Below are 72,089 nucleotides of genomic sequence, written 5' to 3'. Positions count from 1 at the left end.
GCATAGGTTTCACCCATTCATGCATAATTAAACCCGTGGGCAAAAAAATAATGAAATTCATCCATCATACCTCATACATTCAGATGATCCAAATTAAGAGCATAAAATCATGAGAATGAGGCAAACCTGATGGGAGAGACCGGTTGAAATCAAATGGCACGGCTGGGTTTGCAAGGCAATGTTAGGGTTTGCGTGAGATGAAAGTGTGTGAGTCAGATTGAATTTTTCAGAGCTGCCTGGGGGTTGCTCTGAGTTCTCTGTCAGGTTTCTCTCCAGGTTTTGTCAAGGGTTTTGTTTCAAGGAAACCTTAGAGTATTTTGCTTCCCTTCCTTTTTCTGTCTGATCTCCCTCTTTTATAACCTGATTTTCATGGCTTTGTGGGCTCAAATGAGAGAGGTCCAAGTCCAAGTTTTTTCTATTATATTTTATTTATTTTATTATTATTATTTTTATTTATTTATTTATTTTTGTAAAAAAATTATTTTATTTTGTTTTTCGTTTTTTTTTATTTTTTATTTTTTTATTTTTTTATAAAAAGTTTCTTGGATCTAATTCTGATTGACATGATGAAATGCAATATGAAATGCTAAATGAATGCATGAATGAGGAGGGCAAATTTTGGGGTGTTACAATGAGCGTCCCTAAAACCCAAAATAATTCATTGATTTTTCTTCTCCTAAGAACACGTTTACTCCTTCTACTACAGGCGGGTAAGTCTCCAAAGGTCGAGCATGCGGTAGATTGCGTAGTAACGTCGTTCCCCCAAAACCCTTAACCCGTAGTTAGCCGAACTACGATTTGCTCTGATTCTCATTCCAGATGAGATACGTAGGTATAAGACGTGATGTCTTAGCGAGCACACTTCCCCCTAACCCCTAGGAAGCCGAGCTACGAAGACTCTGATTCTCATGTTCAGATGAGATACGTATGCAGTGGATGCGACATCCGTGCGGGTCATTTCCTTTTTGACCCCTTTTTTAGTAAATAACACATTAGATAAACCCACACCCTTTAGACAAGAACAATAAAAGTGGATCCCGTAGAGTACTACGGATGCGTAGGGGTGCTAATACCTTCTCTTCGCATAATCGACTCCCGAACCCAAGATTTGGTTGCGAGACCTTGTCTTCTCCTTTCCTTTCTCCAGGTTTACTTCGAGCATTTCCTTTCCCCCCCTTTGGGATAAATAACGCACGGTGGCGACTCTTCTGTCATTTCCTTTTCGCCGGTTGTCTTTTTGCTTTCTGTTTTTGCAGGTTGCGACAACTGGAGACTCTGCTGGGGACCCTGTTTCCCTAAGCGAGTCCCTCATAGCTTTTGTAGGTTGTTTGTTTATTGGGTGTTCATGCTTTTGTACAATTATTTATTTACTTGCTTGCATTCATGTACATATGTCTGTTGTATCTGTTGGCTCTGCTATTGGTTTGTTTGCTTGTTGGGATGGGATGTTCTACAAGAGGTAAAAGGCCCAATACATAGGCTATGAGTGAACTTTAGGACACCTAGGAATAGAGTGATTCATGGGAAGCGGGTGGTATGACGCCACTTAGCGGAACATGGTATCACGAGCAGTTCAGATTCTGATGGGGTATTATCGTTGCATACACCTGGTATGCATATGATGATATTCTTGAAAGGATTGTTTATCCTGCGTTTCTCTTGACCTTACCCTGGCCTAGATTACACCCGTGAGTGGGGAATGAATGAATCATTTACAGGTACTGATGGTGACTTGTTCTGTTGGTGACTATTGTTCGGTTCTTGTTGGTGACCGTTGGTTCTGAAGTATGGGTTCTGAGTTGATGACTGTGTTCTATGGTTCCCGGTTCCGAATTCATGCCGAAGTGCTGATCTCGTATTATATTCCTCAATGGGTTTCTCTTCAGACAGTGCAACCCGACAGATGTTCAAGCGAATATAGCAACCTTGATTTCCATGTCACTACATTGCATCACATCATTTTGCATCACATCATGTTTATTTTCAAAAAAGAATATAGTGCATATAAAAGAAAAAAGTTAACCCGCATATGCATATCTAAGAAAAATAGCATACACATCATGTACATATCATTCATGCATCATTACAGGTGTTCTTGAGGAGGATTTCTCATCCCAGTTCCCGTTTCAGGCAGGATTGGTGAGTATCTTCCGCACCGTTACGCAACAAGGCAGAATCAACAGAGGATCATGGATCAAGTTCAAGCAGAACTAGCAGAGATGAGGACCAACATGGCCCAGTTCATGAGTATGATGCAAGGGGTAGTGCAAGGGCAAGAGGAACTCCGAGCCTTGGTCCAGAGACAAGAAACTTTGATTCCCCCTGTCGGTCAGAGTCCGCCAGAGGAGACCCCTGTCGATGACACTGTTGTTACCAACCCTGTCAACAACCATGTCAATGGTGACAAATTGCGTGGTATCAGAATCAATGGACAACCCATCATTATAGAGGCTGCTAATGCTTGAGCGACACGTGCTCCGGTTCACCATCCTTCTCATTTGGTTGACAAGCAAGAAGATATGTTCACCATTCCCAGTGATAACGATGAATTTGGAAAAGTGGAAGAGAGAGATAGAAAGGTCGACGCCCTTGCTGAAAAGATTCGCGCCATGGAGTGCCAGAATTTGTTGGGTTTTGATGTTTCTAATATGGGTTTAGTTGATGGGTTGAGGATCCCATACAAGTTCAAAGCGCCGTCTTTCGACAAATACAATGACACTTCTTGTCCCCGAACTCATGTGCAAGCTTATTACCGGAAGATATCCGCTTACACTAAGGATGAAAAAATATGGATGTACTTTTTCCAAGACAGCTTGTCTGGAGCATCTTTGGATTGGTACATGGACTTGAAAAAAGAATCTGTCAGAAGCTGGAGAGAGTTAGGTGAAGCTTTTCTGAGGCAGTACAAGCATAACATGGACATGGCTCCGAGCAGAACCCAGTTGCAGAGTTTGTTTCAAAAGACCGATGAGAGTTTCAAGGAATACGCCCAGAGGTGGCGTGAACTAGCTGCGAGAGTACAACCTCCGATGTTGGAGAGAGAATTGACTGACATGTTCATCGGAACCCTGCAAGGTGTATTCATGGATCGTATGGGAAGTTATCCGTTTGGTAGTTTTTCGGATGTTGTGATTTGCGGAGAAAGAACTGAAAGTCTTATCAAAGCGGGAAAAATCCAAGACCCTGGTTCTTCAAGTTCTTCCAGTACTAAGAAACCATTCTCAGGGGCACCCAGAAGGAGAGAAGGGGATGCAAATGCCGTATCTTCTTATCAGAACAGGGGTAACCGGAGGAATAACTTTCAGAACTATCAGCAGCAACTGTATGTTGCGGAGGAACAACCGGGTAACAGACCCGCCTATCAGCAGGGGCAAAGGATGATGGACCGGCGTTTCGACACTCTTCCAATGTCGTACGCTCAGTTGCTTGCTAGTCTTCAACAACTACAACTTATGCAGTTACGCACTCTGGCTCCTCTTGTTGGTAGGCTTCCAGTGGGTTACAACGCCAACGCTAGGTGTAGCTTCCACTCTGGGGCACCTGGCCACGATATTGAGAACTGCAGGGCTTTTAAGCATGTAGTTCAGGACCTCCTGGATTCGAAGGCCATCGACCTTGCACCGGCTCCGAATGTCGTCAACAATCCCATGCCGCAACATGGTGGTGCAAATGTTAACATGGTTGAAGGAGAAGTCGGGGTTAGTGATTGCGACATCAACTACTGGGTGCGTCCGAGGATCCCGGGTGAAGTCATCAGCAATTGGTCTTCTGAGGAGATTGTCCAAGTCACTTTTCTGAAGGAATAATTTTGTTTGTTTATTCATGCATATCCAAGTCTTACGTTCCGCCCGGGGCGTAATGACTCATTGTAGGGCTCATCTATGTGGATACCTGCATTTTTATCATAAATAAAGGATGTCTTTTTGCATTCAAATATTGTGCTCACTGTCTTTCTATTCTTACAGTTTTCAAAAAAAAATCAAAAAATATACGTTTGGCAATGTTTTGTTTAGTTTTCATTCCTTGTTCACACTCATAAGCACATACCATCACTCATACACGTCACCAGATCCTATTGATAACGGTTCTTCTATGGCTCGCTTCGACTTTGAAAATCCAATCTTTCAAGCTGAAGAAGAGGGTGATGAAGACTGTGAACTCCCTGAAGAACTTGCCAGGTTATTAAAACAGGAGGAAAGGGTCATTCAACCGCATCAAGAGTCTGTTGAAGTAATTAATCTTGGCACCGAGGACGCTAAAGAGAGAAAGAGATAGGGGCGGCTTTGGAAGACGATGTGAAGAAGGGGTTGATTAAAATTGCCAGAAGAGTACGTCGACATCTTCGCTTGGTCTTATTAGGACATGCCAGGGCTTGACACGGACATCGTGGTACACCGCTTGCCTCTCAAAGAAGGTTGTCCTCCGGTCAAGCAGAAGCTCAGAAGAACAAGACCAGAGATGGTTGTCAAGATAAAGGAAGAAGTGCAAAAAAAAAGTTGGATGTAGGGTTTCTAGCGATTACAAATTATCCGCCATGGGTTGCAAACATCGTTCCAATGCCTAAGAAGGGTGGAAAGGTACGGATGTGTTATCGCCCTAAGATGAACGGTGCTGTTGAGGTTGCAAATAAGAACATAAAGAAGATTGTGCAGAAGATGGTCATCACATACAGAGATTGGCATGAGATGCTACCCTTTGCCTTGCATGGGTACCGTACTTCAGTACATACGTTGACCGGGGCAACCCCTTACTCCCTCGTGTATGGTATGGAAGCAGTCCTACCCGTTGAAGTGGAGATTCCTTCTCTAAGAGTCCTGTTGGATGTCAAGTCAGACGAAGCTGAATGGATTTGGGCAAGGTTCAATGAGTCGAGTCTTATCGAAGAGAACTGAATGGCAGCCATTTGTCATGGGCAGTTGTATCAAAGTCAAATGAAGAGAGCCTTTGATCGGAAAGTGCGTCCTCGATGTTTCCAAGTTGGAGATTTAGTGTTGAAAAGGATCCTTCCTCCTCAGACAGATCACAGGGGCAAGTGGATTCCTAACTATGATGGACCGTATATTGTCACCAAGGTTTTTGATGGTGGGTCTTAATGCTTGCAACTATGGATGGTGAAAACTTCACTTCCCCTGTGAACTCAGACGCAGTTAAAAAAATACTTCGCATAAAATAGACCCGCTGGACAGTAAAAAGAATAGTCCAGGCAAAAATGGGCATCACGACGAACCAAGAAAATGAAAAGGTTCGGCAAAAATTAGGGATTAAAAATGAAAAGATCGTACACCCGGTAAGTTGAAAACCTGAAAAGGCAACTTAGGTAAAAATGGGTATCTCGGTGGATTGAAAACCCAAAAAGGGCGATCCAGGCAAAAGTTAGGGGTTAAACGAATGACTGCGTTCTGAGTAGTTCTGAATCTCATCTCGTGTCAATGACTGGAAACTTTTGAAGGATAGGAAACAGTCCAATCACTCTTTTCAGAAAGATGATCATCTAGAGGATCTTGAAGACGAGCAAGTCATAGCAGAATTGGAACCCAATAGAAATCCATTTCACATTGCCATTAGATTAATTTATGTTTTTATCTTTTGTGCGATTACCTCTTTCCAGGGATTGCTTCCTGATATAAACGCCTATTCAGAGGCCATTCAATCAATAAAATCATGTTATTCAGTATATCTCTGTTTTCATTTTTACTGTTTTATTTGCAAAAATGACGTTCGAATTTTTGATAAACATTACATCATGAAACATAAGAGCTTTACAGGTACATGCTCAATAAACATTGAAAATTGCTGCGAATTTTAAGTGCTTTGGATTTTCTATTCAGAACAGGTACACTCGGGGCACTTCCTTAAGGTTCCCAGCAAATGATCGCGGATGTTCTTTCCTCAACAGTTGGAATTTAGTATCTTATCCCTGTAGAGCTGGTCCGAGCGTTGGACTCTTCAATCCCCAGCAGGTTATCATTATTGTACTTCCCCAAGCATTTGTTTCAGATTATACACTCCCCGGTAGGGTCGACAGTGCCAGACTGTATATCCCCAGCGGAGTTGACAGTGCTAGACTGTATCTTCCCAGTAGAAGCGGTTGCTCCTCAGAGTCCAATACCAGATCGATGATCTCGACGCCAGATCCATGGTCTCCCTCCTTGAAGCAGAATCTCGGTACCGTATCAGTGTTTGCTTCCCCTGCTAAGTCGTCTCTCTCGCAGATTATGGTGGCCAGAACCACTATCGCTTTCCCTAACAGCAGGTTGTCAGTGTCGTTCTCTCCTCAGTCAGAGTCTCGGTATTTCGTCATTGTTAGAACACCGTGTGACAGGTCATTTCCCCACAGAATTCTTTGTGTTGTGTATCTCCAACAGCATTGCCTGGGTCAAGAAGAGTGTAATCATTTCCCCCGGCAGGAATTCTTGCCTCGGCTTGGCATTCTCCCCAGCAGAGTTCCTTGCCTTGGCTTGTCGCTATTTCTAACCTAGCATTTCGCATCCCTGTATGTAGAATCATATTGCATTGCATCCTCTCAGTATGGAGCATTATGCCATAGAAAACTCGAACATATGCATACATGCATTAAAACCAGATTGGATCTTATCCCCAGCAGAGACGGATCATTTTCCAACAGCAGTATAGCACATTTGCAACAGTTACCCTTGGCAACATTCGGAATCAATAATCCCAGTGAGATTTATTTTCTCACCAATCCGTGAAAGGAAAGCTTGGTTCTCCTCCGAGTTAGTCCCCGGCAAGTGTCTGCCTTATTTTGACATACGTAGATGTCATCCTTGTGATACCAGTAAGTGTCGCATTGATCCCCGTAAATGTCCGCACTTTTCTTTGATGTCGGCAAACATCATCTTTCGATGTCGGTAAACGTCGAATTCCAATCGTTGGCCATCAGTAAATGGCATGTCTCTCTTGATGTCTACAAGAAATCATTATGTCAACACCCGTGTGTGTGCTTTCCTTTTTTGGTGTCGGTAAACATCATTGTGCGATGTCGGTAAACATCAGCCACTTGTTAACCATCGGTAAATGGTTTTGTCGTCTAAGATTCCCCAGCAGATTCGATATCCGTAATACTTTATTTTCGCCATCGGTAAATGGTTTCGCTTCATAAATGTATCCTTTCTTTGGTGTCGGTAAACATCATTGTTCGATGTCGGTAAACATCGAGTTCCTCCCCAGTCATCGGTAAATGTCTGGTCTTGTCTCACTTATAAACACCTTTGTTCGATGTCGGTAAACATCGAGTTCCTCCCCAGTCATCGGTAAATGTCTGGTCTTGTTATGAATATCTTGTTCGATGTCGGTAAACATCGAGTTCCTTCCCAATCATCGGTAAATGTCTGGTCTTGTTTCACTTATAAACATCATTGTTCGATGTCGGTAAACATCGAGTTCCTTCCCAGTCATCGGTAAATGTTTGGTCTTGTTTCACTTACAAACATCGAGTTCTTCCCCAGTGAAGCCGCCATCGGTAAATGGCTTCGCTTTCTTTGATATCGGTAAATATCAAATCTGTTTTGAAGCCGCCATCGGTAAATGGCCTCGCTTTCTTTGATATCGGTAAATATCAAATTTGTTTTGAAGCCGCCATCGGTAAATGGCCCCGCTTTCTTTAATATCGGTAAATATCAAATCTGTTTTGAAGCCGCCATCGGTAAATGGCCCCACTTTCTTTGATATCGGTAAATATCAAATTTGTTTTGAAGCCGCCATCGGTAAATGGCCTCGCTTTCTTTGATATCGCTAAATATCAAATTTGTTTTGAAGCCGCCATTGGTAAATGGCCCCGCTTTGTTTGATTCGTCACTTACAGAGTGCAAATTCTCCGATTCTTTTGGTATTCAATCCCTGTTTACCTTGAAAGTCTGATAGTCGCTGCTTTCATCCGTTCAGGCTCACAGTTGATTGAATAAGGGCAGCTGTAGCACCTCAAAATTTGCCCTCCTCATTCATGCATCTAGTCTTAGGTCATTTAGCATTTCATACTGCATTTCATATTGAATTTCATATTGCATTTCATCATGTCAGTCGGAATCGGATCCAAGAAGCGTGAACATCATCCAAGACACTTTGCGGGTCCTGTCCGGGTAATCAGTCAACACAAGGGAAAGACTTGAGCTACTTCCAACAGGTTTAAATGGGGCCTATTCATCATTCAAAACGCTAATCTTGAAGGAGCAAAAATCTGTTTCTGAGCTGTCATGCTCGCTAGGCGAGCAGCATGGCGAACTGAACTGTCATGCTCGCTAGGCGAGCAGATCCTTCGCTAGGCGAAGAGCACGCGTTTCAGAATATAATAGAAAGTTTTGGGCTTGAGTTGCCCTCATTTGAGCCCACCAAACCGTGAAGTCAGGTTATAAATACTAAGGTTTCAGTAGAACCAAATCCTGGAAAAAAGCCCTGGAGAGAAAGGGAGACCATAAGAGGAGAGAAAACCCTGGAAGAAGAAGCAGAGAAGGAAACCTAGGAACTAATCTGCAGCAACCTCCAGACAGCTCTGAAAGGTTCATTCGGACTCACACACTTTTTCACGCAAACCCTAACATGGCTTTGCAACCCCAGCCGTGCCATTCGATTTCAATCGATCTCTCCAATCAGGTTTTCCCTTATTCCCATTACCTTATGCTTTTAATTTGAATACTCTGAATACATGAGGTATCGTTCGGTTTTTGCCCACGGGTTTATATGTGCATAAATGTGAAAACAATACTTTGAATGTTTAATCGATTCGTTTTCTGAGATGGATGCCATAGGGTTTGAGGTTACTGAGATCGGACTGTTATCAATGAAGAACCAAAAACCCACAGGCATTTGCTAGCACCATCGCTAGGCGAGCGGGTAGCAAGGCTTCGCTAAGCCTTCGCTAAGCGAAGCAGCAACGATCGCGACAGTAGTTGTTTTTTCTGTTTGCTCTAATTTGTTTTGTGTTCTTTTGTGACATGTTTTCTATTGCATCCATGCGTTGCTTCCTAACCTGTTTGTTGAGTTTTTGTGAGGACTCACCTGACTCTTGCAGAGATGGTTTGCTTGGTATTCCACTTCATTTGTGGGATACCACTTGGAGGTTTATTCCAATTACCTGTACTGACCCGTTTTCTTTGATGGTGCTAGCTTGAGAGATCACCGGGTTTCTCGTTCCCTGAGTTGTTGTTAGTTCGGATCTTTATCCCTGTGGTAATTTTACCTCTTTCCCGCATTTTATCACTTTCCTAGCTGGAAGACCTCGATAGGAGGCAATGTTTTGTGTGGCGTGGTCGTCCCCCCCATAGGTTTGTTAGGCTTCGTACAGTCTCCCGTTTACATGTCAATTAAGGTAGCACAGTTCTTTCGTCTAGGACTTCCTTTTGCATGAGCGTCCCTAAACCCCAAAACAATTCATTGATTTTTCTTCTCCTAAGAACACGTTTACTCCTTCTACTACAGGCGGGTAAGTCTCCAAAGGTCGAGCATCCGGTAGATTGCGTAGTAACGTCGTTCCCCCAAAACCCTTAACCCGTATTAAGTTGAACTACGGTTTGCTCTGATTCTCATTCCAGATGAGATACGTAGGCATAAGATGCGATGTCTTAGCGAGCACACTTCCCCCTAACCCCTAGGCAGCCGAGCTACGAAGACTCTGATTCTCATGTTCAAATGAGATACGTATGCAGTGGATGCGACATCCGTGCGAGTCATTTCCTTTTGACCCCTTTTTTAGTAAATAACACATTAGATAAACCCACACCCTTTAGACAAGAAGAATAAAAGTGGATCCCGTAGAGTACTACGGATGCGTAGGGGTGTTAATACCTTCCCTTCGCATAATCGACTCCCGAACCCAAGATTTGGTTGTGAGACCTTGTCTTCTCCTTTCCTTTCTCCAGGTTTACTTCGAGCATTTCCTTTCCCCCCCCCCCCCCCTTTGGGATAAATAACACACGATGGCGACTCTTCTGTCATTTCCTTTTCGCCGGTTGTCTTTTTGCTTTCTGTTTTTGCAGGTTGCGACAGGTGGTGGTTTGTAAGTTTTATCCTTGGCTTCACCTTCTTGGTCGGTTTGTTTTTCGGGTTCCACCGGTTCCTTTTATTTGTTGGTAGGTAAATTTTCTTTAGAAGTTTTGGACTCGCTCATTGTAGGGTTTTGAGGACCTTCATAAGCCGTCCCACTTCATAACGAGATAACGTTAGCTTGCCCTCGAGGGTTTGGTTGAGGTTGTCCAGGGAATTGGCCTCCAGGTGTAGTTTGTGGGGCTTGGTGTTGTGCTACCTGTGAGATCTGGGTTTCAAGCATCTTGTTGTGAGTTATTATCTGATCAACCTTGGTTCCTTATTGCGCTATAAGTTTGTTTACGTGAATGTTTTGGTTTAGGAATTCTTTATTTTTCTGAGTCTGGCCCGATATGAAGCTCTCCATGATCTTCTCAAGGTTAGACTTCTAAGGCACAGCTTGCATAGGTTGATTTAGTTTTTGGGCTTGATAACCTTGCGGTCTCTGAGGTGCATGATTTTGGATAGGGTTTTGGTTTTTATAGGAAAAATTCGGATGATTCTTCCATCCAGGGTTGTAGGTGTTTGAAAATGGGTTACCTTGGGCGTAATTCACTTGGTCGGTGTTCAGGTCGTTTAAAAGCTTGCACTCCGCCGATTCGTGTCCTTTAGATCCACAAAGTTCGCACTCTGTGGGGACTACCGCTGCGGTGTTAGTGTTTGTAGACATATGTTCGATCTTAAGGGCTAAAGCGTCCATTTTCGCTTGCATCATGTCTAGAGAGCTTATCTCACGTATTCCACCTTGGGTCTCCTTTTTCTCTATTGATGCTCGTTCAGTTCCCCATTGGTAATGGTTTTGGGCCATATCCTCAATTAGGTCACAAGATTCAGGATAAAGTTTGTTCATCAGCGCGCCACCTGCGGCAGCGTTGATGCTCATCTTGGTGTTATAATGGAGTCCATTGTAGAAGGTATGAACGATAAGCCATTGTTCTAGGTCGTGGTGTGGGCAGACTCTTAATAGCTCCTTATATCTCTCCCAAGCTTCAAAAATCTATTCTCCTTGGTTTTAAGTAAATCTAGTTATTTGGTTTCGAAGAACAACAGTCTTACTAAGGGGAAAATATCTAGCAAGGAATACTCTCGTAAGGTCTTCCCAAGTAGTTATTGAATTAGCTGGAAGTGAATCTAACCATGAACGTGCTCTATCCCTGAGGGAGAAAGGAAATAATCTCAAATGGATCGCATCAGGTGAAGCGCCGTTGGATTTAAAAGTGTCGGCCAGTTGGATAAAAACTTTTAAATGTTGATTTGGGTTCTCGGTAGCGACACCCGCGAATTGGTTCTGTTGCACTAATTGAAACAAAGACGGTTTTAGTTCGAAATTGTTAGCAGGAATAAGGGGGTTTACTATACTCGAACTAGGTTCCTCGTCAAAGGGTTGGGCAAATTCCTTAAGAGGTCTCTGGTCGTGATTCTCGGCCACAACTTTCTTAATTCAGATGAGTAAGAGGCATGTACAAGTGTAACGTTCGGGTTCCGCTAAAGGATCTACTAAATTTCCGGTACTACAAGTTCTTCGCATTTAGCGGCTAATAATGCCTTAGTCTAGACGATGTAACAACAGGGTATGAAATTTGACGAAGTTGATCCCCGACAACGGCGCCAAAAACTTGATCGTGTGAATTCGCAAGTGCACGAATCGCGTCAAAGTAATATAAAAGAATATCAATCCCACATAGACCAAATCGTCAATCTATCAATAACTATCGTTATGGTGTTTATCTAAGGCGGTATAATAGAGATATTGGTGTTTCAAAATAACGGTAAATAATAAATGCAGTGCAGATAAAGATAGGTTTGAATGTATATCACGTCACTTTTTGTGATGTTTCGATTGTCTAAATGGAACTACTTATGAGGCAATATTTTCTACTCTTGAAAAAAATCCATTTAATAGGAACTGTCGCTTTCGCGTTTTCAGAAACGAGTTTACCCATAAATTAAGGCCTTTTATTGTCACTTATAAAAGGTGCGCAGAACGCTAAAGTAGTAAACTTATTTTTAAGAAATAAGACTCGTAAACTTAGTTGAAAAGTGATTTTGATTTGGAAAGTTTACCCAAGGAGTTTCCTGATTTTAAATCTATCAACGCGTCCGAAAACAGTTTCAAAAATAGTTTTTCCATAAAGTGATAAAAGTTCCTAGTTAACTAAGCCAGGGTGCTTTCGCACTCCTTGAATAGTAAAACTAACCAAGTTTGTTTCAGAAAACTCAAGTTAAAAATCAAAACAGCCTTTAAAGTATTTCTACAGATTCAATATGTGAAACATCTTTTTAACCGCGATCCTTACATTCTAACCTTTAAAAGATTTATCCAGACATGGTAACACAAACAAACACAACGGTATAGATCATGATGAAAAGTTTGTTTTAGAATGTAAGGCTTAAAGAACGAGTAAAGCGCATAAAATAAATAAAGTAAAGCGAGACATAAAGTAAATAAAAATAAAGCGTAGGCAGAAAGTAAATAAAAGTAAAGCGTAGGCAGAAAGTAAATAAAATAAAGCGAGACAAAAAGTAAATAAAATAAAGCGTAGACAGAAAGTAAATAAAATAAAGCGATAAATAAGAACCTGCTCCAAACGGAGGGCTTTAAATCTGGTACAAGAAAAATAAACCTCTGACTCTGAAGATAAAGACGACAACAACTCGAAGTGACCCAACTCAATCTCACTAAGGTGCGATAACCCCCCGATGTGACGGATTAACGCTTTTACAAATGATAAATATAGGCTTAGTGTTGTAAACTAAGTTGGATGGTTTGAAAATGAAATGGAACGAACTTATTATAGAGGATTTCAGCAGCTTGCAAAGACCGTGGTACCCCTCAACTTCTCCTTAGTGGGGACGTGGAATACAAAGGTGGCGCCCGCCATCCCTTCATGGCGCCCGCCATGTGTGGAAATGGGAAAGATCATGGGAACATGGCGGTTACCTCCTGGTTGAGGCCTGATGAGTCATGGCTTCTCCTATAGCGGCCGCCATGTGCAACACCATGTGTACAGTATTCGCCGAAAAGCCCTAATTTTAGGTCTTTTTGCTTCGTTTCTTCCAAAAGGGTCCCGAAAGAGGTAAATATCTGAAAACAACATAAAAGAGAGCATAATACAAAAAAATGATAATAAAGTCCTAATAAACATGTGAAATCCGAGTCAAAAACACAGTGTAATCCAGTGTGATCAGTATGATATAATCACAAAGTGTTTGGTGATCTCTCCCAAAGCAAACCCAAGGAAAGAGGGGTAAGGAGGATGCCAAGGTATGATCCCAATGCTAATGCTTATGATGAAATGCATGAGGGATCTTAGGGTCAAAATTAGGGTCTTACAGCTGCCCCTCTTATTTTATTAACGTCAAGTTTATCCATAGCTTGATGGTCATGAATTTATACAGATGCATCACAGTCAAATTAAGAACTTCATTTCAAAATTTCACCATAATCATGGAAGCCAACATTACAAGAGCATCCGCCATCAGGTTTTCATCTCGAGGGATATGATGAAATTCAACTTTTGTAAAGAAAGTTGAATTCCTCCTCACATAATCTCTATATGGTATCAAACTGGGTTGATTCGTCTTCCATTCTCCTTTGATTTGATTTACATCTAAAGCTGAATCTCCATAAATGTCAAGATACTTAATTCTGAGATCAATGGCCTCTTCAAGCCCCATAATGCAAGCTTCATACTCAGCCATATTGTTTGTACACTTGAAGGACAATCTAGCTGTAAACGGAAAATGAGTGCCTTGATGAGTAATAATCACTGCCCCAATTCCATTACCATATGAATTAATAGCTCCACCAAATACCATGCCCAAATGGGAACCAGGTTTTGGCCCTTCTTCAAGCAATGGTTCATCACAATCTTTCATCTTCAAGTACAAAATTTCTTCGTTCAGAAAATCATACTGCACTGACTGGTAATCTTCAATCGGTTTGTGAGCCAAATGGTCAGCCAAGACACTACCTTTGATAGCTTTCTCAGATCGGTATTCAATGTCATACTCGGTAACAACATCTGTCATTGGGAAATTCTCCTAGTTAAAGCAGGCTTTTCAAAAATATACTTGATTGGATCCATTTTGGAGATCAACCAAGTAGTATGATTCAATATATACTGGCGCAAACACTTAGCAGCCCAAGCCAATGCGCATCATGTCTTCTCAAGCATAGAATACTGAGTCTCAGTCGGTGAACTTCTTACTGAGATAGTAAATTGCATATTCTTTCTTTCCAGATTCATCTTGCTGACCAAGAACACAACTCATACTCTCATCAAGCATAGTCAGATACATGATCAACGATCTTCCTTCAACAGTCGGAGATAGAATCGAAGGCTCAAGCATATACTCTTGGATACTATCAAAAGCTTTCTGGAAATCTTCAGTCCAATCATAAGACTGATCTTTCTGAAGAAGCATGAATATAGAAGCACATGTGGCAGTCATATGCGATATAAATCTTGAGATATAGTTCGAGCGGCTGAGAAAACCTCTAACTTGCTTTTCATTTTTGGGCGCAGGCATCTCTTGTATTGCTTTCACCTTGGCAAGATCAACTCCAATGCCCTTCTCACTGACAATAAAGCCTAACAACTTACCAGAACGAACACCAAAAGTACACTTATTGGGATTTATGTGGAGTTTGTACTTCCTCAAACGCTGGAATAGCTTCAACAAATGCTCAACATGTTCTTCTTCATCGCTTGATTTGGAAATCATATCATCAACATAGACTTCAATATCTTTATGCATCATATCATGAACAAGAGTGGTCATAGCTCTCTGGTACGTTGCACCATCATTCTTTAGACCGAAAGGCATCACTCTATAACAGAATGTTCCCCATGGCATAATGAATATGGTCTTCTCCATATCTTCAGGTGCCATCTTGATTTGATTATAACCAGAAAATCCATCCATAAATGAAAAGATTTTGAATTTAGTTGTATTCTCTACCAACATATCAATGTGCGGCAGAGCAAAATCGTCTTTCAAACTAGATTTGTTCAAATCTCTATAATCAACACACATACGAACTTTTCCATCTTTCTTAGGAACACGCACAATATTAGCCACCCATTGCGGATACTCGGAGGTAACAAGAAAACCAGCATCAATTTGCTTCTGCACTTCTTCTTTGATCTTTATTTCCATATCATGATGAGTTCTTCTCAACTTCTGCTTGACTGGCGGGCATTCTAGCTTCAACGATAATCTATGCTCCACAATCTCAGAATCCAACCCAGGAATGTCTTGATAGGACCAAGCAAACACATCAGAATACTCTCAAAGAAGATCAATCAACCCCTTCTTAGCTTCTGGACATAGTTGAGATCCAATCTTTACTTCCTTCACATTATCCTCGGAGCCCAAGTTGACCAACTCAAACTTCTCTTCAAATGGTTGAATGGATTTTTCCTAATACTCAAGCAAACAGGATAACTCATCATATACTTCTTCTTCATCAATCTCTTCCTTGGCTTCAAACACAGGAACTCAAAGTTTGAAAAGGGAGTAGGATCATTGTATTCAATGGGTTTTGAGAACCAACCTGCATAATGATTTTATATTTTGATTTTAGAGAAGTGGAGTGTGACCAAATATTATGCAGATGGAAGATTATTATTTATTTATATTTTTTGTGATTACCATTTTCAGAAAAAAGCAAAAAGTAAAAAATAAAACATCATAGATGTGGATGAATAAAACTGTATTTTATTAATGATAATCAGGAAAATGCCCAACAATGTTCACTTCTCCCTTAGGCATAGGAGAAGGATTTTTTTATTTAAAGTAAATGAAATCAAATTACTTAGAGAGATGAATAATAGTAGGAACATCAACGACAACCCAATTCTTGCAAGTCTGGCCATGCCTCACAAAGTTTGCGCAAGCTTCGTCTTCATCACGATCGTCTTCAATTACGGCAGCTGAGTGTTGATCATTCATATGAATGAACCCTCCACTGCGGAAAATTGGTTGCATAACTTTGACTTTGGCGTTGAACGGCCCTGGTTGAAATCCCAATCCGGCTCTATTCTTGTTCTCAGCAATCTCTATCATACGACCATATTGATCAATGCTTCCAGTCTGAATAGCCTTTCGTGCATCTTTCAAAGAAGACATGGGTGCCCCAGTTTTCTTTATTTCAGCAACAATAGATAAGGCTTGGAACGACATTCCAACCTCCTCCTCAGCATCAACATAAGTGAAAGATGACAAATGGCTCACCAACAATGTTTTATCTCCACCAACAATGACAAGCTTGTCGTTCTTCATAAATTTCAGCTTTTGGTTTAGAGTAGACGTCATAGCTTCTGCTCCATGAATCCATGGCCTTCCTAATAAGAAACTATAGGTCGGGTGGATATCCATTACCTGGAAAGTAATCTGGAAATCACTCGGACCTATCTTCACTGGAAGGTCCACTTCACCAATGACAGTTTTACGCGAACCGTCGAACGCTTTGACAATCACGCCGATGTACCTCATTGGAGCGCCTTGGTAAGAAAGTCTTGATAAAGTTGATTTTGGCAGCACATTCAAATATGACCCAATGTCAACCAACATATTGGACATATTATCCTCCTTATAGTTCATAGAAATATGCAATTCCAAATTATGATTTCTGTCTTTCTCAGGAAGCTCTTCATCACAAAAACTCAGATTATTACAAAAATTAATGTTTGCAATTATGTGGTCAAACAGATCCACGGTCATATAATGCTCAACATAAGCCTTCTCTAGCACTTTCTGTAATGCCTCCCTATGTGCTTTAGAGTTCATCAGTAGTGACATCACGAAGATCTTTGACGGAGTTTGGAGCAACTCCTATACGACATTGAATTCCTTTCTTTTAATCAACTTTAAAACTTCATCATCATCGTTAGCCTTCTATTTTCTGGATTCATCAGACCGACACATTGAAGCACTAACCGGATTCACTACTGGAATCTATGCCTTCTTACTTGCGGAAACATCTTCTATTTCTTTTGAAAAAACTGGACCGAACACACAACCGCTACCGGTCACCTTTGCTATATCTGCAATATTTACCACGGAGTCTGTGACTGGTAGAGGAACCTCTTTACCACTCTCAATCATAGTGGCATTGTATTAATATGGCACAACTTTATCGGATGCATAGGGAATAGGGCCCGCTAATCGTATAACCAACGACAATACCGATCTATTGACATTGTTGTTGTTTCTACTATCAAACTGGATAAGTACCCGCTCAAGGGTCTTGAATACATGCACAATCACATTCTCATCCATCAACTTCTGAATATATCTCTTGACAATCATACACCCACGGGGGTTCACGCTACAGATTGCAAAACCATCATGGTCATGTTCACAGTCACTGATCAAACATAAAGTCTTATGCATTTCCACCAACAACGTACGAATACATCCCACATCAAATACTCAGAAATTTCCTGGACAGTCATCCACCATGTTAACAGTAGCATTACCATGAGCAGGAAATGGATTAGCTTTCACGTTCGGTGCTCTGTCCTCAAAGGACACCATACCACTCTTCACAAGTTTCTGGACCTCATATTTTAACAAATAGAAGTTCTCTATGTCATTGCCAGGGGATCCCTGGTGGAAAGCACAATGAAGTTCAGGTTTGAACCACCATGGAAGTGGCTCAGGGATTTGTGGGGGATTTATTGGTTGAATGAGGTTCTTGATAACCAATGATGGATAAAATTCTGCATATGTCATACGAATAGGGTCAAAAGAGACCTTCTTCCTCTCAAAGTTGGAATTACTGAAGAAACATGATGTTGATGTTGACGAGGTTGAGAACTTTTTCTGACATGAGGCCTCCTCTGCCTCCCTACTGAAACCGAGTTAGTCTCTCCTTCATTCCTCTTGGAGAAACTTCTACCATACTTCTTGTTGGATGGTGCTTCTTCCTTAGACAAACGTCCTTCATGGACTCCCTATTCTAGCCTCATCCCCATGTTTACCATTTTGGTAAAGTCATTGGGGGCACTCGCAATCATACGTTCGTAATAAATCGAACTCAGCATCTTCAATAAGATCTTCGTCATCTCTTTCTCTTCAAGAGGTGGACTTATCTATGCAGCAAGCTCTCTCCATCTCTAGGCATACTCTTTGAATGTCTCTTTATCTTTTTGAGTCATAGACCTCAACTGGTCTCTATCAGGTGCCATATCCACGTTGTACTTGTATTGCTTGACAAAGGCTTCACCTAAGCCATTGAAAGTACAAATGCTTGCACTGTCCAGACCCATATACCACCTCAAAGAATCTCCATTCAAACTATCTTGGAAATAATGAATCAGCAACTGATCATTATCAGTCTGAGTAGAAATTTTTATGGCGTACATCACAAGATGGCTTAGCGGGCAAGTATTCCCTTTGTACTTTTCAAAGTTAGGGACCTTGAATTTCACCGGGATCTTAGCATTGGGGACCAAGCAGAGTTCAACATCACTCTTCCCAAACAAATCTTTCCCTCAGAGTCTTCAACTCTTTACGCAGCTCGAGGAATTGATCTTTCATCTCATCCATCTTTTCATATATATTTGGGCCCTCAGACGAATCAGAATGGTAGATAGTATCCTTAACATGGGGCAGAGTGTGAACAACAGGAGGTGGCACTGACATGACTGGGCTAGATGCCGACATAGAAACAAATGTGGGCGCATACCCTTCTGGCATAAAGTTTGAGGGAATTCCCCAAGGGAATCCATCAGGCATAGAGGGAATGGATTGACGGCCAACAACAAGGGGAATAGTTGAGATAGCAACCTAAGAGATAACAGTCCTCTAGGGAGGAGTTGCAGAAGTTGGTGATGACTAGTTATGTGCAGCAATGAGAAATTCCATCAGCACCGTTAATCTGGAAATCTCATCCTTCAACTCTCGGTTCTCTTGCTACATATGCTCCATGATCTTTGGTTGATTAGCACGAGCGTTATAACGGTGAGTCAGCTTGGCTGATGCACAAAAGAAGAATTGATAAGACCTCTGGCGGAAGAAAACCTGATATGCAAATGATGCACGAAATGCAATATTTTTTATTGTTTTTAATTTCAAGTAACATATGAAGCTCTATTTGCAAATATATATAATAATAATAACAACAACATGATTGACCGTAAAAATCTCTTTTTATTCATAAAATTTGGAAGGATTTCACTGAGTATAATTTCAGAAGCCAAAATACAAATACAAGAGAAAAGGAAACTATCATCCTAAGGATACCTTAGCAATTGTATCAGATGATCTGGATGTGGGTGTATACTTCCTTCGGATGCGTCGAATCTCAAACTCAAAGGAGGTTTTCATCCAAGCCTTCTCAAGGACTAATTGATAAATAACCCCCTTCCAAGCACCGGAAGGCTGAGGCATACTAGAGGAAGGTAGACCCTCTGCCTCTCTCTATCTCTTCACTGCTCGATCTTCAAGAATCTCGATAAGTGCATCTTTATCTTTCGACTCAAGCTGCAACTCTTCATGCTTTCGGCTCAAAGCATGGAACCGTTATTCCTATCTCTCTCTCTCTCTCTCTTGCTTCATCTTGGTGAGTGCGTATTCTAACTCCTCTATATCTTGGTTAGGGAGAGTTGATGGCTTAGCCACAACCAAAGACATAGGTCTTTCACAAGAATACGACATCTTCAGCTCCAAAGCTCTTTTCTTCACCCAAATAATATAAGCTTCCAGAGCTACACAATTGCACTGACCAAGCTTAGATCTCCCTTTCCTATGCACATTATGCCAAGCATGTATCATCCTCTACTTCAAATGTTGGGTATCTTTACCCTCTTGATAGAATATCTCTTCTAACTAAGTGTTATTGCATTTATCTCTCAATGGGTACCTAAGTTGACGACGAGCCAAATCAGGGTTGTAATTGATTCCTCCTTGTGTACAAATGAGAGGTACATTAGAGAATTCACCACAACTGTCAATAATATCCAAGCTACTCAATGCAGAATCATACCAAACAATATCATCATTAGTGAGAGACATAAGTCTCTGAGACCACCGTAGGCCTTTCTTGTTCTCCAAGAAAGTAGGCGTCTATGGAAAGTGAAAAATAAACCACTTGTACATAAGAGGAACACATCACACAATAGTCCCACCACCTTTTGAATTCCTCAAATGCAAAACTAAGTACATGTCACCCAACAGAGTAGGAACATGATTCCCAATCAAGAAGATTCTAATAGAATTAACATCAACAAAACCGTCAATGTTAGGGAACAAGGTTAAACCATAGATGAGCAATACAAAGATGGCTTCAAAAGCATCCATGTTACCGGCTTGAGCAAAGAAAATAGCTCCACCAATGAGGAACTCAAAAGTCAACCAAGAATTCCTCCTGTTTTCATCAAATGAGCATCAATGTCAGATTTCTTCAAATGAAGAGCTTCAGTTATGACATGAGATCTTAGAATCTCCTTTAATCCATTAAAAGGTACTTTGTCAGATATAGGTATTCCCAAGAGATGGGCATACTCTTCTAATGTAGGCACAAGTTGATAATCGGGAAAAGTGAAACACCGGTAGAGAGGGTAATAGAACTGAACCAAAAAACTTAGAAGTCCTTCAACCACATCAGAAGATAACACAGATGAAAGCTTTCCATGATGTTGCTTGAAGTCCAAGGGATCTAGTACAAAGGAGGACAACTTCCTTAACTCCTTCAAATCAGGACATCTGAAACTATACTTCTTAGTGTTCCTTCGTCCATAATCCATGGTCTGAAAATATTTGCAAACAAGACATCAGTTCCTTGAAATTTATTTTTCTGTGATGAATGTTATGATGTGCATGTATGCATGAATGCAATAATCACAAGTAAGGGATCACACACAAGGCAAGCACAAACAAAGGTTAAGGGATGGATCAAGTCATCATCAAGATCAATCATCCATCTTGGTGGATTATGGTTTTCACCTTATCAACACCCAAGTTCCATTGATATTGACAAGACATGATCGGATCAACCAAGAATCAAAGGGTTTATTATGAGTCACGAGCATGGAGTCATATTAAGAACCATCCCAAAGGGAGTGTACTAAGGATAAAAACCAGTAGATCATGTTCTATAAAAGTCCATAGTCTTAATGCCATCTATCGAATATTATAGGTTAGGATGACTGACTCATCAACCCATAATATTCTCAAGAGAAACTCGTATGAGTGTAGTATCGCGTAATAACTGTTATCAGGTCCACACCTGAGCAGTCTCCATACCACATCCTAAATAGGCCAATTTGGGTTAAATGTTCTACGGTCCTCAGCTTCTTGGACCCCAAATCAGAGAAAGTAATGCCTAACCACAAATAACTTGTGTGACATTAGTAACTCTAAAAGGGTCTCCACTAATTAGATGGGTCTCAAGCCAACTTGTTAAGGACTACTTCACACAAGTTGAACATGACTATACTATCCTCTAATCTTAATTGCACTCAAGTTCGGGTTAGAACTTATCTCACCACTCAGAGATCATCAAGCACAATAGACAGATTATATCACACAATCGTAATTGGACTTATGTAGAAGTCACAACTATCTAAGGTCGGGAAATAGAAATTTAGGTGTTAATGCATGTTAGAGATTTGGTATGAAGAACCAAACTCCTAAAACATGCCACACACTAAAATAAAAGATCAAGAGGGAAGGATTTATCTCAATCATACTTGTATTGGTTCATCTGACACAAGGTCATTAATGAACCAATTAGCCTTAAGACATTAGAGATTTCATTGGTCAAATGAGGGAATGAGAAAGAATAGGGATGAAGATGAAGAATGAGAGGAAAATAGTAACACAAATTGATCAAGGGAGTATTTTCATCAAATCAAAACCGTTCATTCATTTGGGAGATGAAATGTGGTTTTCATCAATCCCCTAAATCCAATGGTTTTGATCCAACAAAAGTCAAATCAATATTGACCAAGGCCCAAACAGAAAGTCAAACATCACAAGACCATAAAAATGACTCAACATAATTTTTAAACAATTAAACAATTAAAATATCAATTAAAAGTGAATTAAAATATATTTTAATTTGGTCAAAACCTAAAATCCCTCAAAACACCAAAGAAATGGCCAAAGGATTTATCCTAGGTCAAAGGACCTTAGACAAAAATGTCACTATTTTTTAAAAGTCAGAAGTATTTTTAAACAATTAAAAATATGCACAAAAACATTTAATTCATGAAAAATATCAAAATTGATCTAAAAAATAATTTTAATTCAGAATATGGAAAAGAAAAGTATTTAAATATTTTTGATGAAAGTCCCATATATTTTGGATTAAAAATGAAATTAATATGAATTAAACAAAATAAAAGGATTAAATGAAAATTTAGAAAATAAAAAGAAATTAGAAAAAACAAGGGCCATCAGATCTCCCTCATTAATTGAGGTGGCAGATCTGATGGTCAAGCGCGTGCTTCCATCATGTTCTGCAGTCAACGCGTGTACACGTGTGGTAATTAGGAAGGAGGGTCAGGATTAACACGTTCAAACATGATCAGATGCCCAGGAGGCGTGCCAACACACCACCGGAGCTAGGGCTACGGTCATCTTCTCCGGTGACCTTCATCGGACTGGTCCAACTTCATCTCAATGGAAAATGAAAAACAAGGACACTATTTCAAAGAGAAAATGCTCAGGATCTCGAATCAGGCATCAATTTTCTCCAATTCCAAGTATATCAAAAGATACAGGGATTTGAATTTTGAGGATCACGAATTGACTTGCTTCAATTTGACTTCAAAGCAACTCAATCTTGTTGCCTACATTGGTAGGACTTCAGCCAACAAAAAATCAAAGAGAATGGTGATGAATTGAGAGAGACTCAAAGAGATGAAGTTTGTGAAAATTCACCTTCGAGGGAGCTTGAATCTTGCTTGAATCTTTCTTCTAATTGGCCCTGGCTTGACTTTAGAAGCTTGCAGGAGTTGAATTGGATCAAGGAAAGACTTGGATTCTTGGAGTTTCAACTTCAAAACCGAAGTTAAATTTAAACTCGATTTTCAATTGAAAACCTTTAAGTTTATCCTCTAATGGTGAGGGTTAGGATTGCAGGTTCAAAACTTGGGCAAGGTGTCCCCAATTATGAGCATGAGGGGTCTTATTTATAGGTTATGCATTTGCTTTCCACACACTTCATTCAAAATGCCAAAAATAGAAATCTCCCTTGCATGGATGCATGGGCATGTGATAAGACCATTCCATGATTCCAAATGATCCAAAATTATGTGTTATTCAACCTGAAATGAGGTCACATTACCATGCATAAAGGAAATGAATGTTAACCATAAATCTTACCAAATGGAACCTTGTGAAGAACACGCACGCAAGTCCCTCAATTCTTGGCCAAATGAGATGATATTGGACTTTTTGGAAATATGAGATCAAGGGGAACAACTTTCATGTTGAATACTTTTCCATTTGAAGCTTGGATCATAATTAATATTGAGGTGGAAGTTTGGAAAACCAAACATAAATGAAATTTTTCTAAGTACAAAGCCAAACGTTCACTTTTTCCATCTTGAATAACTTTTTCTATGCGCTTAAAATGGAAACATTTACTTCATAAAAGTTGTATCTATTTCGAACCTATTCAATTTCGTCATCAATTTGACCTCATTTGGATCTAGCATGAAGGAGTAATGCATTTTAGAAGTTGAGGAAAATCTCTTGTTCAATGGTAATAGCCCAAAGTGACCTATAATGTTTCCTCTTAGCATATGCATTTGAAAGTTGAATTTGAATTTATTCAAAGAATCAAAGTTGGAGAGTACATCTTGAAGTTTATCATGAAACTTGGATGACCTTCATCTCATAAAATTTGAGCAAGTTATGGTCCTCGGAAGTTAACCTCCTAACTAGGGTTCAGACAAAATGACATATAACCTTTCACCATAAAAAATGTATTTTCAAGCAAAAATAGCTCTTTCCCTTAACATGAAAATTGTTTGGAATTACATAAGGAATAACATTTATCTTAGAATCATTTTCATATGACAAAAATTGTAGGAGATAGGGTTTAGTGAACCCTAGTTTTGACCAGTTGACTTTCTCTGGTCAACCACCATGAACCAACTTGGAAACTTGAAGTTCCCTTGATCTTTTGGACTCATGGAGGATCATATATGAATAAGGTGATGTAATATGAAGTATCCCTTGATATATTTGACCACGTGATGAAGAAACTTGCCAAGGAAGTCACACAAGATACCTAGAAGAACTAAGGCTTCCAAGGAAAACAAGCTTCAAACTCTTGATGAATTCTTGATCAAAATGATAAATGAAGATCATAGGGATCCATATATGATGTCTAGAGTCAATGTGAGCCATCTCTTGATTAGTCTCTTTCCATTTAGGGTCTCAAACCCTAGATATGAGCTTGATGAGGCCTTGGTGGATGCACACACTACCTACAAAAGAAACAAAGTTATACATAGACATATTTTTGGTATTTTGGTTAGTAAACAAAGAAAAATAAAGTATAATACAATCAAATATACATTATGGCCTCTCCTAATGTAAATCCAATGAATGAGGGGTAAGAAAGATACCACTGTGTGATCCCAAAGCCAATGAAAATGATGAGATAACATGAAGGATCTTAGGATCAAAATTTGGGTCTGACAGTGACGAAGAAGAAGGGTTTTGGCGCGTTATGTACAAGAAGCGTCCGAAGATGCATTTTTGTAATGTTTACGAAGATGCATCTTCGTAGTTTTTTCATATTAAGTCATACTTCTATTGCCTTTGTGCGCGTCTGGAGATACATCTCTAAAATCTGAGAGCATTTTTATATTTTTCACGTGGTGCCCTAGTAATACATAGGATGCATTAAGAAATCCTCGTTAATATATATATATATATATATATATATATATATATATATATGTGTGTGTGTGTGTGTGGGGGGGGGGGGGGGGGGGGGGGGGGGATACTAGTGAGGATAGAGGCCCACATGATGTTGTAAGAAGGGCTGTGTCAATCCTTAGGCCACCAAAGTCCTCGCTTTAGGCCCCAAAATTTTAATTTTTGTAACTAGTAAAAAATATATAGTGCAAACATATATAGAAAAAATAATGGTGGCAAAATGTTTTTCAATCGTACTTGATTGTACTCCTGATATAAGTTATCAAGAGCAAATATCTATTATAGTACGATGTGTTGATATTTCTTTAAACTCATTATAAATTGCGTAATATTTTTAAATTTTTTGAAGGTAGATGATATATCTGGAAAAGGTATTTTTTATGTTATTATAAATGAAATGAATACTATTATACTTAATATTAGTAATATTGAAGAACAAGGTTATGATAATGAGTCTAATATGAAAGAAAAATATCAAGGTGTGAAAAAAATATATTTAGATATTAATTCTAGATCATTTTATACTCTGTGTCGTTGTCATAGTCTAAATTTAATGATTTATGATATGGCTGATTGTTTTCCTAAAGCTACATATTTTTTGGAGTGTTGCAATGAATATACAATATTTTCAAATATTTTCTTATTCTATTGAATGATAAAAAATTCTACAACATCATATCCCTATCTTAACTCTTAAATCTATGACACAAACATATTGAAAAAGTTGTATTTAAAGTGTAAAACCTTTGAGATTTCAAACTTCACAAATAAGAGATGTTTTAATTTTAATCTAAGGACATGCGTATTGATGTTGCTATAAAATAATTGAAAGATGTAGTCATATTTTTTGAAAAATATAGGAAACATGATTTTGAAAATGCTATCATTTATGCTAAAGAAAATACTTTTGAAATGAATATTGAATCCAAATTTTGTGTAAAACAAACTATTTGTAGAAAGAAAAAATGGATGAATATATTGATAATAAAGTTGTTAAATCTCACGAAAAATTATTTAAAACTGATTGTTTTTTATACATAGTATATAAAGAAATTACTTCATTTCAAAATAAATTTGAACAATTAAACTGTATAATGATGTTTTTAGATTTCTTTTTAGTATTGAGAAATATGGTCATTATATAATGTAAAGTTAAAAGAATATTGATGGATTGATTTTTTTTATAGAATGAGACATCTTAAAAGAAATTATACATGTTGAAAATGATACATCAATTGACATGCTTAATTATTTAAAAAATAATTTATTATTTCCCAAATGCATATATTGATGGTAGAATAATGTTAAAATTCTGGTAAGTGTTGCTTCTTCTGCAGAATATAATTTTTCAAAATTAAAATTAATAAAATTCTATCTAAGATCAACAATGTCTTAACAAAGATTAAATGGATTGTCTTTATTATCTATTAAAAAGAAATTTTATAAAAAATCAATTATGATAAGTTAACAAACGATTTTGCATTTCAAAAAGTGCAGGAAAAAAATTATTTAAATTATTTTTGTAAAAAAAATAATTTTATAAAGACTTAGGGTCCGTTTGGATATCCAAACGGATCCTAAGTCTTTATAAAATTATTTTTCAAACCAAGTTTTTTTCACCTTAGTTTGAATATAATAAAAAACTTGGTTTGAATATAATAAACTTGGTTTGAATATAATAAAATCTAAGAATTAAGGGTCCCTTTGAAAAGGTTTTAGAAAACAGTTTTAGTTTTTAAAATCTGTTTTACAAATCTATTTTGTAAATTTGTTTTTGAGAAAATAAAATAAAAAGAATTCATTTGGTTATTCAATTTTTGAAAACTGTTTTAAAAATTAAAAAGTGAAAAAATATGTTTGATAGTATAGTTTGTAAAAACTGTTTTTTTAAAATAGGACAATATAACTTGTTTGATAATCTATATTTTAAAAATCTATTTTACTAAATAAAAATAATTGTGATATATTTTTTGAAAATATTAAAATTCAGCTAATATACATTTAAGTTTATTAAAATATTTTTAATAATTAATGATAAAATATACAATTCACTTAATGTATAAAAATTATATTTGAGTGTTGGTTTGAATATATATACACAATTCATTTAATGTATAAAAATATACTATTCACTAAATGAGGATTAATTAGAGAGAATAATTGAGAGTGGGAATTTTAATTTTCATTAACAATATATTAGGATTAACAATAGATTGAGAGTCAAATATTACAATTAAAAAATATTGCAAGTAATTACTATAATTCGATTAATGAAACCGTATTTTTTTCCAACTTATCTCAATTGAAAATTAAAAAGTAAAACTGAAAATTAAAAATCAAAACATATTTTGATAGTTCAGTTTTTTAGATTTTAAAACACTAAGGGCCTGTTTGAAATGCATCTTAAAAACTCTTTTTTAATTTTTGAAAATTTAAAGTTTAAAAACTTGTTTGAATATAATGTTTTGCAAAAGTGTTTTTAAAAACTCTTTTCTATTTTTCAGTTTTTAAAAACAAAAAAGTGAAACAGTTTAGTTGTGTTTTGCTTCTTACTTTTTAGTTTTTAGTATTATAAAACTTGAAAATAAAACATAAAAATTTATAATTTTCATTAATAGCATTAACGTAATTTTAATAATTTTTATATTTTAAAAATAAAATAGAAAAACGTATTTGAAAGAGTATGTTATTTCTTTTTTTTTTTTTTTTTTTTGGAATAATAATAATCTTTATTGCCAAAAACAAAGAAGTACACGCCGATCCTCAGATCCAGGCCCCAACCGACACGAATACAAACGATGACCACTAAACACTATTACAATACGCTGTCAATTTTCTATTCGTTCTAAATCTATCCATAAGTATGTCATGAATATGTTGGCTTTGAAGCTCTTCCTTCCTCCCCTGTTGGAAACAAATCCTGTTTCTCACCCACCAAATGTGGTAAACCGTTTCAGCTAGCGCAGCTTTGAAAATGCGCATTTTGTTGCCCTTCCCTTTAGCTTGTTGCCAAGCAGTATGCTCATTCCAATCAATATGGATATACTCCAGCCCAAGCCTATTGAGAGTCTCCTTCCAAATCTTCTTTGTGATCGCACACTCAAAGAATAAATGGCCTCTATTTTCCTGCATATTACAAAACAGACAATTCCCATCAGTATAAGTCCCGTGTCTCATCAATCTGTCTTTGGTTTGCAATCTGTCCTGACAAACCAGCCAAAGAGTAAAAACAGCCCTTGGTCTAGCCATGTTTATGTACATTAACCTCCTCCAATCAACTCTTGGCTTGTCCCCACGCAGATGCTGATACATTCTTCGAGTGTTATACATATCATTGGCCTGGAATTCAACCCAAATATCATTAGACATCAATTCAGCTTTATGTTTACAAATGGACTTCATTAACCATGAACTGTTGTTGTTGGGCTGGTATTCCTCCATCCCTCTATTCTTCAAGTAGTAACTATGCATCCATTTAACCCACATTTTATCCTTCTTCTCGCTCAAACTCCATAGAAGCTTGCCAATGGTGGCTTTATTCCATTCCCCTAAGGCTATGATGTTCCTTCCACCATTTGCAATCGAATCACACACATGGTCCCAAGCCACCGGCGCTCTTTTACTCTTCTCGTCATTTCCAGCCCAAATGAATCTTCTACACATGCTTTCAATGTGCCTAATGATCTTCTTGGGTAGGAGGAATATTTGCATCCAATAATTGGTTATAGCAAACAACACACTTTTCACCAACTGTAATTTACCTGCATACGACAAAAGACGGCTACACCAATGGTTAATTCTAACAGTCATTCTATCTAGCAGCCCTTGGCAATTGTTGATGGTGAGCTTTCTACAGTTCAGCGGCACTCCAAGATACTTGACTGGGAGCTGCCCCAAAGAGAATCCAGTTGCTTGCTGCAAGTTTTCTTTGGTAATGCCATCTACCCCTCCCACAAACAGCTTGCTTTTAGGAATGCTCATTTGCAAGCCAGTTGAATTTGTGAATTTTTCCACCACCTGCATAATAAGTTGTAGGGAACCAACGTCCCCTCTCGCAAAGATCACAATATCATCAGCAAAACACATGTCAATAAGCTTCAATTTTTCACATTTTGGGTGAAAATTGAAGTTTGGATTATTATTCAAGTTTTGGAACATCCTATGCAGGTATTCCATCACCAGCACAAATAAGAGGGGGGAGATGGGATCTCCCTGTCTCAATCCCCTTTTTGCTTCCAGGATTTTTGAGGGACTCCCATTGATATTGAACCGATACGAAGTAGTGGTAACACATTCCATTACCCATTTTCTGAACATCTGAGGTATTCCCATCTCTTGCATAATCTGAGCTAAAGCATTCCAGTCAACCGTATCATACGCCTTTTGGATATCCATCTGCACCATGCACCTCGGAGAAATGTTCTTTCTGTTATACCCTCTAATCAGTTCTTGAGCCAAGATGATGTTGTCCTGTATGTGTCTACCTGGAACAAAAGCAGATTGTGATTCATCCACCAGCTTACTGATCACCTTGCCCAGTCTAGTTGTTAGGATTTTTGATATTATCTTGTAAATTGTACTACAGCAAGCTATAGGCCTCATATCCTTCACAGTTTTAGCATCAGGATTTTTGGGGATAAGAGTTACCAAGGAGCAGTTGAAAACCTTCAGCATCTTTCCATTATGAAAAAATTCTTTAACTGCAGCTGTCACATCATTTTTCACAATTTGCCATGTAGTTGTGAAGAAGTAAGCGTTGAATCCATCCACCCCCGGTGCCTTATTCTTGCCTATGCTTTTCAGAGCATTCCACACTTCCCCTTCCTCAACAGGTCTTATCAGCTGACAAGCACTCTCTCTATCAAGAGTTTTACCGTTCCTTACTGTGGTAATATCGATACATCTCAGGTTCAGGGATTTAGTACCTACCAATTTGGCATAGAATTGCAGAACTTCTTCTTCTATATCTTCTGGTTTGCTTAGGCTACAACCATTTACAGACTCCATAGCATACATCCCCTTTTGCTTATTTCTGTCCCTCACATATGCATGATAGAAAGCATTATTCCCATCTCCTAGTTGTAGCCAATTCACCTTGGCTTTCTGCTTCAATATTTTTCCTCTGTTTGGTTCAAGTGGATGAGGTTCTCAGTATACTGCTTCACTCTCTCAATACTTTGCACATTGAACAAGTTATTATGGATACCCTTCTGTTCGTCTAGAAGCAATTGTCTGGCTTTCTGGATTTGGTCTTGAATGTCTGAGTATTGAGAATTCATCTTCTTCAGAATCGGTTGCAATCTCAATAATTTCCTCCATAATCTGTACATATTATTGCCTATCACCTCTTCTTGCCAACTGTTCTTCACAATCTGCATATAAGTAGGCTCTTTAACACTGCAATTCAGGAATTTAAACATCGATCCCTTCCTTATCTGCTGTTGGCTAACACTAACTTTGACAGGGGTATGATCCGAGATATTAGGAGCCAAGTTTTCCACTACAGCATCAGGATACTTCTGCAACCACTGGACGTTCGACAGCATTCTATCAATTCTAGAGTGGATGATTCCTTGGGTATGTTTGTTGGACCAGGTGAAGTAGCTTCCTTTGGATACATTTTCAAACAAGCTAACACTGTGCATCATCTCATCTAAATCTCTGTATTCTGCATAATTAACTGGTTGTCCACCATTCTGTCCTCCTCCTTCAAGACATTATTAAAGTCCCCAATGACCACCCAGGGCCTATCCATATTGCTTCCCAGATTTTCCAACTTGCTCCACAATGTTTTCCTATGTTCCACTTGATTGAAGGCATAAATCATTGTAGCAACATAACGAAATGAGTTATCTATTCCATAAACCTCAAAGTGCAGAAATTGTTCATGAACTTGAATCATCCTGATTATCACTTCAGCTTTATTCCACAGAAGCCAGATCCTACCATTGTAGTGTTTGTCATAGTTGTCTTCAAAACACCACTTATTTCCATACTGTCTTCTTATTCCAGCAGCCTTATCTTCTTTAACTCTAGTCTCTAACAAGCCAACAATAGGAGACTTAAAAGAAGCAATGTAAGAAAATACCTCCCTGTGTCTAGCTCCTTTATTTATTCCTCTCACATTCCAAGTCACTAGCATCGTAGCCTTCTCTCATCCCCTACAGGACCTTCTCCATTCCTTAGGGGTGTGAAAGTGTTTTGATTTTCCATGGCTGAACTCTTTGGTGAATAATTCATTACTCTTTTACCTCTGTCCTTTTCTGCCACCTTAGTCCAGTCTGTGCTAGTACCCACTTCATCTACTGGTTTCTCTGCTACCATTGTGACTGGCTGAACCTCTCCACTTTGAGTTTGGTCCCCTTGTGGATGCTCTGATTTCTGTAAATTCCCAACTGGTTGCCATATCTTCTTGACTTGGTGATTCATTGGCTTCTTCAGTGCACAGTCATGCCCTATTTTCAGGCATTTATGGCAATATTTGGGTACCCATTCATACTCAATACATTGTTGGACAAGCTTGTTGTTATGATCCCTGATGTTGATGCTGTTTCGAAGTTTTTGTGTAACATCTACCTCCACCAACATTCGGGCATATGAAACCCTTAGCTTCTTTGTTGTACATTCATCCATTGTAATTGGTTTTCCAATGGAGCTTGCTATCTTAGCCAAGCATTTCTCTCCCCACAGGTGCAGGGGCAATTGGGGAAATGTGACCCACAACGGCATAACCCGCAATATATCCTCTTTCATCTCAAAATCTGAGCTCCATTGTCTTAAGTATAATGGCTTCCCATAGATGAAATACGGGCCCTGAGCTAGCACATGCTCTCTATCCTCTTGGTTCCTGAATCGCACAATAAAATATCCTTCCTCGTTGTAATACAGCTCTGGTAGCGAAACCGAGTTCCAATTCTTCTCCATGAATTTCTTGACTGCATTCATTGACAGAGACTCTCCTAGAGCAAACAATATAATTGAAATCGCCCAAAACTCGAGCTCTTCTTCGACATCAGATTCTTCAATTTTTACTTCCACTTCGCCATCAACCATCATGGGTGGGGTATACTCCATGTTCACCTCTCTATTGATTCTTCTATTGCCTCTTATGACATCTACCCAGGGTTTCCTTAGTTTCATAGTCTCTGGCTCCTCAACCCCTGGCATTTCAATTTCACTCTCCATCGCCATAGAAGGTCCCATGTCCGGTATCTCCTTTTCCTTGCGATTGGCGTCTTGCCCTTCATGTTCGCCTGCTTGGGGTTCTTGTGATTCTTCATCATCCCCTACTTGCTGTTCCATAATTGCTTGAGTGACTATTGTTCGCTCCTCCCCTTTCCGTCGCGCCACCACCGCACGCCTTGGCCGGCCAACGCCACGTTTGCCCATGGTTGTTAAACCCTATCAGAGCAAAAAAGGTAAATGCACATACTTAGTCATGTTCTTTTCACAATTTCTTGGATTGTATGTTATTTCTTTTATTTATGCTCTTTTTATGTATAAGTAACCTTTTCAAATATGTTTATTTATTTTACTTAATTTTTTTTGTGTTTCTTAATTATTTTCACTATATAATTTTTTTTTCTATTAAACTTGAAATCCCATTTTTTTACTTGTTTTTTTCTTATTATTATTACAAACAAGTGTTATATGATTTGTAAAATTAAAAATTGATTTAAGCCAATTATTTGTATTCGATCAAATATCAATTAATTTTCTTAAGTTTGTAATATTTTATACCATAAAATAGATTTTAAAAATAAATAATAAAATATGCATTTTTATTCTCTTCTTAAAATACTATTAAAAGATTACATTATCAAACAAGTTTTTCATTTTCATATTTTCAAAACAGTTTTTAAAAATTAGTTTATCAAACAAATTTTTTATTAAATTTCTTCTTAAAAATAGTTTTTTAAAATAGATTTGAAAAACAAACTTTAAAAACTAAAATTGGAAATAGTTTCAAACAAGCCCTAAATTTTGAAAGTGTTTTTAGAAATAGTTTTGAGAAACAAATATATCAAACAATTTTTTTATTTTTCAATTTAAAAAAATCATAAAACTGTTTTCTAAAACCTTTTCAAACGGACCCTTAATTCTTAGATTTTACTTTAGGTTTCAATATTGATTGAGAGAGTCCTTATTAGAAGTAGTTTAGTCCCCTGTTCTTTCTTGGACTTAACTTCTTCAATGTTATATATATATATATTATATATATATATATATATATATATTTATATATATATATATATTATATATATATTAATATTATTATATATAATATATATATATATATATATATATATATATATATATATATATATATATATATAATTAAATTTCTTTTATTTTTATTTATATCATATTAAATTTTAATTTTTTATATTTTAAATTATGCTATTTTAGAACTAGAGAGACAAGATAAAATAAATTTCAAGATTAATTTATTATTTCATATTGTGTCAACAAACACTGGATTGAGATTCAATATGATAATATTTTTCATGTTTCTTATCTCATGCATCATATACGATATATATAATAGTAAATAGCAATATATATATATATATATATATAGGGCAACCATGCATGTTCTCGACCGTGTCTCCGAGGGACAGTTGAACGAGCGACTCATGAATGCTGCCGGGTTGGACGAGCCAATAACTCGAACGCGTTCGGTCTGTTTTTTGATCAAGAATCACAGCGTTACCTTACCTTCACCATGATACGGACTCCAAGTTCTTATGGCAGAGCGCGAGGAGATTGATCATATCAATATGATGATGGGAATGGAAACCAGAAGCACGACCGACCGGGGTCCAAGATAATCAAACCATCAGTAACAGTAGTAACGTAAGCATGAGACTTTTTGGTATATATATATATATATATATATATATATATATATATATATAATATAATCTTAAAATATTTTTGGACATACTATTTTATTTATTTTAAATTATGCTATTTTAGAACTAAAGAGGCAAGATAATATAAATTTCAGGATTAATTTATTGTTTTATGTTGTGTCAACAAATACTTGATTGAGATTCAATATGATATAATTATATTTCATGTCTCTTATCTTATGCATCAAACGAGTTGTAAAAGTAAAAACAAACCAATAAACTACATGTCTCGGTGTATATTTTTATTTTCTTTAAAAAATTGTGATTAAAAGATGGCTCGTGAAAACATTGTGGATCTCTAAGTTAAGTCTTGATATTCTAGATAGCTAAAGATGGCTCGTGAATACATTGTAGATCTCTAAGTTAAGTCTTGATATTCTAGATAGCTAAATATCTATTTGAATTTATTTATCTGAATTTATCTACGCACATAACATTGTTTGAGAGACCTTATAGTATATGAAAATTTTCATTATTTTTTTTTTAACAATTTTTTTTTAAGTTTTCCAAATTAGCTTGAACTTATTTTTATAAGCCCAGCGAGAGAAGAAACACCTCTTGACCTACCATTGACATTTCCTCTAATCGCTATATCATTCCTTCGAATGCCATGCATATTGGTGAAAACAATATTTTCTTGATAAATTTCTTCTTCTAAGTCTTCTTTGCATTACCAGATATGTTCGTTCGTCTTCTTGTTCCCACCATGTTTACAAAAGATTTCAACAAGATTTCAGTGGAAAATGAAAGGTTAGAGAGACACTTGGGACGGAAAAGAAAAATATTGAAAATGAGAACACTTTGAATACTTAAACTGCATAACATTTCTTCGTTAGGCTGAAAAGGACAAGTGACGTTGTCACTAAGATGCCTGGGCCAATAAAAATCCCAACGGGCCCATGAAAAACCACTCAATCACACTTTCAATAATTACTAAAAAATTATAATGTTAAGACCTAAATATGATAATATATTCTCAAATTGAACACTATCAAGAGCTTTTATGAATATATCATCCAATTATTAGTATGATCGAACATGCTCAAGGGTGATCTTCTTATCTTCAACCACTTTTCTTATGAAATGATGACGAATATCAATATGCATGGTTCTATTGTGTTGGACATGATTTTTAGAGATATTGATAGAACTCATGTCATCACAATACAATCTCATGACATCTTATGTAACACCATACTTTTTAAGCACTTGTTTCATCCACAACAATTAAGTGAAACTACTTCTAACAATAATATACTCTACTTTTGCATTTTAAAGGAAAACACAATTTAATTTTTACTGAACAAAGAAATTAATTTTTTTTAAGAAAGAAACATACACCATATGTGTTTTTCGTATCTTCAACATTCTCTTCCCAGTCGACATCATAATAACCCACTAACAAGGACTTGGTATCAAAGATTATAAAATGTCATAGTCATATATTTCATTTATGTATTTGATGATATGTTTTCCTTAAGTGAGATGACTAATCTTAGGATTGACTTGGTATCAAGCACATACTCCCACATAAAAGATAATATCAACAAGATTGGCAATGAGATACAAAAGGCTACCAATCATACTTTTGTAAAGGCTTTGATCAGCATATACTCCTTATTCATCTTATGACAACTTGACTTGTGAGGCAATAGGTGAGCGTTTATAATGAGTATTCTTCAGACAAATTTATTTATCATATTCTTATAATATTTACTTTAGGATATAAAAATACCATCTTCCATTTGTTTCATTTGGAAATCAAGGAAATAGGCAAGCTCACCAAATTCAACCTTTATTTATTGGACAAAATGATACAACAACGTGCTTAACAATCCTTCAAACATAATATCATCAACATATATTTAAACTATCAAAAAAATTTCATCATTTTTTTTCACAAACATAATATTATCAATTTCTTCACGAACATAGAGTGCTCCAGGAGCTTGTTTGAGGCCATAAAAAGCCTTTATGAGTTTTTACACATGGTTAGAGAGACAATGATAATAAATCTTTTAGGTTAGAAAACATAAACTTACTCATTCAAGTATCCATTTAGGATGGCACTATTCACATTGATCTGGTAAAGTTTAAACCAATGGAGACAAGACAAGCCTAGTAACAATTGACTTAACTAGTCAATTTTTTTATAAAAAAATATGAAATAGAGATTTAAGAGTGGAATAGTAAACGAAAAGAAAATAAATAGATGATATTTAGAAAAGTGCAAACCAGAATTTATATTGGTTTGTGCTTAAACTATATGGGTCAGTCCAGTCCCCAAAGATTTCTCCTTAAGAGTTCTACAATCAACTTGAGCTTTTATCACAATATCAGTTCACAACCTTCTTACACCAAGCATTTTCTCAGGTTCAAATTACAACCTTTATAATCATATCAATGTTACAAGTGAATGGTATTATTGATTTACAATTACATCTCGATCAAATTCAAAACAAAGTTACTCGAGCATAATTCTTACTTAAGTATTTCACCGTCTTAGCACTAAAACATTCTAAGTGTATAAAAAAGTTTTTAAAAAGACAGTAAGAGGGAAGCATGATATTTTAAATTTCTTGTGTTTCATTGAAGTGAACACAAGTGCTCTTTATATAAGAAAAAAATTGGCCGAAAAATGAAAGGATTTTGGGTCAGGGCAGCTTCCTAATCGATAATGACCTAACTTTTTAGGAAAGAAAATATGAGATTCCTAATTAAGAGGCTTTCGAATCGACTATAGAGCTAATTCACTTCGTAATTGATTATAAGGTAAATTTTTGGTTCTTAATTAATTAAGTATACTTCTTAATTGATTAGTTTTATGCAAAAAAAAATAAAAATATTTTTAAGAGAGTTTCAAAGCATATGAAGTTTTAGAACAATATTTAAGTGTCTATGAATTACTTTACCACTTTGAAAGCTACTCATGATTATTACAAACTAATTATCTTAAATAGATAAAAAATAACTAAGGAACATAATCATATGTGAGATTGCATACACTTACGTACCTTTTATGTTAGTCTTTACATTTAATTTTCTTTGCGCCAAATACAAAAATCCTTTTCTTCGCTTTTTTATTTACTTCAATCTAAATTATATTTATAAAAATTTCACTTTATTCTCTTTACATTTTTAAAAATATTTTCTCCTTGATTTGTGTCTATGTTGATTTACCACTATCTGAATCTGACTTTGTTCATGAGCATAAACATCTTGGCAAACTCAGGCCATGGACAATGAAACATGTTCTTACTGTGTATTCTCCAACTCACAAAGAGCATAAGTGTTTTGAACCAAAATCAAGAAGAGTGTGTGTAACCATGGATGTTACTTTTGTTTAAAACCAACATTTTTTTATGACATTCATCACTATAGAAATGAACAAGTTCTTGGTCTCGATAATAATGACAGACAACGTGAAATGCCGCAAACAAAATGGTTCAGTTAGAGAGACATAAAGAAGATATAATATTAATAATCATATTCATAAGAAAAATGTCTTTGAGAGAAGGATCCATAAACAATAAGATGAAGTACACATTCTTAAGCCTTGCCAAGAATATGAACCTAACTAAACATACAAGACAAACATTTCAACTATTACAATTATAGATCATATATTTATAGTTTATCCAAGATCACATTAATAACAACAACATAAAGTTGCACAAATATTTGATGGGATAAAACTATATCTTCTCCATCACAATCCCTATAATTATTTCTCACACACACTCTTAGTAAAAAAATAAAACAAAAAATCAAAAGAAAACCAACATATATATAAGTATTCAAATACAGGTATTAATCTGTCTCAATTTTCTTTGGATAAGGACAATGTATACCCATGGCTCTCTAGATAAATACATATATAAATATATAATAAAACTCATTTTTTTAAAGTTAATAATTGATTAGTCCTCTAATTAGGAATATGGTTAAATTGATCACACCTGCTCCTCACTTCACCTTTATTACCAGTCTTCACTCCATGCACAGAAAGCTTCTCCATTGCCTTAGCAAAATCTTGAAAGAAAGCTTTTTCATCTTTTGCGTACAGTTCCACAAGTGGCCTTGTTCTTGGATCAACACCCAAAATATAATCAGAAGTCAATAATCCCAAACCCTTTAACACATTTTGAAAAAAAGCATTGTCAAATTTCCCTGGTGACCTCACATCATTGAAAGCAGCCATGGAAGGGTCGTTGGTGTAATTTTGACACACTTTTCTCAACCCTGCAGCAAGTTTAGGATGAAGAGTGGGATCGATCTCAGAAGTTTTGCTATAATTGAAGATTCTGTCACTGAATTCTTTGCAGTGAGTAAAACCTATTGTGTGTGCACCAGTTAAAGCAACCATCTCCTTGATAGTGAAATTCTTTACGGTAAACTTCTTGATGATTTCATCCATTGTCATTTTTGTTGTTGGAAGACTTGCGTCCGTTCTTGAAGCCTCTGATACAAGACTATCTTTTCTTCCCAACCTAACAGGATAAAATGGACCACCAACCATCTTAACAAGGTCTCTTGTCGATTGTGCAACTATGTCCGAACACGAAACAATACCGGGACATGCAAGCTCCAATGCGTTTTTTATTTTGACAATGACGTCGAATGCGTCTCCGGAGAGGGAGAGGTTGAGTTCAGCATCACGTTCAGCATGGGGGTTGTAGGCAGTGGAAGAGATGAGGATGGAAGCGTCACAACCGTCGGTGATACAGTCGTGGAAAAACAAACGGAGGATGCCGGGTGCTGTTGCTGGGCTAGAGCTTTGTTTGGTGTAAATGTTTTCTCTCACGATTTTTTCAAAGTCGGGACATGTTGTCTTGTAATAGTTAACGTTGAGTTTAGCTGAGGAAAATGGAAGGCAAATGAAAAGAAGGAAAAGGATAGGGAAAGCCATGGGGAAATGATGATTATGCATGAGATGAGATATTTTTTTATTGTTTTTTCCAAGAGAAGTTTTGAAGAGCTAAGAGACTCTTTTTACCTCTCTTGGGTTTGTAAATGATAACTGAGAGTCCCTTTTTGGGAAGAAAAAGGAGGAATTGTATGAGGGGAAGAGAATGCATATGTGCCAAGTTTCGGAACAATGGGAGGTGGGAGAAAAGGGAATACAAGGTGTGGAAGAGAGGGGTTTAAGGAAATTTTTGTTATCTTTTTGTGATTTTCAGTTAAATGGTTTGTTTTTAGAATTTTCTATTTTTGTTTGCTTTTATAGACTATTTTAAGAATTAGACTAGAGATCGACATAGAAACCTCTATGTCAATGTTCATTTGGTTCAACCATAATTAAATAGATACAACTAATTCACCATAAATCTAGAAAGTTAAACATATAAACACTTATATAATATGATAATAACATGTGTTTTTATTCCATCGATAGAATTATTATCGGGGATTTGATCAAAATCTATAAAGTCATTTCATAAAACTAGTATATTATATTTCTTTATTTTAGCCCAAGTCCATAACTAATCTTATGAGTTTTTTTTCCATAACAACCGGAGTCACATTTCTTTATTTTCTTGGCATGTGTTTATGGCTCATGTTTGGATATCTTTATTTTCTTGGCATGTGTTTGTGGCTCAGGTTTAGATCTAGTGATCCCTCATTATTCGTAAGGTTTAAAATACTCCTTGTGTTTCTCTTATAAATTATATTTTATTTATAAAAAAATAGAAATCGCATATGATTTAAATAAATATACATCATTAGTGTAAATTTGTTATATACTTATATCCAATAAAAGACCAGCATTTTTCAACATGATGTCATATTTTTCAAAATATTCACTACGCCAAAAACTGGAATAGACAGCGCCCCTTAGAGGGCGCTTTATTACAAAAGCGCACTCTAAAGTGAAGAGAAAAAATAAGGAGCATACTATTGGAATAGACAGCGCACTTTAGAGGGCGCTTTTGTAACAAAGCGCACTCTAAAATGAAGCGAAAAAATAATGAGGAAATGGAGGGACACCAATAGAGGACGCTTTATTGAAAGCGCCCTCTAAGGGTAACCTTAGAGGGCGCTTGTTAAAAAGCGCTCTCTATGTCCATGTACATTTCCAGTTTATAAGGCGCTTTTGGAAAGCCTTAGAGAGCGCTTTTAGAAGCGCCCTCTTAGGCCCCCTTTAGAGGGCGCTTTTGTAACAAAGCGCCATCTAAAGTGAAGCCAAAAAATAATAATGAGGAAATGGAGGGACACCAATAGAGAGCGCTTTAATGAAAGCGCCCTCTAAGGTTACCCTTAGAGGGCGCTTTTAAAAAAGCGCTCTCTAAGTCCATGTACATTTCCAATTTAGAAGGCGCTTTTGGAAAGCCTTAGAGAGCGCTTTCAGAAGCGCCCTCTTAGGCCCCCTTTAGAGGGCGCTTTTTTTACAAAAGCGCCCTCTAAGGTCCCCCTTTAGTAAACATTAAAATTATAACATATACTGCATGTCTCTTTATTTTCCCTCTCTATAAGCTATTTCGTTTACGTAACTGGGTTTTCTCTCTACTGCGATTACTCTCGTCCTCCGTTCGTTCTCCCTCCCTCACCGTCATCGTTGCCGTCGCCTTTTTCTGCTGCTGCGTTCACGTTCACTGCGTTATCTGCGTCCACCATCACTGTTCACTTTCTTCTCCATCGTTACCGTCACCTTCAAGGTATTTCTCTTCTCCATCGTTACCGTTCACTTTCTTCATGTGTTTGATTAGGGCATTTTCTAAACTTAGTTTTACATTTTGTGCATTATGTTGATTAATGTTGTTTAGGGCAAACTGAGTTTTTTATTTCTGATTGAAAACTGATATCATTTGAAGTGTGTTTGAGCTTGTGCTTGGAAGTTTGATGATTATGGATGCAAGTTTGTTCATGTTCCAAACACCATAAGTTTGCATTGGTCTTTTGCATGCAGTAGGTGTGTGTGAGTTTGTATTCAATAATGATAAAAAAAAAAAGAGTTTAGATTGTTGTAACATGAGAGAAATGGAAGGTATATGAATGTGTTCACGTATTGAATCATTGTCTTACTTGGGTCTTATTGAATCATTTCTATATTACAGATAAAATGGCTAACCAAGACGATACCCATGACGCGAATGGATCACGTAACAATGTTGAAAAAGAAATCAAACGAGGATTGACTGTTATGAAGTCAATCATTCGTGCAAGAGACAAGGGTGTAAAATTTGAAGTGCATTGGAGTGCTGAAGACCAACTAATTGAGCCTAACGGTTCAATGTTGGCAAGTTACATTGGTTTCCTTGTTCGACAACATATTCCGATTACATGTGATAATTGGAGAAGTCCGGACTTGAAGGTTGGCAAAGAAAAAATATGGTCGGAGATACAGGTACTTACCATATATTGTTATATGTTTTTTTGTTGACTATTTGTTGACCATATATTGTTATAATATTACTTTATAATAACACACTCCATTTGTATGTTTTTTAGAGATCCTTTCACATCGATGAAAGCCGACAAAAATATTGTATTCAATTGGCCGGAAAAAGACTCCGAGGATTTCGATCCTTTTTGTGCAACAAATTTCTCAAGGATGAGGAAGGAAAATTTGTTGAAGGAGAACGGCCAATGAAGTATGCCGAGATTATTTCAGCCGATGAATGGGATAACTTTGTCGCCAAACGAAGAAACGAAAAATTCCATGTAATGTCTATTAATTATGGTATTATACAATTGTTAAGTTACTTGGTTCTAATATGCCTTAAACTTTTTTATCCAGGAAGTAAGCGACAAAAATAGGAAAAGGGCATCAAAACCCGCGTATCCGTACAAAAAAGGGCGTACGGGTTATGCACGGTTACAACAAAGAATTGTGAGTATATTCAAATGCTATGAGCTTATACATTGTCACAATATGTTATAATTGATGATCTTATAATCTAATTCAATGTGTAGCTAGCCGAGGAGAAAAGTGACGCAACATCTCTTCCGGAGCACGTATTATGGAAGGCTGCTCGGGTTGGGAAGGATGGGGCTGTCGTTGAAGCGGTCCAAAATGTTTATGACGAATGTGTAAGTATATGTAACATTATTTCTTTAATCATATCGAAAATTTTGTTAGACATATAATTCATTTTTAATCTCCTCTAATAATATTTCAGGAGACTTTATCCCAAACCGTACCTTCAACCGAGGTCCAGGATTGCAGGAGCGTACTTAGTCGAGTACTAAATGTTCCTGAGTATTCCGGTCGTGTGAGGGGTAAGGGTTTTGGTGTGACTCCGTCGTCATTTTATAAAAAAAAAACAAAAAAAAATCCTACCAACAAAGAGGTGATGGAGACCTTGGCGGAGTTAAGGGCACAAGTACTCCAACTGCAAAACGAGAATGCAAGGTATAGAGAGGAAAGGTGCGCTTCCGAGGCAAAAGATACTAGTGACCGAGCTAGTATCAATTATCAACCGAAATTTCCCGAGGTAATTATATATGTTATTATGAAATTAAAATAGCACTTTTTTACTTGACACATATACACGTTAACAATAACATTTATTATTGGTTTAGGGCATTTCACCTTGTCAGCTGTATCTATCGTCACCAACTTATCGCATGGTTGGCAAGGGAAAAGTGCACAATACTTCGGGTGAATTACTTCACCATAATCCCCTCCCGGTGGGATTTATGAAAGTTTCGGTTGACCTTGTATTAGATACGGACGCCCTTCTCCCATTACCTGACGTTGTTTCAGAGACAACGTTGATACGAGATGCAGTCGGATCCTTTGTTGGTTGGCCGTCAGATCTAATTTTCCCTGATGCCGAGGTATATATGTTCTAAATGATTATGAATATTTAGTATTCACATTTCAATTCAGCTACAATTATGATATTTAATCAATCCTTATTACATGGTAATGTTAGACTCCTACAAGACCCACACATAAAGTTGGTAAAGGGATTTCAAGACGCATCGAGTCGGTTGCATCTCAAAAAGAGGTACAAATATATATACCCATTGAATTATATACGCAACGATTCTGTTGCATCACAAAAAGTCATGATTTATTTTATATGAATTTTTAGGTTCCCCGTCGAAAGTTGAAAAGCGCTGCTAAGGATATTCCAACGACGTCCGGGACAAAATCTCAAATTATGATGCGTCTTGAGAAAATGGTGGATGAGTCCGATATTATGCACGGGGCCATTCGTAGTATAGATTTTGATGAAGGTGTTTTCGGAGCTGCTCATTTCGAAATAATTGCAAAGGAGGACTTCCAACAACTTTTTGAACACACCGAATTGGGCATCGCTGTCATTCATACATACATATGGTACTCCGATCAATCTATAATTTACTTAGTTGAACAATTTATTTACACATTTCAATGAGTAGTCTAATGTTTATTATGTTTCTATTTAAGGTATATGTATGTAACATTGATGCGGGGAACTGAATTGTGTAACCGTTTCAATTTTATTGCTACTTCCCGTATCAACGCAACGTTAATAACGAATAATCCAACATCCGTAAAGAATGATCTAGTCGATAGATTCATGGCGGCCGGCGATAATACTACACCCAGTTTGTATTTTTTACCGTTTAATTCTGGCAACGGGTTAGATTTTCTTTCTAATAATTTCATTCTAATCTATGTATATCTTTTACGTAGAAAATTTTCATTCATCTAAATTTTTGTTTTATTTTACAGTGGTCACTGGGTGTTGGTTGCTATGGATCTTTCGAGACTAATAGTGTATTATCTCGATTCTTTATTGGGTGATTGGAGTAAATATCCGAATATGAAGAAGACGGTTGACGCGTAAGTGAAATTCCCCTAAATAATCGTGTGTATTTGTATATTTAATTATGTCTGTCAGATTGATCTCAATATACGTTTTTATTTTGTTAGGGCAATAATAAAATTTAGATCGAAAAAGAATTACCGCAATAGGAAGGACATTACCTGGATCAGAGTTCAGGTATATATTAAGTATCTTATTTTTGCTTATAATAGTGTTTGTTTTTTTGCTTATAATAGTGTTTGTAAGAAATTAACTATATATATATATTGTTTGTTTTTCTGTGTAGTGTCCTCAGCAAAATAATTCGGTCGATTGCGAATTTTTTGTAATGAGATTTATGAGAGACATCATTGCGTTGAATCGTATAGACATCCCAAAAATGGTATGGAATAATAACTTAGGGTTTATTTTAATATTATCGGATATTTCATCTAATTTGTTACTAAATCATGAATATGTTTTATTCTCTTAATTGTAGTACTTTGAGGAATACAAATCTTACTCAAGAGCAAATTTGGATGAAATCAAGGATGAATTGTGTCAATTCATTGTTGATCAAAGAATCATATAGCTAGGTTGTATATTGTTGTACATATATGTATGGAATGTTGTTGTTGTATGCTGTTGTTGTATATATGTTGTATATTGTTGTTGTACTTTTACTAAATCATGAATATGTTGTTGTATATTGTTGATCAAAGAATCATATATTAATGTTGTATATATGGAGGATTAATGTTGTATATAAATGGATTCATGTTGTATATATCAATGGATTAATGGTGTATAACATTGGATTAAAGGATGAAATCAATATGAATTTTACACTTTTGCAGCATGCGAACAGGTTAACAATCAAATATCCACTGTTTTTCAAACAATTTTTTTTAAAATAACTAACACTTTAGAGGGCGCTTTGTCCAGAAAGCGCCCTCTAAACACTTTACATTGACAACTTTAGAGGGCGCTTTTTCCTGAAAGCGCCCTCTAAACACTTTACATTGACAACTTTAGAGGGCGCTTTGTCCAGAAAGCGCCCTCTAAACACTTTACATTGACAACTTTAGAGGGCGCTTTTTCCTGAAAGCGCCCTCTAAACACTTTACATTGACAACTTTAGAGGGCGCTTTTTCCTGAAAGCGCCCTCTAAGGTGTCCCTTTATGGACCACTCCAGAGGGCGCTTTTTTCTGAAAGCGCACTATAATGTGGCCACTTTAGACAGCGCTTTCTCCAGGAAAACAAAGCGCTGTCTTTACCTATGCCAGCGCCACTTTAGAGGGCGCTTAAAAGCGCTGTTATAGGCCAAAATAAGCGCCCTCTTTTCCCTTATTTGGCGTAGTGATTCTTGCAAAAGTGAGGTGATATGACAAAACAATATATTTTCATTGTATGTTGGTATATCACGATTATTTCATACTAGAGCAGAGAATATACGAGATGTAGAAGATAACCACCGTGAAAAGGTTTTTGTGATAGTGGTTGAGGCCTTTAGTAAATAGAGAGGAAGATATATTCAAGGTTAACACCCCAACATCCAAGTCAGTGTTTGAGAGAGGTGGAATTATGCAAGTGTGAATGCGAGAATACATAAGCATGACTCAGAATCATAGCTATATATGAGAGGCAGTAAGAATTATTCTTTGTTGATCCATTATGGGATGCATGGGATCGTTGGATGTACATCGATGGTGGAGATAACCACACGGGGCATGCTCATATACGATTCTCTGGAACGGGTGTCCACATGTACGCCAGTTACTGAAGATTTTTAGCTAGATAAGGCTGGTCTTGTTGGACCTTTGGCCAACCGTAAACAATTTCCTCCAAGTCCTTGTTATCAGTAATAAAGTGAGAAATGTTGAAGCATGAGTTTTGTGGTAAGTTCAAGCACATGTTCCATTGAGGGAGTAGGTTCGTTGAGAATATTTTATCGAGAAGAGAATGAGCTTCATTTTGGCATTGAGTGGGAGTAGGTGGCATTAGAATTGCACACATTTAATGTCATCGTGTAGCTTAATTGTTTCCTCTAGGAAGATCTCCGTGTACTCTCACATGTCTAGGATAGCAAGATGACACATCTAGGCCTACTTGATTAGCTTTATATTACCATTGGACATGAACATTATTATGGGGCATTTGATCAAAATATATAAAGTCCTTTCATAAAACTAGTATATTACATTTAACTTTATTTTGGGTCAAGTCCCTAATTAACTTGCTCTATTTTGTTCATCACAACCGAAATCATATACGAGTTTAATAAATATACATTATTGGTGTAAATATTTTATATACATATATCCATTAAAAGACTAGCATTTTTCTATATAATATCATAATTTTCAAAATATTGTTGCAAAAGTGATACGATATGAAAAATGATATATTCTCATCGTATATCGGTATATCACGAGTATTTTATACTGGAATAGAGAATGAATGAGGTGTAGAAGATAACTACAATGAAAAGGTTTTTGGTAGAATGTGTCTGATAAGTGACTCCAAATATAATAGGGGTGAATTTTGTGGATTTGAAAAATAAAAATCTTTTACAAAATCAGAGTTTAAAACATATTTGTAAAACAAGCAAGAAATAAGCAATGAAATAAGGTAAATAAGAGAGAAAGAAATGCAGTGGAAATAAATATCTAAAATGTAAAAAAGTAAGGGAAGAGAAAGATGCATTAGAGAGTTATAGATGTTCATCCTAATTATTTGACCTACTCCACTCCCAAAGAATTTATTCTCGAGAGTTTTCACTAGGTGAGTGTTTCACATGTTTTTTTTCCATGAACCTCCTTACAAAAGGATTGGAGCTTTACAATGGTTAACTTCCCAATCAAAAGAAGAAGTTTTAATAATGAAGAATTCCCAACCAAATAAGGGATTTTACCACCATAACAATCTCAAACCAATGAGAGCATTTACCACCAGGATGAACTCACGAACCAAGAGAGATATTTTGCCAATAGTCTAAACTCACGAACCAAATAGGAGTTTTAACTACGGAGATCCCCCAACCAAACACGGGTTTTACCAGGTTCACCTTAACAACCAAACAAGATCTTTTCAATTTGTTTGGTTCATAACCAAAATAATCTTCTCCCAATGAGATATTACAACAATGCCCTTACACCAGACCTAAAAACCTCATAGATAAATGATCCCAATAAAGAATATATATATAATATATTATATATATATATATATATATATATATATATAATATATATATTATATATATATATATATATATATATATATATAGAGAGAGAGAGAGAGAGAGAGAGAGAATAACTAAATTGTTTTTAGTTAGACGTGAATTACGGAGAGTCGTTGAATGTTTTACAACTGATATCATAGATGATCACTAGAATGATAATATTCATGTATTAGGAATATTCTCAAAGAAATGGGATCTTTATTTGATTTCTATCTAGGATCGACATGGTCGGTGTATATCCATCAATGGTCTATTTGATTGGCCCATAACAGTTGCCCACAAGCCCTTGTTGCTATGTAAGAGGGTATGGGCTTCATATTATAACCCAAAATGTCATCCAACCCCTAATTATTTTGAAGACAAATGATTGAGAACTGTTTCATTTATTAAAGAGTTATGCATTTAATACACCATACTTCAAAACATATTTTAATATATATCATCATTATGGTTTTTGGGAACATAAACTCTGAGTGTTGTGTGTGAGTGATTAGATGTGTTTGGTGAAGCTTTTTTCCTTCCAGAACATATTTTGTTTTAGGTAAATAAGTATCATTTTCCTTTTTTGAGTCTTCCTTTTTCTTTTTTATTAGTTTAATTGTTTCACTCCTCTACATTTCATTTCCTGCAACTGTAAAGTTAGTTCATTATGAATGAGAAATCAGATAAAAGTATTCATAAGTATAAAAAGGATACTCCATCTTCTTGGATGAATCCTATTTATCCTTTCAATACTTTTTTTGGCCAAACCAGGTGGTCTTGACGGTGCTTTTATAGAAGTTGGTTTATCTTCTGATTGGCAACTATCAATCTTTCTGAGGACGAAAGAGTATGCGGAAAATATGGCACTTACGTCATTCCATTTAAGAATTCACTTTTTCCATTATGGGTTTTCGTATCCCTTCGTGATGGGTATACATGAGATTCTACAAGTATTAGTGTGAATATGTGGATGTAAGACCAAATGTGATCCTCTTCCTTCACCTTTTCAAATTTCTTGATGACTCAGAATCCTAGGCTAGTGGTAGAAGATTACTCCACCTCAAGCGGATAATTCATGGTTTCGAACCTCTTATGGAGCTCTCTCCCTTTGAGGACCGATTCTTTTTAGTAACCCCTATAAGTCCTAAAGCTCATGTTGCAATTTGTGACATCGTTAATGGATTTGAGGGTGAATGTGCCGACCTATTCTCCAAGTATGGTACTAAGGGTCACTTTTTTTCTAGGGAATACCTTTTTTATATATAGCAAAAATAATCTCTCTAAAGAGGCCCAATATCTAAAAAGTTGGTTATTGAAGTTCATTAATAATATGGGATATACATGGGAAATTACCCTAGTGACGGAGGCTGATAAGAAACTTTTAAAGCATCTTATTGACGTCCAATTGTTGATAAAAGCCAGCTCTCAGAGAGAGATAAACACCATTTTGGAAAGCTTCATACTTTTTGATTTTAATAGTATTTTTAACCTGAACTCCTCTAATGTATATGTTTTCTCATTACCGTGCAAAATGCCTGGACAAGGAAAGAAGTTCCAGATTCTAAGGCGAGGAATATGGCTGGTCAGAAATAATGTCGTTGCGGAGAACCTACCGACTTCATTGAATGCCCCCAGTCGGATTGCTCGCCCTTTACTGATGGGATTCGACTCCCTCTCTACTAAGGTTCGTCATCCCCTTATTTGGATAAGGACTTCATTTACTCGGCTACACTCTCGGTTCTTTTCTAGAGGAAGAAATGGGTAAACTGTTGGTGTAAGCCCTATAGGCCAATACATTTTGGTACTTGTATCGAATAATAAAAGGCATTCTCTTTATTATGGTTGATTAATAAAGTCCCTGGAATAGATAGTCCGTTTAATGTATTAAGTGTGACTTAATCATGAGAACACATTAAACATAAGGACACTATTCCTAAAGTATCCGTAGTCGAGCTTTAGTGTGAAGTGGGATAACATTAAAGCATTAAGACTATTATGTTTGTAGACTGATGATCACATCTCATGGATCATGGATAAAGAGTTATCAAGTCTTAAACATAGGTATGAATATTAGGAGTAATATTTATACCGGATTGACCCGCTATGAGAATACTATATAGAAAGTTATGCAAGGTGTCATAAGTTATTCTCATGGTGATAATAGTGTATTCCACTCTTCGACCTGAAACCACTATGGATCCTAGATGTAGAGTCGAGTGCTTTATTGCTGATCCAACATTGTCCGTAACTGGATAACCATAAAGACAGTTGATGGGTACTCCACAAAGCATGCTGAGGGACATGAGTGACCTAGATGGAATTTGCCCATCCTGCATAACAGGATAAATGTCTATGGGCCCAATATTGAACTGGACAAGGATGACACGGTCTATGCCTTGTGTTCAATATAGACATAAGGGCAAAAGGGTAATTATACACATAAGTATTATCACAGAAGGAATTGTCAGATCACATGACATTTTCGTGTCTTGGGTAGCAGTGATGTGTTGCTAGATACCGCTCACTGTTTATTATGTTAAATGCGTGATTTAATATAATTGCCAACGTCACGAAAACCTACAGGGTCACACACAAAGGACGGATTCATGAGAGATAGAGTAACTAAGGAATACCGTAAGGTACGGTGCCCTTAAGTGAGTTATAGAGCATCGTAAGGTACGATGTACTTGAGTAGAATACGAAATATGGTAAGGTACCATGAGCTTAAGTGATTTTGGGCATATTATAAGATATGGGCCAAAATACACTTAAGTGGGCTTTTAGCTTGAAGCCCACACAAGTGGTTCTATAAATAGAACCCTTGTGCAGAAGCAAAAATTTGCGGTTGCATTATTTTCGTTTTCTCTCACTCTCTCTCTCTCACTCAAAGCCTTCATTCGTACCAGCTAGCACTGAGATTGAAGGAACCCGTTCGTGTGGACTGAGTAGAGACGTTGTCATCGTTCAACGTTCGTGATCGCTTCGTGGATCTGCATCAAAGGTTTTGATCGTCACAAGAGATCTGCACCAAAGGTTTCAACCGTCACAAGAGGTAAATATTCTATCACTGATCATGACCATTCGTAAGGATCTCTAAAGGAGAAAATTTTAATTTCCGCTGCACTTTGGGTCGCAATTCTCCTTCATAAACTAGCCAAGTATACCCGATGCGCTTCGGTTGTTCTGGTTCTTGGTGCCTCCAGTTGAGAGCTTTCTGGTCTGATTGGCACCATGCTGAAAAGCGACTGATGAAAGACAACATGCACGACTCAAAGCTTCAGCGAGATAGGTACATGTATGAAGCAAAGGAAACTTCTACCTCTCTCTCTCTCTCTCACTCTCTATGGGGTTAAGAATGTTTTGCTTCCGTTGAAGCTCGTTGGTTCTTTTCCGACTAGGTGGTGAGGAATGTGGCAATGAAACACCAAGCTTCGTGTGTTGTTTGAAGTAGTGTGGGGCTGCTCAAAAGGAAATAGAGCTATTGCACTCTCATAATGCTTTGTTAACTTGGTAGTTGGAGGACTGTACGAGTTCCATCCTTGATGCGGTTTCATAGTCGCTTAAAAATTCTTTGAATTAAGTAGAGTATTTTCACTATCCTTTGACATTTTCCATGGAGAAACTCTGATTGGATCAATGTGTCATAGACGGGAATATTGTTTCTATATGAAAGTAGACTTGGTGGGGTCCTTATCCCACTTTTCTTTCTTTTTTTATAGTACTTATGTAATAGTACTTTGAAATGAAAAATTATTTAGAAAATACATCATTATTGAATGAAATTCGTTTGTTACCTATTTAAGGTGTTTTTGTATGATCCTGAGTACATGGTCATGGATATTTACGAGGTCTTCCCTCGAATTTAACTAGACGTCTCTGTTTTAAGGCGTTTGTCACAATCCCGAGTACACAACTCTAGATCTTTATGAACTTCCAAGGTCTTCCGTCGAAGTTTTTTGGAAGTCGCTGCGATAATAAAGAGGGAAGATGAGTTTATTACTTTTTTGGTACTTGTTTTAAGGTATTCAGCGTGATCTTGAGTACACATCTCTAGATCTTTAATAACTTGCGAGGTCTTCCCCCGAAGTTTATTGGATGTCACTAGGGTTGTTCCCCTTCCCCTTAGCATATGAAAAGCCGGTCAGAGGTAGACGTGTGAAAAACACACCACGACATCTGGAGTGGCTAGCTGCTGAAGCTACACGAAAAATATTTGAGTGCATCGCACGCTCAAAGATAGACCAGATTTTTCATCAAACTTTATTTATTCTCGAAGGAAAGGAAAAAAATCGATAAAACTCAAGAGAAGATAAAAATGGGAAATGAAGTCGATTATGCAATGGGAAGGTATTAGTACCCCTCACATCTGTTGTACTCAAAGATAACCATTTTGATTGTTCTTTGCTCGAATGGGTGTTATTATCTAAAGATTACTCGTAAAAGATAAGGGGGAAAGTAATAGAATAAACAAAGTGCTCAGAGAGGATTGGGGTCCTCGTGCCTACGTGTCCTTACAGTGCAATAAGGAAATCAAAGTTCGGTAGTTCATGGAACTAAGACGGACAAAGAAAGGAAGACTTGATAGAATTGATGTTTAAACCTGACAAGAGATATGACTAGTGTTTGAATCAAAGAGAAAAGGTAATTGATGTGAAATGATAGATAGTTGTTTGAAGTGGGAAAATGGTGTGAAGTGATAGAGAATTGGTAGATGTGGTGTTTAAGTGAAATAAGGAACTTGAAGTGTAATGGCAAATTGGTTGATGTGGTGTTTATACTGGAAGGTAAATTGGTATGGTGTTTGAACCAAAGGGCAAACTAGGTTGTGGTGTTTAAACCAAAGGTTGAAATAATGTGGTGTTTAAACTAAGGAAATAGTGTTTAAATCAAAGGATATGCTAAAAGTGTTTTTTAAACCAAAGGGTTGGTGTTTGAACCAAAGGGGATAGTAGTGGTGTTTAAACTGGGTTGGTAAAATGAATGTGGTGTTTAAACTGGGTAGTGGTGTTTAAACCAAAAAGGTCGGTGTTTAAACCGGAAAAGATATTTATGCCAATGCAATGGCAATGGTGTTTTAAACTAAAGTAAAGGTAATAGTGTTTATGTTAGATGATAGACCTAGATCTAGAGTGTGGGGGGTGAATAGATCCCAAATTAAAAAGTTTATTCAAAGATTTGATTTAGAAAATTTTATGGCACAGAAGCAAGTTTAAAATATTTCTCAAATCCTAAATTGTCTAACTTGACCTTCTATTGAAAAACTCGGATATATGTATGAGTACCAATGGTATGATAATAATTCACAAGTTAGTTTATCAATACTTCAAGCACTAAATCGAATACTCTACTATAGTAACAATCTATCTCCAATGTCAACAGTACACTAAAGACTAGTTGACACAATTCGTGAAACACTTTGCGTGCAATCAACAAAGTTTGGATATTAGTATAGTGTTTGTAGTTCTTAAAATCCAATCACTACCAAATGGTAAGTGATTACTACAACAATACAATTTAACACAGAATTCAAAAGTTATTTTCCAAACAAAGTTGATCAAGAGATCAAAATAATTAACAATTTATGAACTGAAAAATAAATGAGAGAGAGAGAGAGAGACTACGCATGGATTTATTTAGGGAGTTCCCCAATCAACCTGGCTATGGGTACGTCATCCCTCAATTCGAATTCGAATTGAGATATTAATATAATAAATCTTACTTTGCAAATGTATTAATACAAGAGATGATAAATCAAATCCCAGAAACCCTAGGTTTGTTCTTGACTCTAGCACCTTCAAAAACCTTGATCAAAGCTGGATCAAGTCACCAATAATGCTGCTTCAGTTCACCTGTTGTTGCTACTTCCTTGCACGACCTCCTTGTCTCAAGGATTTCACCTGTCTGAATTTATCCCAAGCCCATAAATGTTGACCCCAAGGTTTGTCAATGCGATCTACCATTTCACGATACTCCCTTGCCGACATACCTAGTCTCAAGGCTTTAACTCGATCGGATCCAAACTGCACAATTTTGTTAAAAATCTTTAAACCATAAAGATCTTAAGGAAACCCCTAAAATAATTTTCTTATTTTAATCCCTCAAAGATCGCAACCTAATATTCTCGGTACAACAAACCTAATTGGACGTTATCAATCCTAATCCATATGGCACCCAATTAAAAACTGATTATGTGTATCCATAGATTGAATTGAAGCTGATGAAATTCTTTGAAATCCTGGATTCATGTAGGTTTTACTCACTCTAGAAAACTTACTAGAGAATAATGCATGTATGGAGTATTTATATGCATCAGGTGATTTATGGCAAAATGAAATGAAAATGAGGATAGAAAAATATGATATTTTGAAGAAAAATATTGAATAGGTCAACCTATACAGGTTATGTGTCGACCTATTCGATGCATAGGTCGACATGTCCAAGGTCATGTGTCGACCTATGACAGTTATGTACTCCCTGTGTGTCGACCTAAAGACTCGACACATGAAATAGAGGCCATATGCTTTAATACAACAACATACGCGTCGACCTATAGACTTAATTTGTCGACCTATAGACAAGAAATTTTGTCCATAGGTCGACCTGTAGTTCTATGTGTCGACCTATAGCCAGGAAAGTTTTCCATATGTCAACCTATAGTTCTATGTGTCGACCTGTACTGCTATTTTTCACAAAAATAATTTTTCATGCATGTTTGTGCATGTGACCTTTCCCACATTATTTTCAAATACTTTTATGTTTCTTAATGCTAAAATGTGCATAGACATTCAGAGGATACCGTCCAATATACATTTACGTTAAAGTATCCTAGTTTTGACATCATACAAAACACATCTAACGGAAGTTGTACTCATATACTCCTGCTTTTTTATGATTGAAAAACTTGTGACGGTGCATATGTGTTTGCAATGAAAATCCCCTCCTAAATGTATGCACCCTACAAATCCATTCATCTTCGTCTTACTTCTCCTCCTTTGAAAACATAAAATAAAAGCGAAGCAAACGATGAGAAGAAAACACACATAAACAAATATAACTGACAAATGTGTTTTGCAAAGATAAGAATATCAATATGATAACACTCACATAGAATGATTTGCATATTTAAAAGAGATATGTAAACATAAATACAAGATAATAATGCAACAATAGAATAAATTATCACAACTTATGCCACATAAACACAACACAATCATGAAAATAAAGTATACAAAGTGAACACAAAATACTTGTCATGTTACAAAGAATGACATGATTATGTGACATACGCCTTTAGTGCTCCCGAAATGCTTCATACGCATGTGCTATAGCAAGGTGGTAAACAAAGTACCACCATACAAACCAAAAACATAGATGAAAACATAATAATGACGGACAATCAAAGATATTATTAACAATGTAACATGGAGTTTTAAAATATGTGACAAGTCCCACTAAATACCATATTTCAAGGAGAATGAAGATAGCAAAACGGAACTATAAGCATATGAATTGACATGCATTAATTAAACATTGTTGGAAGTGATCATATATGAACTATCTTATATGTCAAGAACATCAACCATATGAACCATAAATAACATGTGAAAATAGAAAGCTAGTACACAAAAACGGAAAATGAAACAATAGTACCTTACTTGTGAAATGATGAGGAATGCATTCTTATGAAGTATGTTCGTCAAGAAATGTTGGATAGATAAGATGTATTCAATTTGCATTAACAGAACATATAGGCAAGTGTTGAGATGTCAAGAATTCCTAATTCCCATCGAATGTTAAAGAATGGTTCGGTCGCAAATGATTTTGTAATAGTAAAGGCTAGTTGTTTTTTACTATCAACATGCTAAAAAACGATGTTGCATTTTTCAATATGATCGCGTAGGAAGTGATGACGAATCTCAATATGCTTAGTACGAGAATGTAGCACCGGGTTCTTAATTAGGTTAATGACACTAGTGTTGTTGCACAAAATTGGAATACAACTTAGTTTTCAAAATCAAGTAATTTTTTTAAACCACAAAATTTGAGCACAACAACTACCAACCGCTACGTATTCCACCTCGGAAGTTGATAAAGCATTTGAAACTTGTTTCTTGTTGTTCCAACTAACTAAGGAGTTTTAAAATATGTGACTAGTCCCACTATTTCTTTTTCTATACGACCTGCAACTGGCAAAGTCGGAGTTAGTGTAACTAACTAAGCGACAATCACTCCCTTTGGAATACCAAAGCCCATAATTCAAAGTACCGTGAAGATACCTAAAAATACGTTTGACGGCTTTGAGATGAGATTTCTTAGGGGGTAATTGATATCGGGCACACATACATACAATAAACATGATATCTGACCTAGATGCAGTGATATATAGAAGAGAACCTACCTTACATCTATATTTCTTCACTTCCACATCCTTACCATTTTCATTCCTTTTCAATTTACCATTCTTATCCATCACAGTGTCAATCTACTTTGCATCAACCATGCCAAATCTATTTAGCAAGCCCTTGCAATACTTGGTTTGGCAAACAAATGTTCCTTTATTTAGTTGTTTGATTTGCAAACCTAGGAAGTAATTTAGCTCTCCCATAAGGCTCACTTCAAACTCTCCCTGAATAAACTTAGAAAATTCTTTGACAAGTTGCATATTAGTAGATCTAAAGATAATGTCATCAACATATACTTGTACAAGAAGAGTATCATTTCCATCATTCTTAGTAAAAAGAGTAATGCCAACCTTTTCCCTTAAGTACCCTTTATTAATCAAATATTTACTTAATCAATCATAGCAAGCCCAAGGTGCTTGTTTGAGATCGTACAAAGCGCGTTTTAATTTGAAAAAATGATTGGGATACTCGTGACTTTCAGAACCGAGAGGTTGAGCAACATACACCTCTTCATTAATGTAACAATTTAGAAATGCAATTTTTACATCCATTTGAAACAATTTGGAGTTCTTAGAGCAAGCAAAGGAAAGAATAATGTGTATAGCCTTAAGTCGGGCGATTGGAGCATAAGTCTCTTCATAGTCAATACCCTCCTCTTGGTTATACCCTTGAGCAACTAACCGGGCCTTATCCCGGGTTATCATTCCATTTTTGTCAAGCTTGTTCCTAAAAACCCATCTTGTGCCTATTACTTGATGGTTTTTTGGACGCGGGACAAGGTCCCAAATGTCATTCCATTTCAATTGATTTAGCTCGTCTTGCATTGCCATGAGTCAATGCTCATCATGTAATGCATCTCTAGCATTTTTAGGCTCAATGTGTGGCATAAAAATGAAGTGATAACAAAAGTCACTTATCTTAGAGCATGTTGTCATGCCTTTTGTGATATCTCCAAGAATCTTATCAATAAGGTGATCTTTGGATGTTCTCTAAGACAAAGGAAGGTTGTCTACTGCAGCTAGACTCTCCTCCTTTTCTTCTTCGTGATCATCATTTTATAATTTCTCATTTTCATTTGTTTGAGTTTGATCAATCCCTTCATCGGATTCACTGAGAATGTCATGAAAAGACACACATATATCATGAAAAGACATACCCTTCCCAACATATCTTGGAAAAGAATCATCAAAAGAAACATGAACTGACTCTTCAATAATAAGTATCCTCTTGTTATAGACCCTATATGCCTTTCTAAATTGTGAGTATCCGAGGAAGATACCCTCATCGGCTTTAGCATCGAGTTTACCTAGACTGTCCTTTTCATTGTTTAAAATAAAACATTTACATCCAAATACATGAAGGTGAGAAACATTAGGTTTTCTACTTCTAAGTAATTCATACGGGATTTTGTTTAGAATATGATGTATTAATATCCTATTCAAAGCGTAACATGTTGTGCTAATAGCATCGGCCCAAAATTACTTTCGTAAATTACCTTCATTAAGCATCATCCTCGCTAACTATTCTAAAACTTGGTTTTTAGGATCCACAATCCCATTTTGTTGTGGAGTTCTAGGAGCCGAGAAGTTGTGCTCAATACCATGTTTCTCACAATACTTTTCAAAAAGAAGGTTTTCAAACTCCCCTCCCTGATCACTTCGACTGGAAACAATTTTCAAATTCATTTTATTTTGGAACAATCTAGCAAATTGTTTGAAAGTCGGGTATGTCACATATTTACTAAACAAAAACATAATCTAGCAAAATCCATAATAGTCATCAACCATAACAAAGACATAATAGTTTCCACCTAAGTTTTTGGTCCTAGAAGGACCGAAGAGGTCCATATGAAGAAGTTCGAGAGGTCTATATATTGAAACAACATTTTTTCATTTAAAAGAGACCTTTGTTTCCTTCCCCATTTGACATGCTTCATATAGGTGATCTTTTGTGAACTTCATTTTAGGAAGACCAATGACTAGATCTTTTGAGGTTACCTTGTTTAGTAAGTCAAAGTTAATATGAGCTAAGCGCCTATACCACAACCAAGAGTTTTCACTCATGGTAGCAAGGCGCTTAGTACCAACCAAGGATACATCAGCTAAATTTTGCATATAAGTATTATTGACTCTTAAGCCCTTAAACACATAATCCTTCTTCTCATTATGCTCAAATAAACAACAAGTATTAGTGAAAGTGACTATAAAACTCTTGTCACAAAGTTGGCAAATGCTAAGAAGGTTGTGTTTGAGACCATCAACAAGCATTACATCGGAGTTAGTAGTAGATGATGAATTACCTATACTACCTTTTCCAAGAATAACTCCTTTGTTGTTGTATCCATAAGTGATTGATCTCTTTTTCTTTGGCACAAAGCCAATGTAAAGTGATATGTCACCCATCATATGCCTTGAGCATCCACTATCAAGATACCACATCTTTTTGGTAGATTCAAGATATTCAACCTATAGAGTTAAACAAAGGAAATAGGTACCCGATCTTAATTGGGTCCTTTAAAGTAATTGAAATCAAGGTTGCATTTAGGAAAGAATTGAGAGACTCTTTTAGGAACTAACATCTTCCTAAATTTTCACTTCTCAATGGTATGACCCTTTTTGCAACAATACTGACAAGATATATTTTGATGAGTTATGTTTTTACCATTTGAATCCTTTTTAAAAATTTTATGATTTTTGTATGAATGATTCAAAGATCTTTCATACTTAGAAGGATAAATAGAAAATTCACTTTTAGGTTGTAAATTTGTGTCTATCATAGATTTATGAATATATTCCGACTTCCTTCCATTTGCCATAAGACAAATCCGAGATGATTCTATACTTGAAGTGGAGCTTCCATCGCTTGAGGAGTCACTTGTTCTCTCATAAGTTACATAAGTTCTTCTATATTTACTAGGCTTCTTGTGATGCCCTATTTATTTGTCTTTATACATCATGGGACATTTCGGTCTATAGTGACTAATTTCACCATAATCATAACAACAACTTCTAAATTTACCTTTACTATTCTCACCATATTTTGAAGACTTGGACTCCCTTCTAAATTTTGCTAAGTTTCCTTCGGAGTGCATAACATTGTTCTTCCGAATATACCTTTGATATCTATTGACAAATAACCCAACATCATCATCATCGGAGATCTTGTCATCCCTTTCTTCATACTCACTAGGTTCATTCTTTGAGGACTTGAAACTAGAAATCTTTAGAGCAATGGACTTATTCTCTTCCATCTTGTCTTTACCTTTCTCTTTCTTCATCGTCTTTTCATATTATTTTTCATGTTTTTCCAAGCAAGTGATTTCTTGCTCATGTTCTTCCAATTTGCTAAATAAAGTAGTAAGATCAAGTGCTTTAAGATCATTCGCCTCTTTGATAGTGGTGACCTTGGGTTCCTAATCCCTGTTAAGACATATTAAAACCTTGTTAGTAGCAATAGCATTGAAGATACAGTTACCTAGAGCATTCAATCTATTAATAAGATGTATGAATTTCTTTTGCAGGTTGGCAATGGTTTCACTATGCTTCATACGAAAGAGTTCAAATTGTTGATTCAAAGTATTGATATTAGCTTGTATGACTTTATTAGTTCCCTCATTGGAAACTTCTAATGCGTCCCACATAACCTTGGCGATTTCACAATGAAAGACACGATAATACTCATCAACACCTAATACATATATGAGAATATCTTGTGCTTTCCAATCATGAGACCACAACTTCTTATCATTATCATTCCATTTATTTTTCAATTTTAGCACAATGACTCCTTCACCATTGGTCATTTTAGTTTGATTAGGACCATTGACGATGACGTCCCATACACCCATATCAATAGAGTTGATATGGATACACATATAAGCTTTCCAATAGCCATAATTTTCTTTGGTAAAAATAGGTGTTCTATTATACACCCATTTAGGTTTGGTAGCCATTATCTAATAAGAAAATCTTAAGACCAAAAATAACCGGAGCTCGTGATACCACTTGTTAGACGATAGGCCTAGATCTAGAGGGGGTGAATAGATCCCAAATAAAAAAAAATTATTCAAAACTTTGATTTAGAAAATTTTATGGCGTGGAAGCAAGTTTAAAATATTTTATGGATTCAAAATCGTCTAACCGAACCTTCTATTGAGAAAATCGGATATGCGTATGAGTACCAATGGTATGATAATAATTTAAAAGTTGGTTTATCAATACTTCAAGCACTAAATCGAATACTCTACTATAGTAACAACCTATCTCCAATATCAACAATACATTAAAGACTAGTTGACATAATTCGTGAAACACTTTGCATGCAATCAACAATTTTGGATATTAGTATAGTATTTGTAGTTCTTAAAAGCCAATAACTACCAAATGGTAACTAATTACTATAACAAACATAATTTAACAAAGAATTCAAAAGTTATTATCCAAACAATGTTGATAAAGAGATCAAAGTAATTAATACCAAAAAATAAACAAGATAGAAGGATAGAGAGACAGGGAGAGAGAGAGAGAGAGAGTATGCAAAGATTTGTTTAGGTAGTTCCCCAATCGACCTGGCTATGTGTATGTCTTCCCTCAATTCGAATTCGAGTTGGGATATTAATATAATAATTCTTACTTTGCGAATGTATCAATACAAGATATGAGAAATCAAATCCCACAAACACTAGGTATGTTCTTGACTCTAGCACTTCCAAAAACCTTCATTAAGTCACCAATAATGCCTCTTCATTTCACCTGTTATTGATACTTCCTTGCACGACCTCCTTGTCTCAAGGCTTTCACCCGACTAAATTAATCCCAAGTGCACAAATTTTGAACACAATATTTGTCAATGCGATCCACCGTTTCACGCTACTCCCTTGCCGACACACATAGTCTCAAGGCTTTCACTCTATCGGATCCAAATTTCACAATCTTGACAAAAACCTTTAAACCCTAAAGATCTTGAAGGAAAACCCAAAACCAATTTTCTTATTTGAATCCCTGAAAAATTGCAACCCAATATCCTCGATACAACAAACCTAATTTGACATTATCAATCCTAATCTAGATGGAACCCAATCAAAAAATGATAATGTGTAGTTTGATTTTGTGTATGCATATATTTAATTAAAGATGATGAGTTACTTTAAAATCCTGGATTCTTATAGGTTTTAATCACTCTAAAAATCTTATTAGAGAATGATGCATGTATGGAGTATTTATATGCATGGGTGTTTTAGGCAAAAAATAAATGCAAAGGAGGATAGAAAAATATTGGATAGGTCAATCGATACAGGTTATGTGTCGACCTGTTCGATGCATAGGTTGACCTGTCCAAGGTCATGTGTCGACCTATGAGAATTATGTGCTCCCTATGTGTCGACCTGAAAACTTGGTACATGAAACATATGCTACATGCTTTAATACAACATCATATATCTCGACCTATAGACAAGATATTTTTTCCATAGGTCTACCTGTAGTTCTATGTGTCGACCTATAGTTCTATGTGTCGACCTGTACTGCTATTTTTCACAAATTGATTTTTCATGCATGTTTGATGCATGAGACTTTCCCACATTGTTTCCAAATACTTTGATGCTTCCTAATGCTCAGATGCGCAAAAATATTCAGAGGATACCGTCCAATATACATTTTCCCTAAAGTATCCTAGTTTTAACTTCATACAAAACACATCTAACGGAAGTTGTACTCACAGTTTAAACCGAACATTGGTGCTTAAACCAAAAGGGTATTGTCTAAATCCAAAGTAATGGTAATGGTGTTTTTAAACCAAAGCAAAGATGTTTAAACTGAAGCAATGGTGTTTAAACCAGAGAAAGTGATAAAGTGGTGTTTAAACCAGAAGGTTGAATGAAAGGGAATGTTTAGACTAGATAGTAAGTCGGGGTGGTGTTTGTACCAATAAAAGAAACAGTGTAAGGTGTTTAAATTGGAGAAAAAGACAAGGATAGTGTTTAAACCAATGAAAGAAGTAAGGGTAGGTGTTTAAATCGGAAAAATGGTGTTTAAATCAAAAGGGAAATATAAATGGTGTTTAAACCAAAAGGAAACAAAAGTATTTCTTGTTATTATCCTTTCTTCTTCTTTTTCTTCTTTTACGCACGACGCATTTCTTGTTGTCGTGTGTGAAATGAAAGTGGTTTAGCTCCTGTTGTTTCAGATCTCCGAGGTGAGGCTCTGAGCAACAATGGTGAAAATGAGCGATGAAGTGAGGTTTAGAGAGATAGAAACAAGAGAGAAGAGAATATGATTATGTGATCCTGAATTTGAGATAGTGAAGTGAATTTATAGATTGAGTTTATGTTAGAAACTCAGTTGTAATTCACTTTAAATGAAACTCAAATGTGGAAAACAGTTATTTGATCAAAAAGTTAGTTAGAGTTGGTTGGAAATGAATCTGAATTGAATTTGCCTTTCAGGTTAATCTGAAAATGAATTTGAAGTTAATTTATTGAGTTTAAAAGTTGATTTCATTTGAGTTTGTCGCTACCAGGATTTTCGGAGAGGCGGAATTGGGACATCCGCCTTCTATGTTTGAAGAGAAAAAGTATAGTCTCCAGCGAATTTTATTTATATGCCTATATCAGAGAGGCGAGGGGAAATAGTCGATAAAACCCTAAAAAAAAGATGCGTACGGGAAGTGCAGAGATAAGATAAGGAATCACTCTCGCAACCAAGATTTGGGATCGGAAGTCAGTTATGCAAGGGGAAGGTATTAGCACCCCTCATGTCCATGGTACTCGATGGGAACCATTTGGTTTGTTTACGTATGCGGGTATTTATCACGTTTATTATTTTTATTTTCAACCACTTAAGTCTCATGGCGCACAATACCTATCGTAGTTTTATTGGGTTTCAAATTTGACTATCAAAATGCCATTTGACGTTGGATCAAGGGTTTGTTTATTTAATTATGAAATTGGCTAATGTGATGCAATAGGTATGCAAACTAACCAACAAGAAAATAAAGAGGATCATTATAAGGTAGTCCAAGAGAAAGCCTTATGTGTGCAAAAGTGTGGCTTAAGCTAAACAAAGGATAATGGTCTTACAAACATATCCCCGTAAGGTAGTGTCATGATGCCATTCTTACAACCGGAATGCAAGTACAAATGAAACCAAAGGTTGAACCAAGTATCACGTAGATAAAGAAAAAGCCTCTAAGCAAAGGTCCTAGGATGACATCCTTTAAATTCAAGTTGATTAAGTGGAATGAATTATTTTTGGCCTTATCATTTTATCATGTTTTTGTTGTTTTTAATGTGATGATAATATTAAAAATAAATGACAATAGTAAATATGCATGATGAGTTTGTAAAATTATGATGATGATGAGTACTTGAATATAAATGACATAAAAGTAAATAAAAAAATAAAAAATGAAAATAACAATAACAAAAATTTAGTGGTAATCAAAGTTAGTAAATTTAGGTTAAGTTGGCATTATGAACAATGGACCAATACTTGAGGATTATTTATCCTTAGGTCAATAGATTCAAAATGTGGAGCATCAAGAGATAACTTATCAGTAATGCAAAGTATGGAAGATGATCAATGGATCAATTTACCATAGATTTGTACCAATGAAAGTTATTCAACCCCAAGTTCATCTATCAATAAATTGACAAGAGGAAGACTATGCGTACTCAAGGTCGAAAGTTTTAATGATTGATTAAGTTAATCAGGTTAAACAAGGTGTATAAGTTCAAAGTATGATATTAACAAGCTAGCAAGAGTTATTGTATGATATAAACATGTTAATATAAGAGGTTAGTGGGTTGGTACAATATAAACAAATAACAATGTATCAGATGAAATCATAAGGTTAACATATGTACAAATAAGGCTTCATCTACATGTCAATGACCCAAGTTGGTTGATCTAGGGGAAACCTATCCATGCTTCAAAGTACCATGAATGAACACTTGATCATCCATTAGTAGGTTTGAAGTATGGAAGGTTCAAATCAACCCTAACCAAACCAACATCACGCCAAAAGGTAGATTTCATTATCCCTAATTCAAGACTTCATAAGTCCCTAAAAAAATATTGAAATGACTTGAAACAAAGCACCAATAAATTCTAAAGGCAAAAACAATGGGGGTCCATGTTGAACATATTATCAGAATGATAAAATAAATGAGGGTAAAAAATAATACAAAGTTGGAAATAAATAAGGTGGAAATAAATAAACATAAGCGAGATAACTAAAAAGAGAAACAAAAGAAATGCACATGCTGAGGGTTGAACCCCTGACCTTGAGGTAATGGGGGGATCAACCCCCTCTCCCACTGGACCAAATGCCCAGTTGTGATATAAAACACACGCATATGAATAAATAATAAAAAGAAAACTAAAATGGAATGTGTGCGCTAACCTACTAATCAGAGTGGAGCACGATTCGTGTTTGAATTAAACTTTTTGCAAGAACGGTCGTCTTCAACCTTGGAACTTCGAAAATCAAAGTCCAAAAATTAGTGTTTTTAACCAGATTTTTTCATGGATTAATGTTGCAAACACATAAACAAACTATCCTCCAAAGTTATGAGCCATTGATTGGCTCTGAGTGTGGAGTATTCTGCCATGACATATATGAATAAACTTAACCTAATCTAAAAATTAAATGTTGGAAATGGAATAATCAAAGATGAAAACTTAGGGTTAATGATCAAAAGAACATTTCGAGGTGATTGGTAACTTGTTTCAGAGATAGGGGTCAGTGAAACTACCTGATCAGAATCAAACTCAGGGAGGTATTTCGACAACTAAGCTTAGCTTAGATGAGGATTAGATAGGATGAGTTAGGTCTTTGGAAAGTTTGAGTGGAGGTTGGTGAAGGTTCTGGGTGGTTATTTGGGATTGAAATGCTCTGAAAATGAAAACATGATTTCCTGTTTTTGGAGGTTCAACTCAAGTTAGAAACAGAGGTTTAGGGGCTTTTCAGCATGGAAAGTGAAGGGGACACCTTCCTCTATTTATAGAGGAGGTGTGTGGACGGTTTGGAGGGAAAATAATGGAGGTTTGCTTCATATTGGTGAGTGACTCGAAGCATGCTTTGGATGGACTTGGGGAAACATGGAATACATGTGTTCTGACCTTGATTGCTCATACCACTTTGTCTTGATCCTTATCATTGAGTTGAAATAAACAAGGGATTTGGTTTGACCTGCTATTGATTTCATGTTTTGCCAACTTAGGAAAAATTTGTTTTTCCATATGGATCAGGTTTTTCTTTGTGAGATGTTTTGGCTTGCAAGTTGACTTACTACTAAACTACAATACCATATGCAACATGTTTGGGGACCATTGGGATTAGATTGGATTTATTTGGGAACTTGGTGAATGAATTTGGAAATTCTGAGTTGGACATGTCTGGTTTGTGCACCAGGGTGATCACCAATGTTTGAACCAAGGCCAAACGAAATTGGCTCGGGAATTTTGCCTCAAACTTGTGCCAATTATTCCTTCCCATGTCCTTGATTGAATTAAAAAAGAACCATATAAAAAGGATTTGTTGTTTGGAAATGTAAATGTGGTAAAGTAGTGGTCTTGGTCATGTTTTAGGGCATGGTGGGCATGTTGGACCAGCTTGGCCAATGCAAAAATTGAGGTCCTTCATCAATGAATTAGATTTTAGACCTTAAGACAAAGTTGGAGAGGAACTTATTTAGGACACTTGGATCTAAGTTGACTTAAAAATATTGTGAAATGATAAAGTTATGGTCTTTGGAACTTCCCATAGGTAATTCTTGCCAAAATGTGACCAACCAACATGACCTAAAAATGGGATTTTGTTATTTCTTTATTTCCAAGGTACAATGGTGGATGTTTTGAGTTTATATGATCATACCATGATGGGAAATAAGATTTGGAGATTTGTGGGATGATTTTTGGCAAAGTTGATAGGTGGATCAAGGTATTGAAAGTTGAAAAATCATGAACCAAACAAGTACTTGTAACATGGATTGAAAGGATGTTTAAATGATGGATTTTGATTGTAATGGACATAAAATTATGTTGAATGAGTGGTGGGGTGATTGGCTGATCAAAATGAGGCAAGGTCAATGTTTGAAGGATCCTAAGTTAGGGTTTCTTGAGCCATAAGTTTTGTCAAGAACCAAGGCCAGATGAATTAAGGTATGTGTTGCAAGGGTCATATTGAGATACTTAAAAGGTCTGGGGCATGAAAAAACTTTGGATTTGAGGGGTCCTCAACGACATGGTCAAGATCCATGGGGAATCAAGACTTGCACAAGCCAAATGAGGGTCAAGAGCTAGGGATATGGTCCTTGAATGACCAGATGAATCTTGAGGCATTTTCAAAGGGGACTCACCATCCAAATTGGGGTTGGAGAGTGGGTGAGATATCTTGAATGATCCTTCAAGCTTTGTTGGAGGCTTAAGGATGAGATTAGGGTTAAGGTGGATTGGGAACACCTCACCGTGATCAGAGGGTCTTGAGGCTTTGTAGATGAACCCCCATGCCTTGAGCTTGTGTATTTTTAGAGTCATTGAGTACAAATGCATATGAGATGGAATGTATGGGATGTATGCTCATAAATTATGATTCAAGAAGATGGTGTGGGGGTAGGGTAAATTTGAGGGTATGTTAGCTACCCCTATTTAATCTTCTCGGACCTGAAGGTATGGATATCAACGGCTTCCAATGCGTTCATGATAGGAGATTATTAAATACTAATAGGAGTAACCATAAATTTTCCCTACTAGGAATGAAAGTGTTATAGTTTGCTATGGATTATATAGGGATGATCATGCGATGAATGTTATGAAATACGATGCATGCATCATAAATATCTTTTCAGGGAGGAAAGTTCGATGTCAAAACTCTAAGAAGACGGAGGGAAGAAACTACGTTGGGGAATGAGAAAATTGGTAAAATGAATGGGGTAACTGCCCTCTAGCAATGGCTGAGGAGAGAAATAAAGGCGATTCCTAGCAACGACTAGAATACCTACTATGATGGGGAAATATAGATTCAATGACGATTTCTAACAACAATTAGAAAATACCTGACTTCTACTGGGGATTATCCATGTGAATTTAGTGACGATTCTTAGCAACAACTAGAATACCTGACTCAATGGGGAGAAATGACAAGGTACGGTGACGATTCTGAGCGACAACTAGAATACCCAACTTTGTGGGGAAAAGAAGTCGTTAAGTGATGATTCTCAGCAGCAGCTGGAATACCTGATTCAACTAGGGATATACGTCCAAATAGTTTAGTGATGATTCCTAACAATGGCTAGAAATACCTAACTCCACTAGAGACAAAATTTCTCAAGAAGGTACAATGACTCGGTTGAGAAAGTTCGGCGATGATTCCTAACAACGGCTAGAAATACCTGACTTTGGCTGGGGATGAGAGCATATCAGTGATGATTCCTTATAAGGATTGGAATACCTGACTTATGTTGGGAAAATAAGTTCAAAGACGACTCTTTCTTGGGGAAAGAAATTCAGCAATGATTCCTAGCAACGACTGGAATATCGGACTCTGCAGGGGATAAATGAAAAGGTGATGATGATTCTCAGCAACGACTGGAATATTCGACTCTGCTTGGGGAATTAACTTGAAAGATGACTTTACTAGGTTAAATCCCTAACAATGGTTGAGATGTTCCGAAATCTGATGAATCATGAGGAGTGAATTATCGAAGATACTCATGATGTAATGTATGTATGTAGGATGTCAATGCATGCTCGGATTTCTGCTGGGGAATATGCAAATGCAAGGTTTAAAAGTAGTGACAAATGTGATTGGGCTTAGAAATTGTTTGGGAATAGTGGATTGACTTCCCGATATTTAAAAACTGGAATTTCCGATGCCTAAGCGAGTAATGGGTGCTTTGGCCGAGGATCTCTACCAAGGAATTTCTTGACTGGGCCAAGTCCAAAGGATTGTATGGTGTTTTTGTGTTGGGGATACCAAACATGTTTTTGGGTTACCTTTGGATACTTTTGAAAGAGAAGTAATTCGATGTTTTCCTTTAAAAGTTTTTTTTAGCAAAAAGTTTTTTACTGAAAAATTTCCACTGTGATATCTATTTAAGAAAAAGTCACATTTCGCAAACAAAGCAGAAAAGAGTAAAAACACTGAACATATGAGAGGGAACTGATTTTATTGATAAATGGTCCCAAAAATGGTTGATTTTTGTACGACGAAAGCAATTTCTAAAAGAGGAGATTGCAAAAAGAAATTGAAAACTATAATGGCAATGGAAATAGCTCGAGTTTCCACCAAGTTTCAGCTCTGCTATAGTCCTTATGTCCTTGATTATCCATTGATCTTGCTTCGGAAGGAGAGTGACCAGATTGACTTGCAAGGGAGCAACTGTATTGACTCGTTGAGGATTGAAGAAAGATTCTCTTGCGGGATGCAACCTCTCGCTTTTATGAATCCCTGATTTTTGCCTAGACCTCCCTTTCGGGTTTTCAATCTATCGGGATACCCATTTTTTCATAAGTCGCCCTTTCGGGTTTTCAACTTATCGGGCTTTTTTTCAAGCGTAGTATCTTTTGGTTGCATCCGCGTTCATGGGGGATGGAAGATCTTCACCATCCATAGTTGTAAGGATTAAGGCTCCTCCAGAGAAGACCTTTTTGACAACATATGGGCCTTCGTAGTTCGATATCCATTTCCCCCTTAGATTGGTGTGAATGGGAAGAATCTTCTTCAAGACAAGGTCTTCGGCCTTGAGGCTGCAGGTGAAGACTTTCTTGTCATGGGCCCTTTTGATGCGCTTCTAGTATAGTTGGCTGTGGTAGATGGATGCCAAGCATTTCTCATCAATGAGGTTCAACTATGTAAATCAGGCTTGTACCCACTCGACTTCGTCAAACTTGACATCGGTCAAAATCCTTAGAGAAGGAATCTCTACTTCGACGGGCAGGACTGCATCCATGCCATATACTAGAGAAAAAGGAGTTTCCCCAGTGGAGGTGTGTATTGAGGTGAGGGAGCCATGTAATACGAATGGGAGCATTTCATACCAATCCTTGTAGGTTTCTACCATCTTCTGCATGATCTTTTGATGTTTTTGTTAGCTGCCTCAACAACACCATTCATCTTGGGCCTATACTGAGACGAGTTATGGTGTTCGATTTTGAAGCTTCGGCATAACTCTTTCATCATTTTATTATTGAGGTTAGATCCATTATCAGTAATGATCTTGTTGGGGACCCCATAACGATAAATGATTTCCTTTCTTATGAATCAGGCCATAACTTGTCTTGTGACGTTAGCATATGAGATTGCCTCCACCCATTTAATGAAGTAGTCTATGGCTACCAATATAATATGATGACCATTCGAGGAAGTTGGCTTTATCCATCCAATCTCGTCAATGCCCCACATGGAAAAAGACCAAGGTAATGTTAGGACATTGAGTGACATTGGTGGAACATGGATCTTGTCGGTGTAGATTTGACATTTATGGCTTGTTTGGACATGGAGGTAACAATTAACCTCCACGGTCATCCAGTAATAGCCGACTCTCAAGATTTTCTTTACCATGGTGTGTCCTCTTGCATATGTTCAGAAGGGCCTCTCATGGAGTTCCATTATATTTTGGCTTGCTTCTTGCTTGTTCACACATCTTAGCAAAACAAAATCATAATTTCTCTTGTATAATACCCCTCCGCTTAAGAAGAACTTGGATGACAGTTTCCAAAGATACTTCTTGTCTGTGATGGATGCATCCTTAGGGTACTCCTAGCTTTCCAAGAATTTCATGATATCGTAAAACCAAGGATAACCATCGACTTCGTCTTCTGCTGCCAAATAGTGGGCAGGCTCGTCCAGGTAGTCAAGATGAAAAGTTGGTGCTTCATTTTTCCATTTGACCTTAAACATGAATGACAAAGTTTCCAGGGCATCGACCAACTAGTTTTCTTTTCTGGGGATGTGATTGAGTATACATCAAAGTATGGGATTAGCTTCAAGACATGTTCTTTGTAAGGGATGAGCTTGTGATCTCAAGCTTCCCAACCACCTTTGACTTGGCTGATAACCAAGGATGAATCTTCGTAAACTTCGAGAATTTTGATCCTAAGATCAATTGCGGCTTCAATATCGAAGATACAGGCCTCGTATTCCGTCATATTGTTGGTATATTTGAAACACAACCTTACAGTGAAGGGTAAATGAAATCCAGTTGAGGAGGTGAGGACTACCCCAATGCCATTTCCATGAGTGTTATAAGCTCCATCGAATATAAGAGTCCATCGAGATCCCAGTTCAGGTCCTTCCTTGGGGCCAGTAATGTTACAGTCTATGATCAGCATGATGTCCTTGTCGGGGAATTCAAAGCGCATATACTAGTACTCTTCCAAGGGTTGGTGTGTAAGATAATCAGACATTACACTCCCTTTGATGGCCTTTTGAGTGACATGTCGAATGTCGTACTCAGTCAGAGCCATTTTCCAACGGGCTACTCTACCGGTTAGAGCAGGCTTCTCGAAGATGTATTTGACGGGGTCCATCTTGAAGATTAACAGTGTTGTATGGGTGAGCATATACTATCTTAGGAGTTTGTAAGCCCAAGCTAGTGCACAACAAGTCTTTTCAAGCATTGAATATTTACTTTGGCTATCAGTGAAATTCTTGCTGAAGTAGTATATTGCATGTTCTTTTATACCAGTCTCGTCTTGTTGGCCGAGGACACATCCCATGGATCCTTCAAGAACATTAAGGTACATGATTAAAGGTCGGATAGGTATAGGAGGCATCATGATAGGAGGTTCTTACAAGTACTCCTTTATCTTCTCAAAATCATTCTGGTAATCATCGTTCCAGATGATAACTTGATCCTTTCGAAGAAGCTTGAAGATTGGCTCGCAAGTAGCCATAAGGTGAGATATGAATCTAGATATATAGTTCAATCTACCTATGAATACTCAAACTTCCCTCTCGGTTTTAGGTGTAGACATAGCTTGTATGGCCTTCACCTTCTTGGGATCTACCTCAATGCCACGTTGGTTGACGATAAAACCTAACAGTTTTCCATATATTAATCCAAACTTGCATCTGTTAGGATTAAGCCTAAAGTTGAATTTTCTTAGCCGTTCAAATGGCTTCTCTGGGTTGATAAGATGCTCCTCTTTCGTTTGGGATTTGGCGATCATATCGTCAATATAGACCTTGATCTCTCTATGAATCATATCATAAAAGAGTGTGACCATGGCTCATTGGTAAGTTATGCTAGCGTTCTTTAGTCTGAAGGGCATAACCTTGTAACAAAAGGTGCTTCAAGGGGTTATGAATGTAGTCTTCTCCATATCCTCTAGAGCCATTTGGATATGGTTGTAACCGGAGAATTTGTCCATGAAGGAGAAAACAGAGAATTGAGCAGTGTTGTCTATTAGCACGTCAATGGGGTAGTGGAAAGCCGTCTTTGGGACTTGCTCTATTCAAATCTATGCAATCCACATCCATCCTTACTTTTCCGTCCTTTTTGGGCATGATCACAATATTGACGATCCAATGAGAGTAGTCGGAGACTGCTAGAAACCCTACACCGAGCTATTTTTGCACCCTCCTTAATCTTCATAGCCATATCAGGACGAGTCCTTAGCTTTTACTTCACGGGGAGGGAACTCTTCTCTTAGAGATAGACGATGGACCAAGATATCAATATCGAGGCCTGACATGTCTTGGTAAGATCATACGAATACATCCATGTTGTCCTTTAAGAGCTTGACCAATTTAGCCTTTACTTCTTATTCTAGAGCTGAGCCAACTTTGGCCTCTTTGGCTTCCTCGTCCACTCCAAGGTAGACCACTTCCACTTAATGCTTATGTGGTTGGATGACCTTCAACTCTTGCTTGAGTAACTGAGCTAACTTTTCTAAGAGCTCGTAATCTTCATCATAGTCTTTGTCAGCGTGATTAGTCGGATTGTCAAAGTCATATGGGACCGTAGAAGAGCTGTTATTGGTGGTAATCGGGGGTGTCTGCATGATTTAGGGTTCATGCTTTTATTTGTATGTGTAGCAGTAAATTCGTGACCATCAAGTTATGGATAAAATTGACGTCAATAAAACCAGAGTCGCCACCGCGCTTTTATTGTTTCCAAAGGAAAAGGGAAAAGTAGGAACAAAACCCAAGGATAAGAAGTTTTCAAATCAAAACTAATAAAATGCCAGAGATTACAGGTAAGGGGGTTGGTTACACAGAGGGAAAGTGTTAGCACCCAAAGTGTCCTAGGTACTTCTAGGGAGCCCTTTTTTGTGTGCATATGATTTTGGGTATAAATGATGTTTGAGAAAAATATAGAGTGTGGGGAAGAGAAAATAATTCATTGATTATATTTTTGTGTTTGACAAGACCTTCGGTCTTATGCCTACGTACCAACATGAAAATGAGGGATCAAAACCTTGTAGGTTGTGGTAAAAATTTCAAAGAAGTCGGTGAGTTGATTTTAACAAAAAATTAAGAAGAGGGCACAAAAGGCCAAAGTTTGAATTGGGTTGTTAGTTATTTTTGTCTTTTGAAATTTTAAGTCAATATGGTTAAGTTTACTTACAAATTTTGATTAAGAAAAAGATTTTAAAATTCATTGGCATAAGGCCAAAGTTTCTAATCATTAAAACATGTCTATGTTTGAAATCACAAGTAAAGAAGGTTTTTGAAAAGAGGGAGATATTTTAAAATTTGAGAAGAGGGAGGAGATTAAGAGACTTCCCAAGAAAAAAATTAAAAGTTAAGAGTTGAAAAGATCTGAACAATGGGATGCAATCCAACAAACCAGAATGTCATATAGAAACCCATATTCCTTTGGACTTTGACCAAGCAATAATCAACATGTAATAAGCA

At 36.8% G+C, this 72,089-nt stretch overlaps 2 protein-coding genes and 1 non-coding gene across 3 annotated transcripts; 1 reads left to right on the top strand and 2 right to left on the bottom strand.

Annotated features, from left to right (window-relative positions):
- Nucleotides 1-10,974: 10,974 nt before the first annotated feature.
- Nucleotides 10,975-11,080, top strand: LOC127099932 (small nucleolar RNA R71). Its single transcript, XR_007794393.1, has one exon. It is a non-coding gene; the product is annotated as a small nucleolar RNA R71 (small nucleolar RNA).
- A 26,544-nt stretch (nucleotides 11,081-37,624) lies between these two features.
- LOC127092994 (peroxidase 63) lies at nucleotides 37,625-38,918 on the bottom strand. The gene has a single exon (XM_051031883.1). It carries the CDS (start codon nucleotides 38,788-38,790, stop codon nucleotides 37,789-37,791), a length of 1,002 nt encoding a protein of 333 aa, XP_050887840.1. The 5' UTR covers nucleotides 38,791-38,918; the 3' UTR covers nucleotides 37,625-37,788.
- Nucleotides 38,919-58,641: 19,723 nt separating this feature from the next.
- LOC127095745 (uncharacterized) lies at nucleotides 58,642-59,076 on the bottom strand. Its single transcript, XM_051034392.1, has one exon. It carries the CDS (start codon nucleotides 59,074-59,076, stop codon nucleotides 58,642-58,644), a length of 435 nt encoding a protein of 144 aa, XP_050890349.1.
- Between the last annotated feature and the right edge of the window lie 13,013 nt (nucleotides 59,077-72,089).

This window comes from Lathyrus oleraceus, chromosome 6 (genome assembly GCF_024323335.1).
Source record: "Lathyrus oleraceus cultivar Zhongwan6 chromosome 6, CAAS_Psat_ZW6_1.0, whole genome shotgun sequence".
NCBI classification, from domain to species: Eukaryota; Viridiplantae; Streptophyta; class Magnoliopsida; order Fabales; family Fabaceae; genus Lathyrus; species Lathyrus oleraceus.
This window is presented reverse-complemented; position numbering and strand designations above follow the sequence as displayed.

Bases quoted from the DNA above. Each gene is read 5' to 3' on its own strand.
- LOC127092994 (XM_051031883.1), bottom strand. From the start codon at position 38,790: ATGCATAATCATCATTTCCCCATGGCTTTCCCTATCCTTTTCCTTCTT.
- LOC127095745 (XM_051034392.1), bottom strand. From the start codon at position 59,076: ATGGGTGTATGGGACGTCATCGTCAATGGTCCTAATCAAACTAAAATG.